Source organism: Myotis brandtii, unplaced genomic scaffold, assembly GCF_000412655.1.
Source record: "Myotis brandtii unplaced genomic scaffold, ASM41265v1 scaffold536, whole genome shotgun sequence".
Taxonomy (NCBI): Eukaryota; Metazoa; Chordata; class Mammalia; order Chiroptera; family Vespertilionidae; genus Myotis; species Myotis brandtii.
In genome coordinates, this window is record NW_005369967.1 from 500,022 (window position 1) to 562,354 (window position 62,333).

Consider the following 62,333-nt stretch of genomic DNA (forward strand, 5'->3'; position numbering starts at 1 on the left):
CGGCCCTACCCTGAGCGTGACTGGGGGTGGCATCACAACCTCCCGATCCGCCCTGCTCTGTGCATGACAGGGGGCAGTGCCCCAACTCCCCAATCAGCCCTGCTCTGAGCCCGACCAGGGGCTGCACCTAGGGATTGGGCCTGCCCTCTGCCACCCAGGAGCAGGCCTAAGCCAGCAAGTCGTTATCTGCCGAGGGGTCCCAGACTGCAAGAGTGCACAGGCCGGGCTGAGGAACCCCCCCTTCCCCCCCTGAGTGCACAAATTTTTGTGCACCGGGCCTCTAGTTATATAATAAAAGGCTAATATGCAAATTGACCAAACAGTGGAATGACCAGTTGCTATGATGCACACTGACCACCAGGGGGCAGATGCTCAATGCAGGAGCTGCCCTCTGGTGGTCAGTGCGCTCCCACAGGGGGAGCGCTGCTCAGCCAGAAGCCAGGCTCACGGCTGTCGAGTGCAGGTGTGGCAGCGGGAGCCTGTCCCGCCTCCTCAGCAATGCTGCTGAGTGGGCCAGGGATGAGTGGCAGCAGAGCTGCACCTGGCCCCAGCTGGGGCTCCTCCCCAGCCACCTGCCACTTTGGCATTGCTACATTTCTCGGGGGGGATGTTGGACTGCAGGTTTCGGCCCGATCCCCGCAGGCCGAGGGGTCCCGGATTGCGAGAGGGTGCAGGCCAGGCTGAGACATCCCACCTGTGCATGAATCCATGCACTGGGCCTCTAGTAAGGTCATAAAAAGAAATGAAGTACTGATACATACTACAACATGGATGAACCTTGAAAACATTATGCTAAATAAACGAAGCCAGACCCAAAAACCATATAATATGTGATTTCATTTATATAAAGTGTCCAGAATAGGCAAATCCATAGAGACAGAAAGCAGATTAGTGGTTGCCAGGAGCTGGGGTAAGGGAGAGTGGGGAATGACTGTTTATGGGTACAGGGTTTCTTATTTGGGATGATGAAAATATTTTTGATAGATAGTGATGATAGTTCACTAATTGTAAATATACTTCAAACTACTGAATTGTACACTTAAAAAAAATAAGCAGAACAAAAAGTAATGTTTTTCCCTCTGCCATTAACCCTTTTACACAATGAAGAGTCATTATCAAGCTCCCCCCTCCCCCATCCCTTCAGCATACATAGACCTATACCCTCTAGCCCTTCCTCTGGCTTCCAGAACTGTAGGAAGTGCAGTTGATATGTATGTATGAACCATGTATTTTAACTTTAATTTTGTATTTGTATTTAGAGGTCTTGCTGACTCAGGAGGGACTATCCCTCCCAGGACTAGCCAACTCCTAGAGACAGTATACAACTCACCTGTGAGCACAGTTTTGTATGCAAACCAACGAATCCAGGAACCAGCATCTTTACTGGTTCTCACATTCAGGGCCACTATTCCCCTGCCCTAATCACCTAGGACCATGTACCAGCCACCTAGGGACAGCACCGCCACCACAGAGCCTAGTGAAATTACTCAAAGGAGGTAATCCTAAGGCTGCTTACTCTGTCTCACCTGCTTCTTCCTAGGAAAGCATAATAGAGACTGTTGTCTACATTTCCCTTTGCTCTTGCCTCCTCACTGACCTGGTGCTTCCCCCTGTGGTTCACTCCCTCCCCTCCCCCCAGCCACCCCCTGCATGGCATGCCGTGCCTCCTGTCTCTATTGATCTGTGAGTACAGAAATATTCTCCCTTTATGGCAGTTCTTTCCAGGTCTGTGTGTCTCACGAAACCTGATTAAAACAAATCCCGGGCACCCTTAAAACAATACACATCTGAAACCCTGGCCTGACACATTGCTGGAAGTCACACGATGATCAAAGAAATCGGTGCTTCTATGAGGTAACCAGCAGAGGAGGCAATAATTGATAGTGTCTGAATCTTCCGCCAAGACTGCTGGATCCCACAGGTATAGAATGATTTTTCAAGACCCCGTTGTCCACACAAAGTTACCACCCATTTCTGTCTCATTAGGAGTTTCCCATGGATACCCAGGCCTTAACATTCCCAGCATTTCATCTGTAATATGCATTTTTGGCTCATTAGTCATGAAGGTCTCAGGACCCCAGGGTAGTAGAAACTGGGTGATTTCGGTTTGCTCTGTATTATAATGCTTAATTTGACAAAAATTAAAGCAAACCATCTTTCATCCTCTTCCTTCTCAAAGCCTGACTGGCCATCTCAGATATAAAATGGGATCAACCCTTAAGGGATTGGTGACAATCCTCTGACACATGTATTACCAACAGTGCAACACACACCACAAAGATCTCATCTCCCCTTCCCTCAGCCACACAAGACTTCATTTTTATTGATGACTGTTATGCAAATAACAAAGAAACAACTGGAGTGCCCTCCACGATCATGGATCTGTCTCTTGCTTCAACAGTGTTTGGACAGAACACACCCAGGGACACCCCTTCTTCCAGCCTCCGGCCACTCTCCTGCGTCTCACCCAATCCCCACCTTCAGAACCTCCTCCATGACCAGCCAACACACCCGGTTTTGTTTTGTTTTTCTACCTTAACTCCTTATTGCCGAACAACCATGAGCCCCCAAATTGGTCAGAATTATTCCATCAAGGTGGAGGCTGCGTCAACCGCCTGGCCAACCTGCATCTGCAGGTCCCATACACCTACCTCTCTCTGGGCTTCTAGTTCCACCGCCACAATGTAGCTCTCGAGGGCCTGGGCCACTTCTGAGAGTTGGTGGAGAAGAAGCGTGAGGGCACTGAGCAGCTCTTAAAGTTGCAAAAAAGCACGGTGGCCCCATTCTCTCCCAGGACGTGCTGAAACCTCCCCAGGGTGAGTGGGGCAAAACTCAGGATGCCATGGCAGCCACCCTGGCCTTGGAGAGGAACCAGAACCAGGCCCTTTGGAGCTGCAGGCCCTGGGTTCTACCGCGCAGACCCTCAGCTCTGTGACTTCCGGGAGAACCACTTCCTGGATGAGGAGGTGAAACTCATCAAGATGGGCTACACCTGAATAACATCCGCAGGCTGGCCGGCCCCCAGGCTGGGTGAGTATCTCTTCCAAAGGCTCACCCTCAAGCACGACTAGGAGCCTTTGGAGCCCAGAAGCCTTTGAGGGGCCCCTCTGCATCCCCCTGGTGTCTGGCTTTTACCTGAGCCTCTCCCAGAAACTACTAGCCATTCTTTTAACCATCCTGAGGACCTCTCCCATGCATTGGACCAAATGAAACAATAAAGCTTTTTGCAGCCCCCCCCCAAAAAAGAAAAGAAAAGAAAAAAAGAAACAACTGAATTTGCTGAGCATAGAAGTTGTAAGAGTGTCCCCCCTCGCCCCTTCTTGAATAAGTAGGTATAGGATTGTGCCCCCAGGAAATAGGGAAGAGGAGGAAATGAGCTTGGACAGAGAAGGCAAGACCAAACTAGAACTAGAAAATGGTATTTTGGGCTGTGTCTGTTGTCAGACTTCAGCGGAGGATCCTTGAGTAGCTTTGCATCTTGCTCATTTTTCTGTTGTCCTTGAGGAATCATTGTAGCCCAACTAGATTCAATGAATAGGAACCCAACCCAAGCCAACCAAATGCAAAACCCAAGCTCAACAAACCTGTACTGTCCTTAATGAAGATCTTTCATCTCTTCAGACTTAACCACATGCCTAATAGATGATGGAATCAGAAACATTAACCAAGAGCCTCTGAGAGCACTTGACTTCAAATCAGTATCTACCTTCGGAGAATGAGATTCCTTATCTGCAAAATAGGGGTGATAATGACTTTTTCATAGAAATGTTGTAAATATTAACAAGATAATGCATATAAACACTTGACATGGCCGGCTGGTGTGGCTCAGTAGTGGAGTGTCGATTTATGAACCAGAAGGTCACAGTTCAATTCCTGGTCAGGGCACATGCCCGGGTTGCAGGCTCTATCACCAGTATGGGAGGCAGCTGATCAATGATTCTCTCTCATCATTGATGTTTCTATCTCTCTCTCCCTCTCCCTTCCTCCCTGAAATCAATTAAAAATATTTAAAATAAACCAACAAAAAAATCTTGGCATGTACTGAAGCTCATGGGCCCTTGTTAGAAAATTGAAATTCTAACTCATTTATGTTTCTTTAAAAAAAATAATAAAGGAAGAAGAATGTACAATCTATTTTAAAGGATTAGTCTAGTAATATCACTTTCCTTCTAAATAGCATTTCTCCTTCTGGTAATATTTTGGACCCACTGCTAATGTGCGTTAGTTTCCAATTTCTCTTCAGCCACTCTCAAGAAGTGCAATATTGGTTCTTTGTCTTAGGGATATTTCATTTCCTCAATCATGTTAAATCAAACAAACCTCCCCTACCAGCAAACAGAAAGGAGCAGCTCTGGGCCTCTGAACTAATTTGCACTGGCAAAACTGATCGGACCTTCCTCCAGTGTCTTAATTAGGAGTCTTAATCCCTTTGATTTAAAACCACAAGAAATACAGGACATGGTAGGAAACTCTGAGCATATTTATTTAATACTGACAAATAGGGTTTAGAAAGTTCACTTAATATACAGTGTCAACAGAAATATATGTCCCTTTCTTTCCAATAATTCTTCCAGGATAAAGTATGGCTCATGCTCCGATTTGGAACTATCCATTTTCCTGTTCTCTTTCATTTAAAGAGACAGTTATTCCCAATCCACTCTGTTTCCAGAGACGTTTGACTGGTTTGCATTAATTTTTCCTGCGACATGCGGAGAGAGTGACTCAGAGAATATATGCAATAATGTTCACGTTGAATTTTTAAAAATGTGATGAACCGGTGGTGGTGGATGGAGGTTGAACCTGAGAATATGAAAATAACACTGTGGCCCGGCTGGTGTAGCTCAGTGGTTGAGCATCGACCTATGAACCAGGAGGTCATGGTTTGATTCCCAGTCAGGGCATATGCCTGGGTTGGGGGCTATAGGGCATGCAGGAGGCAGCCAATCAATTATTCTCTCTCATCATTGATGTTTCTATCTCTCTGTCCCTCTCCCTTCCTCTCTGAAATCAATAAAAATATATTTAAAAAAAAAGAAAAAACAGCACAGTGATTCCGAACGATCTCCACAGACTTGGAGCAGGTCTTCCGGCACAGATGCTAGTCTGCTTCTGGGATTTGGCATAAGGTAGGTTCTTCTTAAACCCTAACCAAGGTGGTTCAGTTCTTGCAAAAACAAAAGAATGAGGTCAAGGGCACTGATGTGGCTCTTCCAAGGGCGTGGTGAAGAGAAAGTCCAACACTTAGCGAGGGGCTCAGATCAGCACCCGGTGATGCCACCCTTGGTTTAGGTTTCTGGGCAGCTTGCTTTTTAGAGGACTATGGGCATGTGGGCATTTAATAATAACCAGGTGAGGGTGTTCATGTCGGAGGTGAACCCCAGATGTTTTCAGAAGGATTAGAAAGAGATTCCCTCGCTAAGTGGGAACCGTGTCCTGCTTCGCCTCCAGGCCATATTCTCCTACAGAAAAGCAAACAGAGCCTCAGGAACCTCAGCCTCTTCAGAGGAGCACCCAGGACTGTGGATGCTTCTCAGCTTTGAATCCAATGAGCAGCCATTCATGACATCCCTCGTAAGGTGCCTTTGATCCAATGTAGCCTTGGATAATACTTAAAATCAGTGTAACTGGTACAAGGTATCTGGGCTCGGTTCACAAAAAATTCCCATTGTTTTTTTTTATGTTCCCTTTCATGTAAAAAGACATTTTTAGATCGAATTGTTTGTGAGTTCTAATAGAGCCAAACTTGATACATGTGTTGTCTTACAATAATTAGCTGATCACTTTCAAGGATGTGGAGTAAGCCTAAAAAAAAAAAGGCAAAACATTAAAAACATAATAAACCAGAAAGTAACCATAGGTGTTTAAAATACTCTCTGTAATGTGTGAAATAATTATTAGACTTTGTATTTTTTATACTTAAAAGTCTCAGCCATATCTTTTATTTCACTTCTTTACCATACCTGTGAAGTTGACAAGACATATAGCTATTTTAGAGAGAAACAAAACAAAGCCAACTAAGAAAGAAAACTAAGTAATATGTCTAGTGAAACACAGAGCCAGGGATGGAGTTTGGTGTCTCAACTATTAGACTCTGGAAGGATTTGGCAGGAATAGATTGACTGTGTGTGACTGGGCACTTTCAAAAGACTGACAAGCGATGTTGAAAAAGCTAATCCTCTGAAATATCTTAAACATCGCAGTTTTGTTAACAACATAAAGTTACACTATCCTTCAGGGAAACATCTGCTTGAGAAATAATCCACATCCCATTCAAACCGTCAGTTAACTCTGGAATTAGTAAAATAGCAGCTAATAAGATTTGATTGTTTACTGCTTCTCAGATACATAGCCAGCATCCACAATCTGAAGCCTGACATGACACGATGATCCTGTAAAATGGGTGTTTTTGGAGTCTCTCAAAGGTGTTTCTCGGTTCTGCCTCAGGTGGATAACAGTAAGAAAATAAACAGCCCCACCCACCTGTGGTTAACATCTCCCTGGAGAAAGGTGGAGGCCTGAGAGAATTTAGGTGTGGAAAAGTCCATTCCCCTCTCTCCCAAAGATGCCGTGGATGAATCTGCTGCAGACCCCAATCATGGAGCGATAAGCCACATGAGCTTATGAAACAATTACAGATCAGCACACTGCGACAGCTGTCAGCAGAGAAAACTCCAAGCCTGCTGAATAATTACGGCTTGAGCTATTGATTGGGACCACGGAAGAGTTTCATCCAAATGCTTTTAATTTGCCCAACAGAGGGAAGTGTGCTGCAGAGAGGCTGTGTCCAATAAAGGCACGTCTCCCCCTGTAATGAAAAGGGAAACTTAACAAGGTGGAGGGGGTTGCTTTTAAATCTCGCTAAGCAAAATCTATGGCCATTTGAAGGTGGTGAATGAGAGATGGAGGCCTGGCCTTAAGAAATGGCTTAAAACAGTTGGTCTGAGATGGGCTTGCACCCTGCGGGGAGACCCTGGTCTGGTCCAGGACCTTTGATTCTCACTGGCCTGAGGGTTCATGCCATGCTCCTCTGATTGATGATGGATCTCAGGCTGAAATAACAGCTGGGGGCCAAGCAGGGCTGAGGTCTCCTCTTTGGGCTCCTGCACATTTGCTACCCTACTGTGACCTCGGAATATCTTTTTATCCCAACCCTCGGCCCCCCCATCCCTGATGAGGAAGGAGAATATTATTTTATTGGAACTGGATTTAAAAATATATGATTATTAACCGAAGTACATACTTTATTCAGGTTTCCTTGGTTTTTAACTTTTTGTTAACAATGTCAAAAAGTTCCTGTATCCATGCAGGATGCCACGTTACCTCTGGTTGTCATGTCTCCTGGGCCCCTTCTGGCTGTGACAGTTTCTCAGACTTTCTTTGTTGCAGATGACCTTGACACTTTGGGGAGTAAAGGTCAGATATGTCATAGGATGCCCCCTTATTAGAATCCATTTTTCTAATGGTTAGACAAATAAAAAACACAGGATAAAGATGAGGAGGCAACCCTGGCTGGTGTTGCTCAGTGGATAGGGCATCGGCCCACGCACGGAAGGGTCTCGGGTTTGATTCCTGGTCAAGGGCACATATGTTTTTCTAATGGTTAGACAAATAAAAAGCACAGGATAAAGATGAGGAGGCAACCCTGGCTGGTGTGGCTCAGTGGATAGGGCATCGGCCCACGCACTGAAGGGTCTCGGGTTTGATTCCTGGTCAAGGGCACATACTTCCATTGGAGGTTCGATCCCCAGCCCCGGTTGGGAAAGTGTGGGAGGCAACCAGTCAATGTGTCTCTCACATCGATGTTTTCCTCTCTCTCCTTCTCCCTCTCCCTCCCTTCCAATTTCTCTAAAAATGAATGGAAATAATATCATCCAGTGAGGATTAACAACAACAAAAAAAAGGTCAGGAGGCAAAATTAGCCATGTACAACAAATGTATTATGCAATAATTCTCCTTCTCCAACCATTACCCTCCCACCCCACTCCCCTCACACACATTTGTGTCTTCCAAAGTGCCTAACACCAATTTCCAACATAGCAATAATCTAATGTTTGCAAGGATGAACAGAGTGATGGATGGATAAACGTTTTTCCCAACTGTACCATCTCTACTTTCCTCATGGAACTCTGTGTTAATATTGGTGCACTCTCATGAGGCTGGTGCTATATGGTCCCCATTTTACAAATGAAGAAGCCAAGGCTGGGGAGGCTCCGAAACTCACCATGGTGATTCAGCTCATAGCAGGTAAACCTCGGAGCCAGGGAGTCTGCCCAGACGCCTGCTCCTCCAGGCACCTCAGGTGTACTCCTGGATTCCAGAGCATGTGGTCTGGGACACAAATGCAAACTATCCTATATAATAAAAGTGTAGTATGCAAATTGTCCCCTCCACTGGGAGTTCGACTAGGGGGCGGGGCCGGCCAGGGGAAGGGAAGGAGGTCCCAGCCAGCAGCCAGCAGCCACTCTAGGGACCCTCTAGAGCACTGGGCCTCTAGTCTTCAATAAGGGGAAAAAAGGCCGGACCAGATGAGCATAATCCAGGGTTAGACCACACTGAACAAGAGCAGAGCCAGATACAGAGCAGGAGGTCAGAGGTCAGTTCCCAGGTGATTAGGAACCAGAATACAAGGCAGGTGGGGCAGAATGGCTCGGGGTGTAGGCTGAGAATGAGGCAGAGGCCAGAAGCTCCCTGCTAGCGGGTGTTGGCTGCCTGGGTCAGGGAGAGGCCACCTGGCTTGTAGGTGCTGGTAGGGCCCTGGAATGGGGAGGGGCTGGGGGTAAGTTGGGTGCTAGCTTTTATTGAAATCAGGTGCTTCTCTGCCTGCTACCCCATCCTGCAGGCTCCAGGAAGAAGCAGGAGAAGTGCCTGGGTGTGTAACTGAGTGTCCTGAAGGGAGGAGGGAGGAGGCCTGAGGGTAAAGCTTTTCCTCTCCAACCTTGTCTCTTTCCAGCTTCCTCCTGGCTGCAGGGCCCACAGTGACAATGCTAATCACGAGGAGCAGTCCCTGCCAAACCAGACTTCCGCGCCACAGCCCTACTCGGTCTATTTTCAGATCTTATGTGCTTTAAAATAGCCTTGTCGGCAGGTGCCCAAACCCAGCAGACCTGAAAATTGCTTACCAGGATGGACAAGCTGAAGGACACTGGCCTCCTGAACTGACCCAGTGCTGCACCCCCCTCTCACTTTCTCACCTCTCCCAGACACACATCTAGGCACAGAGACCCCCCAAAACGTCCCCAGTAACACCAACCCCTGTGACAATTCTATAAGCTGATAGAAAGAGTCCTCATGGTCTGGCAAAAAAAGAAAACTCCATTTCCGTCATCCAGATGCTGAAATGAACTGGTGGTGCTCAGGGCCTGACCACATTGAATTTGGATGCACACTGCAGTTTGGAGGCAGGTGCGGGGGAGGGGAATGAGACTCGGGAGGGAGGCGGGATAGCAGCCCAGCATCCATTTTCACCCCCCTCTGCTCTGTTCCTGTTCCCCATTGGCCCCTAAGAATCTTCAGGAGCCCAGGAGAGGCAGCCTCAGGGTGTTCATACCAGGAGATGTCTCACTGCACGTGAGGTCCCAGTCCGAACTGGCTGCTTCTACTATTCATGCAACCAACAAGCCGTACAGAGGCCTCCGACACTGTGCATGCTTTGGGCATACAGAAATACATAAAATAAATAAAACACGGTCTCTGCCTTCAAGGAGAGTCAGGAAAACACAAGATTCCATCAACACACATAGTAGGGCACCTACGGCCTTAGGAGGTTAAGGAAGGCTCTCTGGAGGAGGTGACCTTGAAGCTGAGACAGGGAGGAAGAATGTGAGATAGCAGCCAAGTGACAGCATGATGAGTAGGGAGAGGATGCTCCCCGCAGGGGGGAGGGCATATGCAGAGGCCCAGAGGGGAGAGAGAGCCAGCGGTGTCTGGGAGATCACAGGAGGTTCAGCATGCCTGGAGTGGAAAATGCCAGGGGGGTGGGCACCAGCAGGCTGGAAAGCAAGGCGGGCCCAGAGGCTGCCTTTCAAGTAGCTAGTGCTTGAGGAGTTTGGGTTTCAGGAGAGCAGGCTTTGTTTTGTTGACTACTGTATCCCCCCAGCTAAATGGGCAACTAGCAGAGGGTAGATGCTCAGTATGTGTTTGTGGTTGAATAAGAGGTGAGCATTGAAAGATTTTATGCAGGAACAAGATCGGACCAGCTCAGCATTTTAGAATCACCCCCTGGGCTGCAATGCAGAGAATGGATTTCAGGGCAATGATGCTGGGGCAGGAGGGGGGAATGACAGAGGCCCTAACCACAGATGGCAGTGGGGGTGGAGACACAGGACTTGGGGATTGGTTGAAGGAGGTGGTGGGAAGGAAAAGCCCAGATGAAGGGCCTCAGGTGTAACTTCCTTTGTGAGCACTGGGCAGACCGCAGCCCCGAGGCCGGGCAGCCCCCACGGGCCATCAGTGTGCGCTCAGCTCAGAGGCTGGGCTCCACTGTGTCGTTCAATTCCCTTTTCTGCAAAATGGAGCTACTCCTGCTCACCTTGCAGGGAGAGCTTAGAGATGGTGCAAAGTGCATGCTGGTGTAAGACCTCCAGTGTTACCTGAGCTGGATCCTGAAGGACAGGTGCCCTTCCAGCAGCAGGGGGCGGGGCCAGGGGAGGACATGCCAGGTGGAAGGAATGGGATGAACAAAACATGTCTTCGTGGGAAAGATAAAGCAAATGTGCAAGCGGAGTGAGAGGATAAGGAGGACCTTACACACGCTCCGCTTCTCCCCCTACTGTGCTCCCTCGTGCACCTCTGACATCCACCAGGTCCCTCGCCCATCTCCCCACTGCCAGCATTTTGCTGTGCACTCCATTCTCCACATTGTAGCAGGAGATCGTGTATAGTTTGGACTTGACTCAGCAGCACGAGGAGCCATGACAGTTTGGAGCAGGGGAGTCGCAGGGTGGTGGTGGTGGTGGGGTACTGTGCGTTAGTTGTGCTGCCCAGACAGCAAGGCTATGGAGGGTGGGGTCACGGTGCAGTTTCAGCAGCATATCCACCTTGTCTGGGCAGGTTGCCAGGGTTCCCTGCCACCTACAGGTATAGCCAGGCCCACTCCTATGTTCTGCGAAGCTCCTCAGAATGTGCCCCTGCTGCCTGCCTCATCTGCCCCCAGTCTGCCTCACATCACTCCTGATCCCCGTTGTGTGTGTCAGATTTCTCCTCCCTTCCCCCTGAGTGCCCTGAATGACGGGCGAGACAGAGCAAGACCCCTTGATCCCTGTCTGTGGCAGAAGACAGCACCCCATACGCACAATCATTCTTTGAGGGTTAAAGCTTCATCTTAAATACTGGGGTGGGCAACTGTAGGGTTACAGTTCTGAGTACATGAAACCGTTTATTCTTATATCACTTACTTGTTAAGTATTGTATTACTTATTTGTATTATTTGTTTTCTTATTGTTATTTCATATTGTTATTATTGTGTAATGACGGCTGGCAATGTGAGCACTAACGAGTTGGACATAAGTGCACTGTGCCATTGTGTCATTCTCTTGAGTTAATAAAGCTGTTGTAACAATCAGAACCTGCATGTCTTTTTCCAGACAAACAACTGGGAACCTGCTTTTGCCCACCACCCCTGTATTTGTGCCCATCTTGCCTTCTATTGCATAACATTCGTGCTTATTTTAATTTTATTTTTAATTTAATTTTTAAAAAATATTTTTATTGATTTCAGAGAGGAAGGAAGGAAGAGGGAGAGGGAAAGAGAGATAGAAACATCAACGATGAGAAAGAATCTTTGATTGGCTGCCTCCTGCATGCCCAACACTGGGGATCAAGCCAGCAACCTAGGCATACGCCCTGACTGGGAATTGAACCGTGACCTCTTGGTCCATAGATCAGATGCTCAGCCCCTGAGCCACGCGGGCCAGGTGTAATTTTTAAGAATGCCTTTAATTTCCTATTATCTAGCTTATTTTACACAACTTTTTAAGCAAAATGAACATCCTTGGGAGATGCACCAAACTTCTGTGGCTTTGAGCCTTGACCCACAGCAGTGGGCTCCCAAGCACGTGGGCATCCACTGCCTTATTCTTTCACTGTGTCCTTTTGCTTAAGGTTTCTCCAGCTTCAGGTGCCATTCCCTGGAGAACTCCTACTTACATTTCAAGACCCAAATGTTACCTGTTAATTTAAAAGTAGTCAATTTATTAATTTCATAACTAACAAGTTTATGAGAGGTTTTCCTGCTACCCTGTCTGGCAGAACACACACAGCCTTCACTGTATTCCTGTAAACTTTGTGATGCCTCCATCAAAGTGCTTATCCCATCGGGTTAGAACAGAGTTTTGACGTGTCAGCTCTACTCCTTTTGTGAAGGCAAAAGCGAAAGAGGATCATGTGAGTACCTGGGAGCTTACTATAGAGCCTGGCACACAGTAGGAGCTGTTATGAACAGGAAGAAGTCCCGGAAGGCTTTTGACTGGTGTGTGAAGTTTAACTCGGACAGCGGTGGGACTCCCAGGACCTCCATGGCTCCCCACGGCAGACTCACCGGGATGGCTTGAGAGGGATGTCCTCACTCACTGCAGGGGGACTGCGTTTCCCAGAGGCAGCAGGACCTCCCCCTCTTCCTAATTAGACACGCCTTGTGCCAGTCCACACCAAAGCCATAACCCGGCGGAAGGCGTGTCTTTAAAGTACAGAAAGAGCAATATCTGGTTGAGATGCTGTCCCCAGTCCAGGGCGGACGGGGCTCTCTGGCAATCTCACCGGCATCCACGCGGAGATCTCTCAGCCTGCAGACCTGCTCTGCCCGGGAGAAGCAGAGACGTCAGCTGCACCCCTCCCGAACCGGCCCAGGGACCCCCACTCAGGCCTGGCCTCCTTTCCCTTTCTCACAGGAGTTCCGCAAACCTGGGATCTCAAGGCCTCGGAAAGCACGCTCCTGGCCTCCCCGGCTGGCAACAGTTGTGAATAGAGGCCGTTTGATTCTGCCACAACTTCAAGGTCTGGGTTTGACCTTGATGGGATTTACTGACCCAGGTTATCCACTCGTGAACCTCTAAAGCCGGTAGAGTGTGTTTTGACACCCGTGCCTCTGCCCATTTCTGATGGCTCCCGCCCTGGGAGCAGGACAGTCTTCTCTGTGCCTTCTATTTGCCTGTCGTGCAGCTGCAGGGGACAAACATAGTCTCTTCCCGTAAGCAGGCTGCTGAGACTCAGAGCACAAAGAGTTGTTTTAGCCATAGCCGTGAAACGGTAGGAATCTCTGCCCCCAAAAGAGGACATAGATCAATGTGTACTTAAAGAATAAATACCAAACTTCTCCGGAAAAACAAAATGTGATATTTAATTATCAAAGCCAGTGTTAGTCATCACAGGGGGACTCAGTGCCTGATGCTCTTAACTGGGCACCTGCTGGTATCCTTGCTAGGTTACATCCGGGCCTCGGTTAGTGGCTGATGCCTGCATCCTTCGCCCCCGTGTGGCATCCTCTTCCTGTCTGACCCCAGCTGCTTGCCTCCCTCCTCCTCCCCATCCTTTCCTGGCAGTTGCATCTGACACTATATCATCATTTACATATGGATGAGGCAGAGAGAACAGGAGGCAACAAGAAAGCCTCATTTTCAAGACATATATCCCTTCTTGCTTGAACCATTAGAACAGGCTCCAAGCCACCTCCCTGGCTCTGCTTCTGTCCCTTTTCATCCTCCACACGGCTGCTGCTCCAGCTAGCTGTCTGCCGTGTAAATCTGACCCTGCCTGATGCTGGCAGCGCGAAGCGTCCTCAAGGTCCCATGCAAGGCCTGCAGGATGTAACCCTGCCTCTCGCACCTGTGACCTAATCCGCCATCAAAAAGTATGACTTGGGCTTGCTCCATGGACCCAGGCTCCTGACACTACGTCACCTTCAGTTTCCCTCGGACCCGGCCTTGCAAAAGAACTAAGATCTGAGTTGAAAAGTAAATAAAGGAGAAGGGAAAAGAGAAAATCTGCTGAGAAAGGATGTGCAATGGGAGGTGAGGGAGGGAAAGAACATTTTTCTTCCTTCTCTGCTTCCCAGGCTGCACCGGGTTGGTGACAGCAGCGGCAGGAGCAGCAGAATTAGGAATGCTGGGGAAATGTGCTGCTTTTTTTTGCTCAGAAACGTTTTTATGCGAGAATAAAATGCACTCAGAAACATGCATAAATCATAAGTGTGCAGAGAACGTCCATAAACCGAACACACCCATGTAGGCGGCACCCAGACGAAGAAACAGAACGTGACTCAGGCTGCTCCAGGGCCTCCTGGTGGTCACTACCCTTGCAGCAAGGTGACTCTGCTGACTTCTAACACCCGAGAGCTATGTTGTCTGTTTTGAACTTAATGTAAGCCCACAGGGTGTATTCTTTTGTGTCCAGCTTCCTCTGTTCAGCATTATATTGATAAGATTCAACCACGTCCTTGCTGTTGGCTCATTTTCGTTGCTGTATAATATTCCCTGTGTGACTACACCATTCTTTATCTAGTCTATTGCTGATGGGCGTTGGGGCAATTTCCAGTTTGGGGCTGTTATAAAACACTGTTATGAGCATTCTAGTCCATGTCTTTCGGTGAACACCTATGTGTGTATGGTGGGTATATACCTCGGGTAGCATTACTGGGCCATGGGAATTGGCTACATTCAGCTTTCGTAGGTACTGTCCAATGGTTTTCCCACATGAATGAATTGAACTAGTTAATCGAGTGTGAGACGTCTAGGGGCTCCACATCCTCTGGTGTGGCCAGTCTCCTTCCTTTCAGCCCTTCTCATAGGTGTGTGCTGGCATCTCAGGTGGTTTTCATTAGCTTTTCCCCTGATACTACCCAGGTTGAGTACCTCTTCATTTGCTTATGGGTCATTTAGATATTCTCTTTTGTGAAGTGCCTATTCAGTATAGTTCCTGTTTGTCTGTGAGTTGTCTGTCTTTTTCTTACGGATTTATAGGAGAAGCTGTGTCTCTTTTAGTTACTCAGTCTCCACTTTGTCCCTCTTCTATCCATTGAGGGTAATTCGATTTAGCAAATCTTAAGGGAGTGTTATTGGCATGACTATGTTAAGTGCATTGGGATGCCAAGAGCTGTGGCCCCCAAACTCACTCTTTGCCCTCAAGCTTGTATCCTCGGATTTTGGAATCTAGTCCTTAGGCTCCTGTGCTGGCAGGAATTCTTAGCAGGGCCTTGGCCTCCTCCTCACGCTCCCATCCTACCCACATCAAGGCGTGGCCTGGTGGGCCAGGAGTTAGGTTGAATTTCAAGAAGTTCAGTGGTTAGCTCTTCTGCAGGTTTCTGGAAAAGGAAGAGGGCGAGAAGATGCTGCAGTTTGAGGCGGATGAGGCATTACTGACTCTGCCCAGCCTCATGGGTCCTCGGCAGCTGCACTGCTGAGCAGTCTGGCTACGGCTCTCCTTCCCCAGGAATGGACAGCAACACACTAAGTAGCAACAAATTGATATTGATGCTGCCTTGCTTCATGCCTGCCAGCGATAGCTATCACTTTCCTTCGGAAAACATGAGCTTCCCATAGGGCTACATTCAGCTTTCGTAGGTACTGTCCAATGGTTTTCCCACATGAATGAATTGAACTAGTTAATCGAGTGTGAGACGTCTAGGGGCTCCACATCCTCTGGTGTGGTCAGTCTCCTTCCTTTCAGCCCTTCTCATGGGTGCGTGCTGGCATCTCAGGTGGTTTTCATTAGCCTTTCCCCTGATACTACCCAGGTTGAGTACCTCTTCATTTGCTTATGGGTCATTTAGATATTCTCTTTTGTGAAGTGCCTATTCAGTATAGTTCCTGTTTGTCTGTGAGTTGTCTGTCTTTTTCTTACGGATTTATAGGAGAAGCTGTGTCTCTTTTAGTTACTCAGTCTCCACTTTGTCCCTCTTCTATCCATTGAGGGTAATTCGATTTAGCAAATCTTAAGGGAGTGTTATTGGCATGACTATGTTAAGTGCATTGGGATGCCAAGAGCTGTGGCCCCCAAACTCACTCTTTGCCCTCAAGCTTGTATCCTCGGATTTTGGAATCTAGTCCTTAGGCTCCTGTGCTGGCAGGAATTCTTAGCAGGGCCTTGGCCTCCTCCTCACGCTCCCATCCTACCCACATCAAGGCGTGGCCTGGTGGGCCAGGAGTTAGGTTGAATTTCGGGAAGTTCAGTGGTTAGCTCATCTTCAGGTTTCTGGAAAAGGAACAGGAAAGAGGATGCTGCAGTTTGAGGCAGATGAGGCATTACTGACTCTGCCCAGTCTCATGGGTCCTCGGCAGCTGCACTGCTGAGCAGTCTGGCTACGGCTCTCCTTCCCCAGGAATGGACAGCAACACACTAAGTAGCAACAAATTGATATTGATGCTGCCTTGCTTCATGCCTGCCAGCGATAGCTATCACTTTCCTTCGGAAAACATGAGCTTCCCATAGGACACCTGTTTCGGAATCCTATCGATACGTCTGAACTGAAGGCTTCTATCTCTATAGACTCCTAATGTTTCTGGACACAGACATGCTGACCACTGGGAAGAAAATTCTTTATGGAAACAGGGAGAGCTTGTATGGATCTCATCCTGATATTCTTCTGAAAGATATTGTGCTACAATGATCCACAAACTATGCTCAAGAGACCTGGGTCCTGACCAACCACCCGATCAGGTCGCTGTGTGACTTCAGGCAAGTTGCTTACTTTCTCTGATCACTTCTCACTCTGTTCATCTGTCGAATGGAAACCCTAATCCCTGCCATACCTTCTTTGTCAGGTTCCTGGAAAATAAAAATCAGGTGATATATATGAAAAAGGATTTTGAAAAATTTTAAATGCTCCATAAAGGAAAGTATGCCACACACCTGATTCTGTTCCAGGACTTCTTTCAACCACCACTTTCCATTTTGCTTGTGTAGTTGGTTCTCAGACCGGCCGGTGACCCTTGGCTGGGAACTCTTTCATGTAAAGGGTAGCTCTTTGGTCTAGATAAACTCTTGTACTTTGGCATTTCACTGCACGGCTACTTCCTCTGTGACCTTTTTCTTCCTTTGTTTTTCCCCAGGATCCAGCAGACCTTTTGTCACCTGGGCAGGATCTGCATGGGCAGCCTCTGGGCCACACCAGGGATTCTAATTTCCTCACAGCTTTGTTAGCATTTCACACAGTTACAGGTCAAAACACAAGGTTATTTACTGGGAGTGAGAAATGTCACGAATATGAATTATGGGAGCCGCACAATTTCCCTGCAGGTAGGTATTTGGAACAGCACAGGGCACCCACATCCTGGAGAGCTGAGCACAGGCACCGACTTCCCGGCTCCCGAGCCCCACGTGCCTAACAAAGGCCCAAGGGAGGCCACCACCAGGCTGGGAAGAGTCACTGCGTGTGAGATTTGTTTCAGGAGCTCTCCCTTCACTGGCTGCCATCTTGTTAAAGAAAATTCTGGAAGGTTCAGAATCTGTTTCCTAACCAAGAAGGGAGGTGAATGAAGACACTTGTTCACTCACTCAGGTGTCACTCATTCGTCTTGTTACTCACTCCTGCAATGGTGAGGCCTACCCTGCAGATACTAGTGGGAGTGAGGTACATAGTTGTGCATGTGTTTCGGCTTTTCCCCTGCTGCTTCGTCTTTTTGTCGCACAGGTAGCAGGCAAGGGTAAGGGAGGCCCTGATAAGGAGGGGCCCACAGTGCTAAAGGGAAAAGGAAGCTTTCGGCAACTGTCGGAAATAGAGATTTAGGAAACGGCCCAGCCCCTTCATTGGGCTTCTGTGACACTCCCCTCCCCGTGTTCTCCTCCATGGCTCTCTTCTTCTAAATGGGAGGGTCTGCCTACCCCCTCCCTCCCCCGCATTCCCCCCACCCCTTCACCCCTCACTCACTGCACCTTTCTCAGGTGTGGACTCTGCCTGAATCTTCTTCCCTTTACATCTCAGACCAAACATCACTACTCAGATGTGCCTTGCCTCCCAATTTATCTCCATCTTATTCTTATCTCATAGAGCCATTTATGTGTATGTGAGTCAGTGTACTGTCTCCTGTATAAGCCCCATGAAGACAGGGATTAATTAGCCTTCTTTTTTGTAACATATGTATTTCTCAGTACCTAGCACATACCAGGAACTTGATCAATAAATATTTGTTTAATAAATAAATGTTCAAACTATACAAGGTCAGATATTTAAATTGCAAAACAGAAATTCTATCTATTCTTTGAGAGCATAAACATTGTCATTTAAAAAACTGACCCAGCAAAGAGTGACGAAGGGCCCGAGCTTCAGAGGCCCTTGGGGCAGGGAGTCCACAGGACCAAGGGGACAGGCCTGGCCAGAGCTCCCACCACCACCAGAGAGGCCGGATGTAGCCGATAAATATACATGACACACAGTTAAATTTGAATTTCAGAGAAACAACCACTCGTATTTTCAGTATATCCTATGAAATGTTTGGGACATGCTTAAACTAAAACATTATTCACTGCTTCTCTGGAACTGAAATTTGACAGGATGTTTTGTATTTTATTTGGCAACTCTAGCGCCAGCTTCTAGACCAGATGTAGGCAAACCGTGGCCTGTGGACCAAGTCTGACTTGTTGTCTATTTTCTTAAATAAAACTCTATTGGAACAGAGCCACACCCATTCAGTTACGTACTCTCTACGGCTGCTCATGAGATGCAACGGCAAAGGTGAACAGTTGTGACGGAGACCACATTGCCCACAAAACCTGAAATATTTATTGTCTGACCTTTGACAGGAAAGTCTGCTGAGCTCTGTTCCAGACCGTTCTGTGCCTGCCCTGGGCCTCACTAGTGCCTGCTCAGCGATCCTGAGAGCCCTCCAGAGCACGCAGGTGCCTCTCCTCTGGCCTGGCCTGAGGGTGTCCCGAGGCTGTGGAGTACAGGAGTGTGAGCGGAGTTTGGGAGCTCATGGGGAAGGCCGTCACAGTGAAGGGTGAAGCTGAAGGAGGGAGGCTGGACACCGGCCTTCCATAAACCACCCTCTTTCTGCCCAGAACTGTGAGGACCTCAGAGTTCTAAATCTGCTCACTAGGAAGAGAGAAAACATTTCATTTACTATGTGTATTAGATTGACTTCACTGATAAATCACTAAACCGGGAGCAGGGGACCTCCCTTGGCACTCTTACCTGGACCACTCAAATGTCACTTCTGTTTAAAACAATCAAGGCAAAGAAATGTCACCCCTAGTGCCATCTTGTGGTGAGATCTACTATTACCACATCCAAGCAATCGGACTGGGTTCAGGAGCTTAGGAAGTCTGCTATACCTATAACAAGCAAAGTTCAAACTTATACCACTGAACCATTGACATGTTCCCAAATGCTTTACGAGACACTTGGGAGATATTAATGATATTCAGCATAATTTTCTTCAAAATTAGCAATTTATGGTGGCCCATAATAACTTCTCATATTTGTAGAGTGCTTTACCGTTTACAAAGCCTGTTGACGCACGTTTTCATAGCTGAACCTCACAACCACACTGTGGGCTCCACTGAAAATGGAGATTCTTAATGTCCACGACTTGCCCCAGCCTGTCCAGCAAGTCCAATGCTCTTAGCATCCTGCTGGAGCCACCGTGCCATTACCCAGAATGGGGGCGAGGCAGAATTTCCATTTTTCTAACCATGAAGAGGACAGAGGGGTTACCTTTCAGCAAACTGGATCCTTGATGCCCACCTCCTCGTAGTGTTTCCAGGCCGAGGGCAGTGAGAGAGGGTTTCTGAAAGGGCATGGTCATCCTTCAGTCCCAGAGATTTGTGATGATTTCTTATTTTCCACAACAAAGGGCAGTTAGCAGGAGTTGGCTCTCTGACATGTCATTGTTCGCAAACAGCGTTGAAAAGCCCCATTCTCTGCTCTGCAGGCAGCAGCCCACAGGAGTTGCCACAGGACTTTGACCTTGAGGCAGGGCTCATCGGGGTTAACCCTCATGCTGCCTCCACCCAGCAGAGCCAGGGAGATCCCAGGTGCCCAGAAGACTTTTCATTCCTGCCTGTGGGAAATCGGAGTCTCATCGGCAGCGGTGAGCCAGGGGTTTCGCCATCCGTGGGGCTGACACACACAGCCGAATTTCACATCACAGCTGGAAATACATGGAGGGAACTCAGGGAACGAGACAAGGAGCTGGAAGCAGCACTTTTGTTAAATCATACTTTTAAAAAAGATCAATAGATGCTCCAAAGCAGTCCACCGAGGGGGGTTTTGTGTGGTTTGATGAAAACAGTTTTGCTTCTCGCCTCTGGGAGAGCCAATGTGGACTTCCCAAGAGGTGCTTTTCCGACTTTTTGATGGCGCATAATGCGATTGGTGGAAAAGTAAGTTTACTTTGCCTTTCATTGTGGGCTTCTGGGTTATGCAGGGAGCTGGGGGACCAGGTTTATCAGATCCAGGCTTGCCTGCCAAGTTCCGGATTCATGCATTTATTCATGCATTCAATATATGTTTTTTGAGTCCCATCTATGCCTTAGACACTGCTCGGTAACCAATTAATAAGACCTGACCATGCCCACGTGGCAGGCATAGGCTCTTGCTGTTGGAGACTCAAGTTGCAGGGGGTGGGAGGGGCGGGCAGGGAAGGCTTTCCAGGGGAGACACTTGAGTTAGATTTTGAAGGACCAGTGCCAGTTAGCAAGACAGATGAGGGCGAAGGAAGGGAGCTCAGGCTGGCTGACACCAAGGCCCACATGCTAAACTGCAGGCTTCATGGCCTCCAGAGACCTGTTTGGACAAAGAGCATCTCAACAAGGATGCTCACCAAGAGCTGCTCCATTCCTAAAGCCCCAGGCTCCTCGAATAATACCAAGACTGTGGTTTACACAGATGGCAAAGGAGAGGGCAGGGAGGCAAAACAGAAACTGAGGCTTGTCGGCAAACAGAAGCAACCCTGAGTCTGCATGTCCCACTGATCCTGGCCAGCAGAGGGCAGTGCATGGCTCTTTGAGGAACCCTTAGATTACATCCTTGGGGTAGGAAGGTCCCTAATGGTAAAGTGAGCCAAGTCCCCTCCCCAGAAGGTTACACCTCCTGGTTATATCTTCACAGTACTTATTGCTTTCTGAAATGTTATTGTTCATTTGTTTTATGTTCTCATTTATTATCTCTAGGAAACTCCATGAGCAAAGGCCTTCCTTGTCTGTCCTGTCCTCTGCTATATCCCAGGTGCCTCCATTAGCAGCCAGCATGTAATATTTTAAATGTAGCAATAAATATTAAAAAAAGAAGTTAAGATTGTGTGAATTTGTGTGGCACTAAGAAATGGGCATTGCAGGAAAACTAAGACCTATGTGTTGCTTTTTGCCCCTGAAAAATTATCTTGACATATGGCTTAGTCCATGTTTGCAAGATTGACAGCGAGGAGCATGGGAAACCACAGGAGAGCTTCCTTGTTGGCAAAATAGACGCCCTTTTGTACTGTGGGCTGAGCACAGCTGTCAATGCCTGGCCAGGAGGCCAAGGTCAAGGACCTGAGCCTCGTCCTGTGACACGAGGGGCTGGAAGGCAGAGTGGTAACATGAGATACCTCGCCCATGGAGGCCATGCCAAGACCAGCAGCGGGGAAGTTTGAGGCACAACAGAGTAGAGAGATGAACCAGAAGGTATGGAAGCCAGGCCTAGGCTGTGGGCAGTACAGGGGGTATCGGTGTCTGTGCCTGAGAAACCTCTGAAGGTTAAGCCCTCCCTTGCAGATATGCTTGGGTCTGCTTCCTGCAACCAGGGCCGTAGAGTCCAGAGTGGCAACTTTCACATTTTAAATGGACCCCGGGCCACAAAGTGACGCCAGAGTGCATTTCAGGTTGTTCCCCACCTGCTCTAAGTAACTAAAGCCCATGTTATGTCTGCTGAGGGTGAGCAACTGTCCTGGTTAGTCTGAGACAAGTCTGTCTCCCTTTACCTGAACTGACAGTAGCGGTTTATCTTTCCTTCATTCCCTTGTCCGTATTAATGATCTTTATTTCCTCCCTGACCTTGCCATCTCCGTTCCCGTTGCTTTCAGACCTTCTTCCAGGTCTCTCCAGGTGTCTCAGCCCCACAGTGTGAGACCATCTGGACCAGGGGCCGGTGAAGGAAGTGCCTGCTGGGTGCCTGGTTAGTGCTGAGGAGCTTGCTCCTGAATTAGTCTGGGAACCGTTGAAACCACTGCCCACTGAGATGAGGCAAGAAGAGGCCGTTTCATAACCCTCTTGCTATTATGTGAGGTGAGGCAGGGGCAGGGAGTGGAGTCTCTAAGTATTTGTGCGGTGCTTAAGTCCAAACCATTATTCACCCGTCAGGGTTCTGGAAAGGCAGGCTGCTAACTGAAGCATAAGCGGGCCAGGCAAATGGAAGCCCCACCGAGGATGCTCGCATTCTGCCAGGTGTAACCGATGGGCCCGTGCTGTCCATTTGCTGACTAAGGAAATTAGTGAAATGACAGCAGGCCCGCCTGTCTAGATAAATCTTCTCATTGAGATAAGCAAGCGTTTAGAAAAGTCATTCAAGGTGCAAGTTGCCAGAGAACATTGCTAGCCTGTGCCCCAAATGTTACCCTGGAGGGGAAGAAATCTATTTACGTTCCCCACTCTGGATGGCAGCATCTCTTCCGGAAAAGCCTTTGACCTTGCCCTTCAGGAGAGGGGAATGATGGCCCGTTCTCCACTTACATTTCAGAAATAGGAGGAAGGAGGCGTACTGAGCAGGCGTTAGGCAGATCCAATTGTGACTGATTTTTTCTGGCAAGTCTGGGTTGAAGGTGGCACTTCCGAGGGTGAATCTGCTATGACACCTTAGTGAACTGAGAAGCTGCAAAATGAGATTCTGCCTGGTGGACATGGGGGAGGGGCATGTAGAAATCCACTTTGGTCTTTGTTTAAAAAATTATTCATGCTCAGAATTCTCCACAGTTCTAATTGCACCTGAATACCACAAGTCACCTCTTTGTGTCATCTAAGGGTTCTTCCCCTTAAATTTCTGGCTTAATTATGTGAATGAGAATAAATTAGGAATTATCCTATATAATAAAAGGCTAATATGCAAATTGTCTCCTCAGGAGTTTGACCGGGAGTTCAACCACTCGCTATGATGTATGCTGACCACCAGGGGGTGGCACGGAACGAAGGAAGACCCCAGCCGGCAGCATGAAGGCTCTGATCGGCCCTGCTCCCCTTAAATTTCTGGCTTAATTATGTGGATGAGAATAAATTAGGAATTATCATACATTATAATCTTGCTATAAATCCTGGTTTAACCCAATACTCTTCCAAAGATATATATGTATGTATTCCTAGTCCTCAAGAAACTCCTAATTTAATGCCTTCTAAATTGAAGCAATTGTGTTCAATTCATCAATTTCTGTAGGTGGAAATAGTGCTTTATATGATATAGGTCCTTTTCTCTAATAATAAAAACATAGCTATGTTTATGAAGAGTGACATAAAAATAGGAATAATTTAGGAGACATCTGCTCTTTGTGCCTGTCCTATATTTGCCTACGACTCTGGGAGGGCTGAGTGTCAGTCCCATGGTCCTGCCTGCCCTGCCTTAGGGAGGGTCTGAATTGCCCATCACCTTGGACAGTGATTGGTCCAGGGCTGAGCACCTGATCCAAGCAGAGCCAATCAGAGTCCAGTTATGGTTCTGGGGGCAGATGGAGATTTTCCCCTTTTTTTCTGGAATTACTGGAGGTTCCTTCAGTTATATTGCAGCCACTTGGGAGCTTCAGTGAAAATGAAGAAAACAAGCTAAGAGATTGTTCCCAATGACTAGTGACATCCCACAATGCATGTCTACCTGGAATAACCTTATTTGGAAACAGAGTCGCTGCTTATGTAAATAGTTAAGATGAGGTCACACTGGATTCAAGTGGCCCTGGTGACTGGTGTCCTTACATAAACACACACACAGAAGGAGTATACCACGTGACAATGGACGCAGAGACTGAAGTGATGTGTCTAGAGGCCAGGGGAGGCCAAGGACCGCTGGCAACACCAGAAGCTGGGAGAAGCAAGAGAGGCTCCCCTAGAGCCTCCAGAGAGAGCAGGACCTCGTGTGGAGTGCTCGCCTCTAGAACTGTGAGAGAATAAATTTCCAGGACGTTTGTTTGTTTTTAATCGTGGTAAAACATACATAAAAGTTATCATTCTAACCATAAGTATATTCACATTGTTGTTCAAAAAATTTCTGTGGTTTCGTGTCCCCTAGTTTGTGGTGCTTTATTAGAACAGCCCTAGGAAACTAATACAGAGATAGAGAGAGAGGCCTGGTGATGCTGTTGGAATCCCTACATCCAGCCCCGCCCAAATTCCCTTAGACTTACTGAAATGAGGCAATAAATGTCATTTATCTGCTTCAATTATTTTTTGAGTGGGTTTCTGTCAGTTCAGTTAAAGGACTTCCGACTAATACAGATGTGGCAGGTTGGTGGCAAATGTTTTTATCTTTCCATAAATGCAGGCCCTGACACTGCAAGATAAACTGCCTTGTCCAGAGTTATGCCAGCCCTTTACTCCCCGACTTTTCTCACGATTCCAATTCTCTCACCTTGCTAGTACCCATGTCCAGCTGGACATTAGCAAATAATAAGGTATTTTGGAATACGAGCCAACTCCAAAGACAGGTATTAAGCAACAGCTTGCAAAAATACATCTCTATTAGAAGAAGCCTCATTAAAATGCTGGGTAGGAAGATGTAGAAGTAAGTTGAGAATCGGGGAGTAAGGGAAGAAAGAGAACTCCCCAGGAAGCTCCTCCATGCACACAGCTGTTCCAAGGCAACTGTGGGTCTTACTTCTAGGGGATAAAATTGATGATGCAGAGCAAACAATTAATTTCTGTTAAATACCAGCTAATTAATGAAAAATATTTTCAAGTCCAGGACAATCCCAAGAAGGATGTACTTATAAATGGCACTGATATTTAGCCAATCAACCATGTCCATTGCAACATTTTAATTTAATGGGACTGGTCGCTTTATGTTAATTAATAGCAGTTGGATTGCTATTCATATTTGTTGAGATTTCATACAGGTGATTATTCAATAATGGGCACGCTGTTAAAACTGGTGCCATGATTCCTCTAAGAGCCAGCTGATATTACAGAGGAAGTGAGCAACTATGCAAAGAACAGTCAAGTGGAGTAAATAAAATGAAGTTTGGATCTATGGGGCAGCATGGGGAGGTTCACTCCTTGCAGCTATGTCACAGTATTGGTGGATGGCTGGTAAGTAGCCAAACTGGGTTATACCCTGTCTTTGAGGAGACTGTGGTCATTCCTTGCAGCTATTGTTGGTGGATGGCTGGTAAGTGGCCAAACTGGGTTATACCCTGTCTTTGAGGAGACTGTGGTCATTCAGGTGTGGGTGGGACAGGTGAGAACAGAAATAGGGTAACAGCTAACTATGAGGCCAACTCCCAGCAAAAATGTCATTCAGCCTTTGAACCAAGAATAAGGAATAGTTTCAGCTTTCCACGTACATTGAATGGAACATGGCATGGATACAGCCAGGGTCATAGACTCAAGATGGGATATGGAGGAAGGAGTATATCCACCACCAGATGCCACAGCTGAGTGACCTTGGTTAAGTCCCTTGTTTCATTATCTCCCAACTATAAAATAGGGACTAATAATGGTTTTTCTCGAGGCTCTGATATTACAGTGTATGTGAAATGCTTTGCGAGTTGGAAAGCCCCAAACCCTGGGAGACTGTTAAGCTTGTTCCTAAGGACCAGGTGGGATTTTGCTGAGCTGCAGACTGCCTTTCTAAGCCTGGCCTGCTTCCTGCAGCATGCTGGGAGCTGCTCGGTGCCTTTAAGATGCCACTAAAGGGAAAGCCCTCATAGCTGGGTCCACAGCAATTTGTTGGATTTGTCCAAGCTACTTCAGTCTGATGTCTCTTGTGTGACTTGGTCCCTTCTCATTACCAACTTGGCTTTGGTTCTGTCCTCTTCTGGCTCCTAGCTGGGCTCTTTTGGTTTCTGATCCACTCCGCCCCAGACATATGCTTCAAATGGCCGAAGCACAGCCCAACTTGACTCTGTCCCTTGGATGACCAAGCCCAATGCCCAGTCTCCCAGTGATAACCCAGAAGGACCCTGAGCTCCGTTTCTGCCAAGTGCCACCTATGAATGGAGCACCTGGAAAGTTCAGCTGGAATTTTCCCTCCTGCTGGGAAAGTAGCTACACATCCGTCTCCTACTGAGAGTTAGAAGCTCCATCTCTAACAAAGCAGGTCGCGCATTCAATAATGATTCCAAAAGACACCAGAGGGGAGGTGATGGGAACAGGTGGTGGTGGTGAAGGGACTGCAATCCTGAGGAGCCACATAACCGTCTGCACCTCCAGATCTGAGTTACCCACATGATTGCAAATGTAGGAGGATGACCCTTATGTCCTGACCCAGTTTCTGTAGCCGAGAGTGTCTGCCTCCCTGGCCAATTAAAGGCTCAGAAAATGACATCTATCCTGCATGTCCGAGTCCCCTGCCCAAGATCTCACCTTCCCGAATCAGGTCGCACTACCTGTGTCCTTGTCTCCTCCCCAGTTCCCGAGACTTGAGACTCTGCTCCTGGGGAAATGGGAATTTTTATCAGACAGGAGGGCTGGAGTCGTCAACTGTGAAATTGCTCCCTAAACACCTTCAATGCCTAGTCACATGCAGTATTTAATTTACTTTTAATATTACAAATATTTTAAGCACCACAGAGCGAAAGCTCAGATAAAGATGAATTTATGTCAAGGTTGGTTTAGAATGGATTTTTGAAAAATTACCTTGGGTTTCTGAGCAGTTCCTCTCCAGACAGCTGCAGGCTCCCTTGTTTGATGTTGGGCAGTTTGCTGTAAATTAATGCAACATAAACTCTGTTTTTAGGTGATTTTCTAGTTATTTGATTTTTGTATTTGCTTAAAATCTCTAAAGAAAAAGCAAGAGAACTCCTTTGTGAACTCTGTGAACACCTGTGAGCTCAGCATGGCCCTTCATTAATCCTAATCCCACAGGATTAGGATTACTGTCCCCATTTTACAGATAAGTAACTGAGGCTCAAACAGGTTGAGCAACTTACCCCTGGTTGCAGAGGGGGACCTAGAGTCAACCCAAGACTATTTGGCCTTTGCCATTATTTTTCTGGTTTGGACCTTGGTGCCTAAAACACATTGTTGGTCAATAAATGTTGGTTAAATGAGTAACTGCAAGTTCTGTCTAATACCTAGGAAATGCCCCTTCCCACAGAGCTTTCAGTTCCGGGATTCTGTAGGGGAGGCAGGTGTGCCACACCCTCCCACACAACAGTGAAAACTGGGCTCTTAATGAGGACTCTTGGGGAGTAGAGAACAGCAGGATTCCAAAGCACTTCCTAAATCCTAAAAAAAAAGAGTCCATGATTTTCAGTTTGAGTTGCCATTTTGAAACCTCTGTTAGTTTTGAATCCTGTGTAGTACACTGGGGAATGCCCTTCTCCCTGAATTAAAAATGGAAAGAACATCCTGAGACCATTGCCATGTTTGATCATTGAACTTGTCTGTTGCTTGTCTGAAGGCTCATAGGAGCTGTTAGTTGGGTAGAAGGGAGCCAAAGGCCTCATCTGAATCCTGAAGAGATTAACTGAACCCATCTTGGGATTGAATCAGGGCCACAGTGAAGCTCAGGACCCAGTCCAGGCTGTACTCCATGCCGTGTTTTCATGCCATGTCACTTGTTAGACTAGAATTGTTAATACGGTGAAGTTTTAATTAATGTTAAACAGTGATCAAAATGTCCACTTGACACCGATCTTCCCCTCAAAAGTCTATAATATAGGCAAAATAGATGGATTAATCAACACATATGAATTCATGAACCTTCACTGGTTCAGACACATGCAAGGCACTGTGCTAGCGTGGGAGAGTGGTAGGTGTATCAGATGCAGTGCTTACCCTCAAGGAGTTTAGAGCATTAGCTGGTGGTTAGGCACACTGGCGTGGTCTCCACGAACAAACATCAGACTTGCAAATGTCCATGTCTACACGCCAACACGGACACCCTCACCCTCAACGTCTCTGGATTATACTACCTACTGTCCATTCTTTGGGAGAATATGGGAGCATGGAAGTGGAGGAACAGGCAATAGAGGCAGGCAGGAAAGGCTTAGGGAAGCTGGGGCTGCCTTGGTTCCATTCTTCACTGTTTCTTACTTGGGCTATGCAGCAGCGTAGGCCCAGCCCTTCCCTCTGGCTGCTACATCTCCAACCCATGCCTCAGTCTGCAACCAGACTGGAGTCATCTGAGCATTTCTCTGCCTAAAGCTTCCTCCTGCCCCATCCCCTACAGAATAAAGCCCAAGTCCCTTAGTGTGTCGTACAGGCTCTATGTGATTCCCCTCACTCACTGGCAGCTCATCTCAGCTCCCCCATCCCCCCGACAGTTACCACACTATTGTCTGTGACCATGGGTTATGCATATGCCCCCTGACAGTTACCACACTATTGTCTGTGCCCATGTGTTATGCATGTATGCATACCAAGTTCTTTGGTTGAACTTTTAAAACTCATTTATAAGTTGTAAAAATGAAAAAAAAAATGAATAGGACAGATCACTGTCTTAAAACTTTAGAGAAAAGACAAATTACTGTGACCTAAAGTACTCAGAAATGGCTTTGTAGGAAATAGAACAGAATTCACTTGCGACTTATTGAGTGCCTATTGTGTACTGGGCTTTATGGCAGGTATTTTGTTTAAAAGATGAATAAAAGATGGTTCCTGAAGAAAACTCCACAGTCTGGTGTGCCAGAGAGATAGCCAGGAGACAGGTAATTAAAATGCAATGTGATAAATGCTCTAACAGTCGATATTTAAGTTCAGAGAGTTGACCTAAAATGTGGAAGAGCCATTGGAATTGGGGAGTTATAATTTGTCCTGCTTAGGACAAATTTTATCTACTCTGGTTAAAATATATTTCCTTTGCTTCTTTAGGATTAGTGATCATTTCAATCCCTGGATGACATTCATTAACTGGGGCCACCATTATTGCTTATAGCTGATATGCAGGACATGTATAATCGTGATATTCATCTGATCTGTGAGTTCGGAGATGAAGGAGAATCCAACCAGTATTAGGACCGTGACATCTAGAATAGCCCAGGTCCCACCAGGCTCTCAGGGGCAGGTGCACAAGGTCAGAAGATGCCAAGAGCTCACCAGGAGGACAGAATGAGAAAGGAGGTCACTGAATCTGTGTCACTTGGTATTGTTTCTTCCCCAACCGCTCCCTGCAACAAACTTGTGCAATGAATCCTCTCCCCTACCCTCGCTGTCTTTATCTACTTGCAGATTTGTACTTAAGTTTCAAGATCCAGGCTAAAGAATTCAAATTTAACTTTGTCAGTATGGAAAGTCCCAGAAGATTTTTAAGCAGGGATCTGACAATGTGATAAAAGTTGTCTTCTGGGGGAGAGGAATCTGCTATTAGTGCATAGTTGGGAGATCCTCTTATAAGAGTCTAGGCTCAAAGCAGTGAGAAACTAGACTAAGGCAGTGGCAGCAAAGATAGAAATTATACCCATTCTTGGTTCTTATTAAATCCTTGACTAGTAGCTCATAGAGATTGCCTTTGGACATTATTAATTAGGCTGGATTCTCTTAAAGTTATATTATTTCTCCCCCTGTTATAATTGCGTGTTTATTTGTCTCTACCATTAGCATGGAAGGCCCTAAGGCCAGGCACTGGTCTGTTTTGTTTATTGCTGGCTCCCCGGAACCTAACACTAACAATGTTGATGGATCACTGACTACATAGCAACCCTAAGAAAGCCCGGAAAACATCTTACTTGGAAATCACATCTATTAGTAAACTGAAAGAGGAACCTAATTTTAGAGATGCTCTCAGGCCATCGTGCACTCATCACCATCAATGAATGAGCTTCAAGCCAGGCTCTCATTAAACCAAAGTAAAGAACAAGTCAGGAGAATTTGGCTTTTGCTGTTTTAATTTTCTCTTCAGTGATTTTAGCCTCTCAGTCATTTGTAGATCACAAAGTTTGACAACGTGTCTCCCTGCCTTTTTTGGATGCTAATTACATCTTTGTTTCTAATGACTTTTCCATCCCACAGGGGTATTGGCAGGGTTCTGGCAAACGGTCCAGGAGCAGGTTGACAATCAATGTGATCATCATAATTTATTTCTGCTGATGCTCAGAAAGTGCACCAGTTTCCCGAACATACAAAATCTCCTTACTAGAAATAATGAAAGGAAAGAAAGAGGAAAAATAAACTGCCTGGCTCACACTGGTGTCATGGCCCAGTCGCTTCAGAGATCTAAGAAAAAGGCCATTTTTCAATATTAGCTTCATCAATGAACATTTTAAGACTCCAAGACTTGCTATTCTGAGGCTGCAGAAGCAAATGTCAGAGGGATCATGTACTGCATAATAATAATGGCCAACAGTTATTGGTTCCTTATTACTCACCTGGCTGATTTGTAAATATCAACCCATTTAATCATCAAAACAACATGGAGAAATGGGTATTATTATTATTACCCCTTTTATATTGAGGAAACTGAGGCTTGAAAATGTTAAGTCAAGCATGTCAAACTTGCGGCCCTTGGGCCACATGCGGCCCACAATGAATATTTTTGCGGCCCAGCCAGTATAACAGGATGTAAGAAACGTTTTAATAAAAATTTCATAACTTAATTTTTACAATATCCTGTTATACATAATTATTAATAACGAACTACAACGTTCGCTAATGACTGATTACTATAATCATGTTTCACTCATTTCCCTTACGTGCCTTATGCTCAGGTGCACCATTTCTCTCCACTAACACTAGCAGCGAATATTTTAGTAGCTGATTGCTACATCATTAGCCTTGTACTGACTTGTTTGGTGTGCGCAACAGGAAATATTTCGTTTTCGGAGAACAAGAAAAATAGGTTTATTTGTGTTACGCTTATTAATTTGTATAGTTAGTCAGTGTCTGGTAAGTTAATGTTCAAGAAAAAAAAATTCATTTTTATTAAAATGTTCTATTATTTTATGTTAACGATTACTTGTTTATTCCAGCCCTTTGTATTCAGCATGTCTCTATTGAAATAAACCTACGTTTCTATGAAAATTGAAGCTGCTGTTGTTTTGCGGCCCACAGAAACTTAAACCTTGTTTATTTGGCTCGTGTGAGCCTTTATGCTTGACATGCTTGCTTTAAGTAATTTGCCAGTGATGTCCCAGCTTGTAAAAGGGGACTGTTGGATTTGAATTTAGATAGTGAAGGCCACAAGATCCCTCCCTGTCTCATATTTGGGAGTCTCCCTCTCCACTCTTGCCTCCCCAGGGCCATGTATGAATTGGTCAAAATGTGCAAATTTCCCTGCTGGAGGTTCACTCATACCTAATTAACTGTTAGAAATGCCCACCTTAAGCAATGGAGGGAGCGGCTATAGGGTTAAGCCTCGGACTGACCTGTGGCAGGGCCACAAATAAGTCCCAGCTTGGAGGGCAGAGCCCTCTGAGCATAATTAAGTCCTTCCTTGCTCCTTCCTAGGTAGCTAATGGGCTGTGGGAGGTGCAGCAAGTGCTGCCAAAACAAGGTGAAACTCACAAGAACATTGTAAACATGCTGACCACCACCCTTGTTTTGCTTTGTGTGCTCTGACTATAAAATAAAGACTTGGCTTACACGCTGTCTTTCCATCACAGAAGCAGCATCCCACCGAACCCCAGCTGTATGCTCTTGTCTGTCTTCTTTAATCCTTCACTGCCCCTACTCAGGCTCACCGAATCTGCCCGTGCTGGATGCGGCACAAAGAAACATTCTCTTATTTATGATAAACATTGACCGATAAGGGCTCCTTCACCTATCTCTGACTTGGGCTGCTCATCACTTCCTGAAATGACCAGGGGGGAGGCAGAAGCATAATCTCTACCACAAAGAAACATTCTCTTATTTATGATAAACATTGACCAATAAGGGCTCCTTCACCTATCTCTGACTTGGGCTGCTCATCACTTCCTGAAATGACCCGGAGGGAGGCAGAAGCATAATCTCTACTATAGTATTAAGTGTCCAGAGTGTAGGTTCATGGATGTGGGCCTCAAAGCACTGCTTACTTGGCCTCTGGATTTAACAACTTGAAATTTTAGCTGTTAAGGCCCAGCTTTAATCTACAAGACACTCTGCTGTATCCTCTGGACTTGACCAGTCCTTGCTCTGCACAAAGCCTTCAGTGGCTCCATACTGCCTATTAAAATGCCCATGTTCTTTTTAAAAAAATTTTTTAAATAACACATGAGACATACATGTCTATGTTATACTGTAATTACAGAGCAACCATCTGCATCAATATCACCCACAAAAGACAAAAGAGCATTGCACCCAGGTGACAATGATCAGCATCTGCTGAATCACAGAAACAGACCCTCAGGCTCTGTGACCCTCCTGAGGGAAGGGCAGCCCCATGGTAAAGGAGTCTAGCCCAGAACACTGAACCCGAATCTGATGAAACTCTAGATTGAACTGCCAATTTATGCAAAATCCTAGGGGCATTAACTATTCTAGAGACGCAGTCTGCAAAATCCAGACAGGGAAACTCTGTAGGACAAATAATATAGTTTCTTCAATAGCAACAACAAATTGCAAAAAAGAAAGAGAGAGAGAGAGAGAGAGAGAGAGAGAGAGAGAGAGAGGAGGAAATCACTGAAGAGACCTATCAACCTAGTTTGTATTCTGATTTGAACAACCCAACTGTAAAAAGAAATTATGAGACAATTGAGGGCTGATTGCATATTTGATGATATTAAGGAAACCATTTTAAGTGCAATAATTGTATTGTGCTTATATTAAAATAATGAGTCTTTATTGAAGTGCATTCCTATGAAATAATGTGCTTCCTGAGATTTGAGTGGAAATGATGTAGTGGAGGTTGTGGTGGGAAGTGGGTGGGGTTTTACATGAAACCATGTGTTGAGATTTGAGGCTGGGTGATGTGCACATGGGGGTTCATTATACATTCTCTCTACTCTTGAATATGTTTGAACACATTTTCTTTAAGGTGCAATTCAAATGCCACCTCCCTCAAATCAAAGGTGGTCTTTTTGTCCTCAGTTAACTCACAGGCTTTCTTTCCTCTTCAATCTCAGCGTGAATCGTCCTTATTTGTGTTTCTTTGCGCCTTACCTTCCACTCCCTCCTTCTCCTCCGTTTGCTGGTGTCTCAAGGCAAGAACTTTGTTGTTGTGCTCCCTGCCCCCACCCCCAACAAAGTGCCTGGATGGCAGGTGTTCAATAAACATATACCGAATTAAGTGGAAAGAGACTCCAGAAAGCATCGATATCTTTAACAAAACTCAGCAGTTGTCTGCACCCCCAACCACCCATAGAGGAGTAACTCTGAGGCAGGGTGATCTCCTTTTCATATGTGGGGAGACTGAGGCTGGATAGGAGCCTGGGCGGGCAGAGAGTCTGGGATGGGGTTTCTTCCGAGGCCACAGTAACGCACTCACCCTCCACCCACATCAGAGAGAACCCTCGCCCTGGAGTCCTTTCCGGTGGGCTCTGCTGCAGAGGCTGCCTCTGATAGACACAGAGCCCTCAGTGAGGTTTCCACCCACTTGTCTTCTCTGGCTTTTCTCTCTGCGTGTCTGAGACCAGCAAGAAAGTCCTACGCTTTGAATAAAATCAGGAGATTAGAGGTAATTGTGACCAAGCAAGTTGTCATAGAACAATGCTGAGTGCTTTGCCCGAGACCTACATAGTTTCCTGGGATTGGAGCACTCTGGCCAGGGGATGCCTCCGCAGGCATCCTACATCCCGAGAACACCATTCACTGTCGCCAACACTAGGCTATCATTATTCCTTTTTCATTTTCATTATGAACATCACAATCATCATCGTCTACTATTTCTCAGCGTCATTATATGCCATTATATGTAAATGTGCAGAGCACCGTACAATGAAGACAGGCATTTCTGGGGAGAAAATGATCTGAGAATCACAGTGAAACAGCAGCTACAGTGAGGTAGAAACTGGTGTTGTTTAAAAGCAAACATGCAATTTGGGGGCAGGGTAAGAGAAAACACACCTATATCTATTGGAGTGGGCTGCTACACTTAATTTTAGATCACTGTATTTTGAAAAGAAGGGATAGCAATTGAAATGATGCTGAAAAGAGACAGAGACAATAGAGGAAATGCTTCTAACTCTAAGGTTACAAGGGTATTTTTTCCTGGAGGAAGAGAAGACCGCATTAGGAAAGCTGATTTCTAACCATGGCTAGGGCTTCTCCATCAACTCGGAAGATTAAAGGAGAAGAAATGGGCCCTATCAAGAGAAATTTCAATTAAAAGAAAACTGTGCCCATGATCACAAGCCAGAACACACTCTCAGAAGAGGTAATTGAGCCTCTATTGGCTCAAATCTTCGAAAATAGAATGATTCCTTTTTTCTCCCCCATGATCTAAAGACAGGTGCACTTAGGGACATTCAGCTGAATCAGAAGACTTGCAACTTGAACTCCTACTACTAAATGCTGTCTCTTGCCTAGAGCTTACCTATCACCCCTTTTCTGCCTCCCTCACCACGCCCCACAGCAATGCAGGTGAAGATATTTGCTCACAGGATCTGGGGTTTGTGGCAACATTCTTCCATCACCCTGAATGCCACTAAGCCCAGGACTACTCAAGGTAGGCCCACTGCCTGTCTCCCTACTCATGTTTCATAAAGAACTGTGGGTTGAAAATGGCCTGTAAATTGTTGAGTCTTACCCTTTTGTTTGGCAGATAAACAATCCAATTGGGGGATTGACTTGCCCAAGGCCACAAAGCTGGCAGATTCCTGGTGCTGCCCAGGGAGCCCCATCTCCTCCTATTTCCATAGCCGGGGAATACGAGATCAACTCTTAAGAAGAGCGGAGGTCAACTCGACTCCAACCACAGGCAAGAAAAAGAATAAATAATAAAATGAGAGCTTTGCAGAGCTGCACGTTTTTTTTGTGTGTTTTTTTTTTCCTCAATCCCCTGGGCATATAACAAACCAGCCTTGTTGGAGAGAAGGACAGAGGTCTGAACTTCTGGGAAATGCAATGAAGATGGACTGAACTGGCAAAGGAGTAGGAGTAACAGCAACTCTATCCTTGCCTCGTGATTTTTTTCACTTACTATTTGTGAAAAAGGACCCACTATGCTCAATGCTACAATAAATAAAGGTAAACATAAATCTCTGACCTTAACTATTTTACAGATAGGAGAGACACCGAGCCCCACAATGCAAGCATGTAGATACCTAAGGAGCTAGGTCATCAAGCAGCCCCAGCATTGTGTCTAGGACCCTGGCAAGTCAGAGCCTGAAGCCAATCACCTGGGCATGGCTCACTCCAGGATTGGGGCAGTCAAATGAAATCATTTTGGGCCACGGATCACTTTGTTTAGTTCTTTTTCTCCTCAGAATCTCAAGACTGGAATGAACCTTAAAGATGATTGAGCCCCCTGTCTTCATCACATGGGTGGGTAAATGGAAAGAGGGTAGTGATGCTAAATGAGTGCCCACGTAAAGGGGAGACCGGGTTGAAACACTTCCCACAGTGAGCAGCTCAGCCACCCTACGCAGGGAACATGAGCTGAGCTGCTCCCCCCCAGTCCTTCCCGGATCAATGTCAGTGGCCAAGACCCAATGCAAAGCAGGTTTTGAAGCAGAAACCTGCTAAATGTGGACACACTGAATTATTTATATTTGGGGTCATAAATAATGGATTGAGGATTAATATCAGATTTATAAATGTATCCATAGCCCTAGGGTATTAGTCACTGTTATATGCCTCCCAGAGCTAACAGATTACCTGGCCCTAGTGTCTTTGATTAGCCTCTGTCCTTGGGGATGGCTCCCCTGCAAGAGCTGTACCCTTCCCATCTCTGTTACTCTGATGCTGAATAGCAGATGTCTGGGCCCCAGTGTACTTTCAGCCACCGGCTGGGACACCAGCTGCTTTATCAAGCACTCAAGGTAGGTGCGTGATAGCGCCCCCTGGATCCTCGGCCTCCTTACTTCTGTCTGCCTCACAGTTTTAGAGACGCTCCCTCATTTTAGGTTGACAATTTATAGCGAATGCATTCTCCCCAGCCATCTTTTGGTACCCATGTTACTGCTGTGTAAAGATAGTCAAGGAAAGCGAAGGTCATTGTTTGAAGGTCAGACATTGAGTCGCCTAAGGAAGTGATTTGCGGAAATCCAGGTCTCTAACAGATTGTCTCAGGATTTCCTTCTGTGAGGGAAGGAATGAGAATGGAAGATCCTGGTCCAAGAGAGGGCAAAAGTAATCTAATTTCAACTTGGTCCAAGCCAGAAGGGAGGTAGGCAAAGTGGTTACTAACTATCTCTAAGGTGAAAAGGTACAGAGAGAGAGAGAGAGAGAGAGAGAGAGAGAGAGGAAGCATGCTCACCCTTGAGGTACCTCAGAGAGGACCTCAGTGTCTATGCCTCGGGGACAAGTCAGGAAGAAGGTCATGCTAAATAACCCACAACAGGTAGCCAGAGCTTTTGTAGGTCCCATAGCCCAGACCCAACACAGTACAGGGTCCTTCCTTTACTTCTGTCTCTAGGCTCAGAGTCCAATCTTGTTCCTCAAAGTCTTAATCCGAGAGGCAAGAAACAGCCTTGTCCTTCACCATTAAAAATGCAGTTGAGGGAGCCCATGAGCTGTCCCCTAGCGGCCGGAATGCACCTTAACAATATGGAGGAAATGAGTCCTGCCCATTGCCCCATTTATCCCTGAATCAGAGAAGGGCAAGCAGTGAGATCTAAAGGCCTAGTGCCTGGTTATGAGGACAGGAGGTCCCCTGCCGGCCACAGGAGAGGGCCCTTGGGGGCAGAAGTGCCTCTCTACCCAGGCATCCCACGGAGCCCCAACGGGGCCCTGCCAGGGAACCTGCGGATGCGTGTGGGGGCCTCTACAGCACCCACTCCTACCAGTGGTGTGAAAACAATAACATTATGGCTTTGTTACGAGGGGGTGCTGACATGTTGATGCAAATGCTCATTTCCGACAAGACTGAGAAAATGAAATGGCTCAGAAGGGAATGGAGAAGTGTCCAGGGAGTAATAACTGTTATGCTGTCGAAAAGCTTCAACAATGGATAGCTCTGCGTGATTTCATCAGCTGAAAACCAATTAACCCTCTTGGAGCTATTCACCACTCGGAGGCAGGGATCGCTCTTTCACCAGCTAAGCAATAGCGCTGAGGTCCAAGGTGAGAAATGTCCACAAACGTGCATTTCAGGGGCACACTATCAGATACGTGATGCCCTGCAGTTGCCCAGGTAGGTCCCCTCAGTAACCAGGGCGGGCAGCAGTGAGCCAGACGGTCTGATATCACCAGTTTGGGCAACTGGAGATGAGCAAGAGCGTTTGGGACAGATAGAACCAGGATGCCACCCAGAGGAACTGCCCCTTCTGCAGCCCCTGCTGCTCAGGGGGTCTGCATTTTACCAAGTGGCTCTGTGCCCCTCCCCCTTCAGAGGAACTGACCCAAGCACAGCCACCTGGACTGCTCAGACCAAGGCGTGGCAGGAAGAGATGACTCGAGCCCATCAGACTCCCCCAACCTCAAACTAGAGGACTTCACGGCCCGACTCTACACAGGTGGAGCTGAGGTCATGAGGTTGGAAAAGGCCATGATGGGCAAGTGCAGGACAGATGGAGAGGAGCAGAAATCAGGATCACAGAGGAGGCAACTGGAGAGAGAGAGAGAGAGAGAGAGAGAGAGAGGAGGGACGCAGCCTTGGAGGGAGGCAATCAGTTGCCTTATTGTGGAACCCTCACAAAGTGCCCCACATTAAAGGACACAGCCTTCAGTTACCTTATCTTAAACCCCAGGCATTGGAGAGCAGCTGCTCCCAGGACCTCGCCTCTCTTAGACCCTGTTAGTTCCCAAAGATACACACCCAGCCTCTCTCCACTGAACCTTTGCAGTGACACCCGCACCCCCCTTTCCTCCAGGTGATGCGAATGAGCCTCTGTTTCTTGCAACCCAAAATGCCCTCTGTGCAAACATGTGGCCAGGGGAGGAAAGACCACGTTTCGAACAAAGCCAGAAAAGCACATTCACAATCCAGCATGAAGAAGCCCGGTCGAGAGCAGCATCTAGAATAAGCAAGGAAGGCCGAGGACAGAACTTTTCACACAATACAAGGCAGCAGCCCACTTTCCCCCCCTCCAATCCACTGCAAACTGATTTTCCAACCATAAATGCAATAAAAATGTTGTGGCTTTGTCAAATTGCTGTAAAAACTTCTAGCCACTTACTCAGGAATCTCATTGCAGAGCGGTAGCAACTGCACCGGTTGGGGTACCACTGACTAGGAGGCTGTCATAGGGGAGCTGAGGGGCCGAAGGCTTCTGGTTATTGGCCAGCAGCTACATGAGGATAGCTGAACAGAGTCGGCTCCAAGTGGTAAATCTCCACTCGGGGTACAGCCCCCTGCCCCTGCCCGAGGTGCATAGAAGGAATTGTCCTGCACGGGGCCAGAAGCACCTCTGTTGGCAAACACTGGTTTGAAGCTTAAACATTAGAGCAAACCCTGCCCTCTGCAGGAGGCCCTGTGGCAGCCCAGACAGGTGGCCTATTCACCAGCAACTCTGCCCAAGAACAAGGCGGATCTGGAGCCCAGGACAGGGCAGGCGAAAGGGTGCTGGAGAGGGAGCCCTGGGCTCCAAGCCAGGCAGAGCCTGACGGGCCCAAGGACAGAGAGATAACGTAACCTTTGACAAACTGCAGTGGCTTAAGAGTTGTCAGCTCAGACAGAACTGCCTACAGCCATTTAATTAGATTTTAATTTCTCTTTACACATTTGGTTTTCAAAGAGTCTAAGAAGTAATTGTTTCCTGTATCAAATGATGAGGAAGAACAATCCGAAACTTAGAATAAGCAGCTTAAGGAGGTTTGTCTGATCCCTGTTCAAACAGGAGTGCCTTCCAGCAGCTGCTGGACTGCACCGCAGGCCCGCTGAGGCCCGGAGCTGGCAGGGACAGGAACACCTGGCGGGAGGGGGCAGGTGGAGGTGTGAGACAGGAGGAGGAGAGCTCTCCTGCCTGGCACCTCTGAGATGCAGAGAATGAAAAAGGGAAAGAAACTCCAGTGATGTCACTTGGGCCGGTAGCTACAGAATTATAAGCAACCGCACCTTACTCATCTTTTGGCATTCAATAAAAACTGTCTATTCTCAAATAAAAAGTGAGATTCCCCCCTCTCTCTGGATTACCTTCTGGGAGGATCAGTTGCCTTATTGTGGAACCCTCACAAAGTGCCCCACATTAAAGGACACAGCCTTCAGTTACCTTATCTTAAACCCCAGGCATTGGAGAAACTGCCCCAACTAAAGTCATAGAGGTCACCTCTGCTGGACTCAGTTAGAAAGAAACTAGAGGCACAGAAATTGAATAATTAAGCTCCATTAATTGCTGAGTATGTAATCTCAAAATTTTAGCTCCATTACTATGTAGCTATTATTTATTCATTTTAGCTCCATTTATCATTGTTGAGTGGTCACCTCACAACTGCAAGTATGGCCGTCATTGAAAATAAGCCTTTTCATTTATTTTTGCATTTTTCTTTTTTATTTAATTTATTGGGATGGCATTAGTTAATACAATTATATCGGTTTCAGGGGTTCTAGTCTATAATACATCATCTGTATATTGTATTGGTGTTCATTACCCCAAGTCAAATCTCCTTCCATCACCATTTATCCCCCCTTTACTCTCTTCTACTTCCCCCCAACTCCCTTTCTCTCTGGTAATCACCATACTGTTGCCTGTGTTTATGAGGTTTCTTTGTTTTTGTTTTTGCTTAAACCCTTCACCTTTTTCACGGAGCAGGAACACCTGGCGGGAGGGGGCAGGAGGAGGAGTGAGACAGGAGGAGGAGAGCTCTCCTGCCTGGCACCTCTGAGATGCAGAGAATGAAAAAGGGAAAGACACTCCAGTGATGCCACTTGGGCCGGTAGCTGCAGAATTATAAGCAACCTCGCCTTACTCATCTTTTGGTGTTCAATAAAAACTGTCTATTCTCAAATAAAAAGTGAGGTTCCCCCCTCTCTCTCTGGATTACCTTTTGGGAGGATCAGTTGCCTTATTATGGAACCCTCACAAAGTGCCCCACATTAAAGGACACAGGAATTAAGCCTTTTTAAGATTCACTTTAAAGAACAATACAGCAAGGGGTTTATAGGTTGTAAAATCCAGAATGTGTCCACAGCAGAAGTAATAGTTGAACTATCTAACAATTGCTCAGGAGATACAGAGTAATCAGAACAGAGTGAGGGGTAAGCCCAGCCCATCAGCCGACCACCAGCCCTGCCCACAACACACTCACTCACTCACACACACACACACACACACACACACACACACACACACGGACAATCTAACTGTCTTGATGTTATGCAAATGCATGTTTTATGCCATGGGATGAAATTTCCATGTGATACCTAAACGGGAAAACTGGTGTGTTTCAATCAGTGAACTGCTGTGCGGGTGATGTGTACCAGAAACCGGTGCAGATGTCACCAGCTGTGGCTTTAGGGAAGTGAAAACGACACTGGTAGAGGATGCATGTGAAGTTCAACTAAGACTGTTCTGTGGAATATGAGAATGGAAAAGCAATGTTTTTAATTCATTTGTTAGTCTGTGTAATGCACGGTTTTAAAGGTATATGTGTGACTAAATTAAAAGTAAAACATAAGTAAGTATTCTGATCATATTGTCTATATTTCTAAAAGCTCACATGTCCAAGTTGGCTAAAACTTGATGGGACTCCTTTCAGCTATATTTTCTTATATGTTGGCACATATGACAGTTGATGATTGGATGGTGGAAAGAATGAATGAATGCACTTTACATGATGCCCAAACCAGCCCCAATCTAAAGCATTAGAATCCACGGGGGAGCTATAAATATTTTTATTTTTAGATACCACTCCGGAACAAGAGTCAGAATTTCTGGGGCTGTTGCTCAGCCCCTGGTATTTTGGAAAGCTCTGTAACTGATTGTAAAGTGCTCTACAGGTCTATTTCACATATCTACCACTATGTCCTTTTTTGGAGGATATTCAGTGAAGTTTGTGGTTAAGAGCAAAGGCTCTGGATGAGTTCAAGTCCTGACTCTTCTACTAACAAGCTGTGTGACCTTGTAAAAATCACTCTACCTTTCTGTGCCCCAGGTTTCTCATATGTAAAATGGGCAAGTAGAAAGAAGAAAAGAGCAGCAACTCAGTGAGCAGTTTTTATGAAGAGTAATATATTAATACATACAAAGCCCTTAGAACAGCGCCTGGTACAACATGGGAGCTCAACTCATGCTGGTTTGCATGATCCCCTGGGTTGAGTGAAGCAGGCAGGCTTCCTGCTGCCGTGTGCCCACCCAGCCTTGGTGTGTGTACATCAGCTCTACCACGGTTCAGCCAGCACTGGTCATGCCCCCTCCACAGGGGCCAAAAAGGGGAGGGCCAGGTGGTGTCTGGGGGAAAGAGAGCCCGCTGACAGAACATCTAAACCCCACACCCTTTACACTTCCTGAGTGGCCATTCTTGCTGTCATTCATACTCTACTCAGGGGCAGCGACACCATTTCCATGTTTAGAAGCCCATGCAGAGACAGCAGAGAAAATGGCGGCTGAATAGGCAGACATGTCATGCACCTCATGCCAGGGACAGACAGGAAATACAACTAAATTGGAGACTATTCACCCCAAATTAACAAATGCAGCCCAGCTTAGGTAACTTATAGCAAGGAAGGATAGAAGCCCATGCAGCAGCCCCTTGCATGGGTGTGTGTGTGTGTGTGTGTGTGTGTGTGTGTGTGTGTGTGACCCTCCAGGTCTGCTTGGTGTGACACATGGAGATTCTGGGGATACTGGTTTACATGTGGGGGTGGCTTCCTAGACAGAATAATGCAAGTTGAAAGGTGGCTTGTGCCCTGGAGCTCAGCACAGTTCCAAGGGAGGGACTTACTTCCTGTCCCTACAGCATAGCAAGAGCCTGGCTAGCTAACACAGTCTTGGGAGCATGCACTGGGAAGCCAATCTGTGTGGGTTCAGCTGCACCACTCACTAGCTGTGATCTGGGGCCAGATTCTTAACCCTTTTCTGCTCAGTTTCCTCATCAGTAAAAGGGGTTTTGTGAGGATTAAATAAATTGACATATGTGGGACATCTAGAACAATGTCTGGTACATAGTACATGATATATAAATACTAGCTGTTATTTTTATAATTTTATGCTCTGAAGATGTCAGTCTCCTATGGAACACACTTTTTTTTTTCAAATTTGATTTTCCTTTCCCTTCAGATCTCACTAAATCTCAAAGGACAGGTCATTGTGGCATTTCAGTCTCATGCCAAGTCCTTCTTCTATGTTTTAATGAAGAGCTCTTAGGGAATATCATTGTGCTCCAGGGTGTTCTCACTCCTAGAATTACTAATTTAATTTAAGTTATAATGAAACTCACACTGTCCATTTTTTTGGTACATTCTCCAAATGTTCGAGGACTTTATCTGTTATGTTGGATAGGACAGTCTAGCTGTGGGAACAAGACAAAGATTCAAATGGTACAAATACAATCAAACTCAAGAGAGGTACAAAGCAAGGGTAATGGAGGTCAAAGAGGGTAGGGATCCTACCTGGTGGAAGGGCCATATGACTTCATTAAGTGGGGATAGAGGAGTGGGGGGAAAAAAGCACTCCAGAGTTTATATGTAGCAAAAATAACAAGTGGAAATATGAAGATGGAGAAGTACCAGAAGTCATCTAATTTGATTGATGTGTAAGGTACAGAAGGGTAGAGTTGGGGGATAAAGTAGATCAGGGCTTTGTCATAAAAGACCTTAGATTCAAGGGTGGGCAATTTATACTTAATTTGTCAGTCAGTGGGAAGCCATCAAGGGTTTGGTAAAGGAATGCCTAATCACAGCTGTGCTTGAGGAAGAGTAATTATTCTCACAAGGGAGAGAGGTGAGAGGTATGGAGACTAAAGAGGGGTTCCCAGGATATTTCAGATGAGGATTAATGTGAGTTTAAGCAAAGGTGGTTATGGAGGGACAAGGAAATGACAGAATCTAGGGTACATATTAAATTGACTGATTATTATAGGAAAAGGAAAATCAAAGATGAAGCCAAGGTCACCAGCCTAGGGGAATAGAAAATAGATGGAGCAATTAACCAAAATTGTAAACCAAGTGGGGAAATGGTTTGGGGAGGCTGGTGAATTAGGGTTGAGGTGCCAGTAGAGATGTAGATAATATGGAGCTGGAGGACAGGAAATTGAGACTAAATATTACACTGGTCCTAAAGCTGTATTATTTTCTCCTACTTTTGAATCATCTAATTCTATGCTTAAGACAGAATGGGTGCTCAGTAAGTCAATGATCTCAATTGGAGAGTAATCTCCATGAGTGAGGTAGCTGAAACCCAAGGAGAAGCTTAGCACAAAAAGAGCAAAGTTTGAGGGTGGAACTACAAGGAACATACATGCATATTTAGGGATAGGACATCTAGACATGTGAGTCAGAAAGGAGGGAAAAAATCGCAGAGCAATAAAAAGTAACATAATACTGAGTTGAGGAGTTCAAGACAAAGGAGTTTTGAGATAGAGGAGCAGTAAATAGAACAGGTTGAAAATGCAAAAGGAGAACTCTAGCCATTTCCAAGCTTCCATAACTAAGTACCATACATAAGCTGGGAGGTTTAAATCAGAAATTGATACTCTCGCAGTTCTGGAAGCCACAGGAGTTGTCAAGGCCATGTTCCCCACAAAGCCTCTAAAAGAGAATTCTTCCTTGCCTCTTCCTAGCTTCTGTGGCTCTAGGCGTTCCTTGGCTTGTTAGTAGCATAACTCCAACCTATGCTTCTGTCTTCACACATTGTTTTCTTATAAAGACACAGATCCTATTGGATTAAGGGCCCACACTACTCGAATATGATCTCATTCCCACTAATTATATCTCATTCTGAGGTTCTCATTCTAGGTTAGGACTTCAATGTGCGTTTTTGGGGGGGACACAATTCAACCCATTATAAGGACCAAGCACAGACTGTTGGGTTTGATGGTTGGAAGGTGGCTGGTAAGGTTTGTAAAAATGCTATTTGGCCCAAAAATTTGGGATGGAGACCAGATTGGGGGAAGGGGAGAGTAATGAGTAAAAGGTGAAGGAAAAAACAAAAAGTGTGGCAATGAGTGGAAAGAAACAGGGCATGAGGGGCATCTGTCCATGTGTTCTGCAGAAGGTTTTGGTTTCATGCCACCAACATTCAGTGCATTGGTGGTCCTTTCACAGCAGCGTGTGCTGCCTGCCGTGTCTATGGGCCTTAACATCAGAGCCTCTTTACTCTCCTGAGTAAATTTAGTGGCCAAAATTGGTTCCCGTTTTGGTTCAAACAACTTCCCTTCTTGTCAAACCAGATCACCTGGCTGTTTACACAGGTATTTGCAATTCATCTATGGAGCCCAGCCCCTGAAATGGAGACAAGATCACGGGTCTGATTTGGCCCCACTTTCAAGTGGAGAAAGAACTGGGTGATAGGAAGGCATTGGAGAAGAACCAGAATATGCTACTGCATGAGTAGAACACAAAATGATGAGCCAGTATGAGTCTGTAAGTATCACAATTAATTAGAAAACAGCAATTGAAAATTATGACCCACTCAAGACAAAAAGGAGGCCATATTGATAATGCAGTCCTCCCCAAAGTTTCAGGAACTCTGCATATCCACTCAGCATACCCACAGGCACAACCTGAGCTTCATCCATGTTCCATGTGTGCAGAAGCAGCCAGACTGCTTGGTGGTTTCCTGGACTAAAGTTTTCAGGAAACTCCATAAACTACTCATTTTAGTTCATAAATATCCAACTTTGGCTTTTTGACAATTTTAATTGCATGCTTGGTATGTTATTAAGAACTAGCTTATTTATACACAGAAATGCACCTGGTATAGTGACAGACATATAAATTGATCAGCAAATGATCCTATTCATATTATCAGACTGATGTGAGTTCAAGAGGGTTGGTTGGGAAATAAAATCACATAGTCAGCTCTAAGATAAACTCAGAGCCTCCTCTGACCACAAAAGTTTTCTCTGAGGATTAAACTCATTGTTCTGGCTCTTCTATTCCTTAGAATGGATGATATCCCAGGGCACTTCTTAACAGACTTCTTTCTGATAACCCCATCCATGAATTAGACATGGCTTAATCTCAGGCTTTGGACCCAGCTGGGCCTTCTTACCCCAGATATGCTTCCAATGGATTGAGAATGTTCCAAACAATGGAGGTGGGGATAGGGCAGGGGGACAAGGCGAAGGAGAGCACAGGAGTCTCTTGCCTCGGCAAACACTACTCAATGGCCCAGCATCTGAGAATCCCTCCTCCTGTCCTCACTTTGTAAAATTGGCTTCCTCAAGAGAAACTACACATAGAGTCATCTAGATGAATTGGGTGTTACCTAGTGAGACGGCTATTTTTTTAGATAGCCATTTAGTAAAGCCTCAAAGGGGAGGCTAGCCTATAAAAGGAAATGACAGAATCTAGGGTACATATTAAATTGACTGATTCCCCACTGGAACTTCTGGAAGATGCAGAGGTGGCTGAACTATCAGCCTAAGGAAACACTGAATTGCTCCCTGCAAGACCACTCCATTTTTCTTCCTTTCCTCTCCATATCTCCTGGGTCCTTTAATGCCTTTTGAAGCCAAATTTGTTTGGATTATGAAGGCAGTAAACAGCAAGATTTATTCCCAGGCATGGAAGGAGCACGCCTGCATAATCCATGACCCAGCTGTGGCAGCCCCAGGCTGCAGGTGGCTCTGCTCCAACCTTCTCTTCCTTCGTCTGTAAACTGGACTCATTCTGCAAGAAGGGGCCCCAAGACATTCACCACAGCTGCACAGCACAACCAGGATCCATGGAAGAAACCAAGACTCTTCAGCTCAGCTGGGATCATGGAGGAATTACAACTTCATCGCCGAGTTCCAGTGAGCTGGCCAGGCAGCCAACCAGTAGATACATGTTTATGGGTACAAATGCTTTCTCTGCCTCTAACTTTGTTTAGTTTCGGAAAGAGCGATTCAAGCAACTTATTTTTCTCTACTGTTCTGGCCCAGTGTGCTAGGTAAAGTGGAACACAAGAATCATGAGGTGAGGGTACATTTTCAATCCTTATATGGTCTGTTAGCTTCACACAGGATTCTCTCCCCACCCCCTATTATATCTCAAACCATCTGAGCATTTCTTTTTGCACTGTCAGATGACCTTATGCTTTGAGTTAATTTTGCTCTGTTAGTAATGGGTTGTTTGGGGCTATTCACATGCTGATGTATTTGTGAGCCCTGAGCCACCTCTGGAAGGTGGCAGCTCCTTCTTGGAGGTATTGTCTGTGGTCATTGTAAAACCTGAATATGCTGATTTGTATATAACTCAAATATAATATTTTCAATGTCAGGGTAACTGAACCATATATGATGTGAGCCTATATGACCTTGGCCTAGAGCCCTAGACCCACCACAACAGAGGCATGCTTTTCTACATTGCTCAGCTCTTTTTGCAGTTGGACAGAGCCAACTGGTTACTAGGCTGTTTGTGGAAGTGATATATGTCACATCTGGGCCACAACCTGTAAAAGCCAGTGCTTTGCTCTCAGCTTTCTCTTATGCTTGCTTCAAAGACCTTGGAGACCCTGTCTTCTAGATGGTTTGTCTTCTAGATGGTACAACTACAAAATGGTACAATTACAGAGCTTCTATCAGCCTGGATCTTCGGAAGAGAACTGCTCTGGGGAGCCCTAAGAACAATAATGGATTTTGCATGAGTGAGAAATAAACTTTAAATTTTAAACCAGTAAGATTCTCAGTTAATTTGTTACTGCAACATAGCCTAGATTATCCCGACCGACATATCCTCTCAAGGTTTAGAGTTTGGAGAACTTGGTCTAAACTCACCAACTCATAGATAAGGAAACGAAGGCCAAGAAAAATGAGGTGACTTACATAAAATCACAGAGATAGAGAGAGTGACAAAGCTAAAACTGAATCTTCTCATGTAGTTCCCTCTGCTATCACAGAGCATCTTTTGTACTGATTTGTATAGGACCTGAATATAGTATTTTCAAGCCCACTTCTCAGTTAACCCCAAATTATTGTTTTACTGAAAAATAGACCCTACAAGGCCAAGTACCTGCCTCTCATTTTTTGATAAAATCACTATTTCACCAATGCTCTTAGCTATCCTGCCCTCATTTCAGAGAAAATAAGACAGCACTGCCAGACTCCATCCACATGTAATTTCTTTGTAATGTGTAGTCTGATGCAAACCCTGGGCTGGAGGTGGTTAAGACACCTGGGAAGCTTGGATTCTAAATATATCTCAGTAGCTTTCTGTTCTCACTAGCCAGCTATGGATTCTTGGTATGTCTGGGTGTGTAGAGGTATTGCTTACCTAGAGTGCTGAGGTGTGGTAGCAAAAAATAAAATTCTGGGTGAGATCTGAAGGAGAATACCACGTCAGACTACCATATGCAAAGCAAGTAATCAAACCATGAGCACATACAATAAACATTGGAGGCAGAGAGAGAATGGGATGGAGACTGAAAACTCAGAACTAGAGAGGTTCAGAACAAGTGAGATAAATGGAGGCTTGAAGTTGCCCTAGAACCGTAGCCGGCGTTCCCAGCTCATGTTTTATATGCTCGTAGCATGTGCTTTTGTAGACAGTTCAAATTTATGCAAGTGGTTCAGCCAATAGACTCTGACCAATAAGCTGAGGTAAAAAAAACACTTACTTTACCCACTCCATCTTCATCTCCTGTAAGTTATAACAACCTCTAGCCCACCCTTCTCCTTGTCAACTTGGCCCAGTTTTTCTGAGGCCGTTTCTGTTGCTGTGATGCCTGCGTATGCCATTACCAGATATCAATATGGATGATGTGCATATGTGTTTCTTAGATCTATTCTTCTCTGGTTACCTGTAGAAACAGGTGGATGCTCACCCAAAATTTGGCTCAGATGTGGAGACTGACGATGGCCTCCACATACCAAGAGGGTACGAAAAGGTTTGGATTAAATAACTGAGGTCTCTGAGGAGAGCAGGGCAGGCCACTCAGGCAGGTCTGGGAGGCTGAGAGAGCAAAGAAAGGGGACAGCTCAGGGCTTTCTGTGCGGTCGGGGATGGAACCAGCATGGGAGTTCCTAGGCTTGCTCAGTTTGACTCTCTCACCCTCACTAAGGGAGGGAGCACTCAGGCTATTCGCTGCTGGGGGTACACGGGGAAGAGGGAGAGTTGAGGCTTAAAAGCTGTTAGCAGTCTAATATCATAAACTGGAGTCAGACTCCTTTGCCATAACAATGGCTTCTCCATCAGTATGAGATGGCAGCCCAGGTTTCTGCCTTCAAAGTATGCCTCATGTTTCTCGACCTTCCCACCTGTGCCCCACTGCTCCCAGCACCTCTTATGGTCTTCTCCCCAAGTACAACACCCTCCTTCCTTCCCTGCCTCCCTGCCTAGGTCCTGCCCTACCTCTCTTCCTACAACATCACCGGCCCCCAACGTGCTGACATTGGAGTCAGTAGTTAATTGGGGAGAGCCCTTCCTGTTCATTGTAGGACGTAGTAATTAGAAGACAGTAAGGAGATTTAATTTTTTGAACTTTCAAAACAAAGAAAAATCAAACCTGGAATAGAAAAGTAGAAAAAGAATGAGGAACACAGAGGGGAAAGTCAGTTCTTTGAAGAATGGAGACAGAATTAGGCTGTGTCCTCTCCTAAGTGCTCTGGGTGAGCAAGCGTCTCTGCCAAACTGGGAGAATTCTGCTCCCCTCGTGGGGAAGCCCGGAGGAAGATGGCAGAGGACAGCCCGCATTACATTCCAACACACTCTTCAGGTCTCATCCCTATGACTCTGATTTGGCTCCTTGTCTAAAGGCAGCTGGTCCATGGCCAGGCTTTTCTTTGTTCCTGACAGAAACAAGCTCCGGAAGCTCTCCCCCATTGAGGGCTCTAATTGGCCTTCTTTTGTGCATAAGTGTGAAGACATTCTTCTGTCTTCTTTGTAACTACTTTCCTTTTCTCTAGAGTAGAGAGATGGCCTCGAGTTTTATAATGGATTTTACATGCAGAGAAGGGAGAGAAAGTAATTTTGCCAAACTCTTTTCTCTATAGACTTACAACACAAAGAAACATTCTCCTTGGCCAGCATCAATCTCACCAAAGCTAACACAGGCTGCTTCAGCCAACGAAGCTCTCATTCAGAGACGCTAACATCATGGGTCCTTAGCTGATTTCCTCACTTTAAGAATTTCTCTTTTCTTCAAACTTGTCCCTTTCCTGTCACCATTTTTACTCCTGTGGGATTTACGCTTTCCTTCATGTCCCCTTTAGTCTCACCATTTTTATGTCAGAATAACTGAGCTGAGTTCACCTGTTTTCAGAATCTTCTGTGTGGATTTATGATAAACTGGTGAGAAAGTTTAGAAAATAATTCCTTCATTGGCATAATTACAGCATGTCATGATGCGCTTAGCACACACACGCATACACACGATTGTTTAAAACTTGACCCTGGCCGAAAATCTCCCTCTGGGCATCAGGCGATAGGCATGAGGCTAGCAGGCATAAGTAAGAAAGGTAGTCTTAGAAGTCAGAGAGAGGTTTGGTATTAAAATAGTAGTAAAGATGGAGTTTTGGCCAGAGAGCCCAGAAACACATGAAGTCTGCCCATGTTAACTACTTCTCCCTGCAGGCGAGGTCTGCAAGAGAGGTATAGCACAGCACAACAGTAGGCCAAGCAGATGCTTATGACAGCTGGGCTGTTATTCTAGGATTAGGAGCTGGATTTAGTTTTAGGGTGCCTTGTTTGTCCTAGGCTAGTGAATTAAATGACTTTATTGTCCCACAAACCACACCCATTAGCACCAGAGGATGCAGAAATCCTCCTTTTGCAGACTGATTACATTTCTGTAGAAATTGGGAAAGCCACGATGAGAGGTAAACCCAAGTGTAGAGTTTAAAATTATAATTCATCTAGAATGTTTTTTGTATATAATGTGAAATAGGGATCTGGATTCATTATTCTACATGAAGAGCCAGTTGTTGCAATACCATTTATTAAAGAAGACTATTTTTTCCCACTGAAACGTTTTGACATCTTTGTTAAAAATCAATTGACCATAGAAGTGTGGGTCTATTTATAGACTCAACTCTGTTCCATTAATATATTTATCTATCTTGATGCCAATACCAAACCTGCTTGATTATTTTAGCTTTATACTAAATCTTGAAACCATGGAGTGTAAAATTCTCAATGTTGTCCTTTTATTGTAAGATTATTATGCTATTCTACACCTTTGCATTTCCGTAGAAATTTCAAAATGGGCATATTAATTTAAAAAATGCCTGGTAGAATTTTGATTGGGATTTCATTGAATCTAGAGGTCAATTGGGGAAAATTGACTTTTTAACAATATTGCATTTTCAAAACCATGAACATTGCATGCTACTCTGTTTATTTAGGTCTTCTTTAATTTTTTCTCAGCAATGTTTTGTATTGTTTTATAGTTATTTGTGGTGGGAGAGTGAAACTGACACCCACTGTTATGTCGTGGTCAGATCTAGAAATAAATTACTGATTCTTGTTTCTTAGATTTAAACTCTGCTCTTGGGTTTACCTCTCTAGTGGCTTCACCAATTTCTACAGAAATGCAATCAGTCTGCAGAAGGAGTTACATTCAGAGAACCAGGGCTGTAAGGGGACTTAGCAAACCCTGCTCTACTCAGAAGAGGGTTTGATTCTATCAGTTCCATTTTAATGTGGAGGCAACATTTGCTATGGGCCATGTATCCTTGCTAAATAAAATATTCCATTGGTCATTTCTGAATGAGAACATTCTGTCCAGCCCTTGGCAATGCATCCCATTTAGACAAGTATTTTGGTTGGAGTCCTGGTGTTTCCTTCTTGATATCTTAGATTCACTGGCATTTCCCCCCTTTGATCCCCAATGGTTCCCCTGAGTGTGACATGCTAAAGTGACCTTTTAACATGTATATTGGAACATGCACCCCCTCAGATTAAAATTTTCCAATGGCTTCTGTTTTAGTCATCTATGTTGGATAACAAATCATCCCTAAACTTAGTGGCTTGAAACAACTTATTATTTATCATAATTCTGTAGGTCAGTAGCTTAGGCTGGGCTCAGCTGGGTAGTTCTTCTGCTAGAAGTGCGTGGGTTCACACATGTAGCTGCAGTCATTTGACAACTTTTGGGTTTCACGAGTATTAATTTCCCTTTATTCACATATCTGTGACTTTGGTGTGGTTACTGGCCAGGCCTTGTTCTCTATATGTTCACTTACATTTAGCAGTCCAGCCTGGGATTTATTACCTGGTGGCAGAAGCCGCTCAAAAAGGTAAAGATGGAAGCTACAGGACCTCTTGAGGCTGAGCCTTCAGAATTATCACATCATTTCTGCCCCAATCTGAGGTCATAGGAGTCACAAGGCCGGTCCTGATTTCAGATAGGGAAATACCCCCAACTCTTGAAGATAGGAGCTGCAAAACATTGTGTCCTCGTGTTTAAATTTCTTGAAACTTCCTATTGCACTTAGCATAAATTTCAAATTACTGTTTGTGGTCCTCCATAATGTAGGTCCTGCCTCTTTCTCTGAATTAACACCTTACCGATCTCTCCTCGGTTCACTACAAACAAACAGTTGCTCTCATTGTAGGGCTTTCACAGTTACTATTCTCACTCCCTGGAATGCTATTCTCTCAGATCTCTGCAAGGCTGAATTTTATTTCAAATGTCACCTTCTCAAAGAAGCTTTTTCTGAGCAACTCGCCCAGTCACTCTTTACCACATTACTCTGTTTTATTTTCATATGGTACTTAACAACAACAGAAATTATTGTATTAATTTCTTCATTACCTATCTTCTCACCAGAATTTAAACATCACGAGAGCATAGTCATTGACTCTCTAATTCACCTCTGTATCCCCAGTGCCTAGGATAGTGCCTGATACCAAGTAGATGCTGGATAATGATTTGTTGAATCAACTAACCTGGCAGTCTTCATCTTTATAGCTTTAAGAGTTCACATCACCTTCAAAGACAGGATAAAAGTAGGTGGGAAAGCCATAGCCGGTTTGGCTCAGCGGATAGAGCGTCAGCCTGTGGACCGAAGGGTCCCGGGTTCGATTCTGGTCAAGGGCATCTGCCTTGCTTGCGGGCACATCCCCAGTGGGGGGTGTGCAGGAGGCGGCTGACTGATGTTTCTCTCTCATCGATGTTTCTAACTCTCTATCTCTCTCCCTTCTTCTCTGTAAAAAAAAATCAAAATATATATTTTTTTAAAAAGTAGGTGGGAAAATGTATCTTTATTTGCAAAGTTGGGGATAAAAACAGTCTACAGGTGCTTTTCCTGCAATTAGCTTATGTTGCCACCAGGTGGCAGTAAGTGTCTTAATCATTCTGTGCAATCTATTGGGCAAGTGCTTGTCCTTAGATCAGCGGTTCTCAACCTGTGGGTCTCGACCCCTTTGGGGGTCGAATGACCCTTTCACAGGGGTCGCCTAAGACTATTGGAAAACACATATATAATTACATATTGTTTTTGTGATTAATCACTATGCTTTAATTATGTTCAATTTGTAACAATGAAATTGGGGGTCACCACAACATGAGGAACTATATTAAAGGGTCGCGGCATTAGGAAGGTTGAGAGCCACTGCCTTAGATTCAAATAGTTGTTTGCCCAAGTCCAAACGAGCAGATTTATAACGATTTATTTTTTACTTTTTAATTGTTAATTATATAGTATCCTTTTAAAAATTGCAGACTTAAAACAACAATAAACAACAAAGGTGTTTATTCTTAGAGAATAAGCACTTTTTTTTAAAGAAAAGCACTTTTTTCTCTGTGTATGTTAGTTATTAATGACCATTGAATCAAACTCTTCCCATAGCCATATTATAATTAAAATGTTCTTTTCACTTTGACATAAATTCCATCTTAGAGACATTGTGTCTCAGGCTGACCCTGGAAATGGACCTTCAGGCTAGATTCATGTGGCAAAGCTTTGTGGCTCCTCTCAGCTGCTAGCTCTATTCTCATTTAAAGCCTGCTGATGACTTAGTTCCTCAGGTGTTTCAATTCCCTTTTTCTCAGCACTAGCTCTTTTACTTTCTTCCCTATATCAGAAGTAGGAAGAGAGAGGAAAAACCACCTATTCCTTTATCCTGAACACAGGATTCTGCCCCAGATTCTTTGTAATGCTAAGAAAGTAATTCCTACTTGTCTTCAAATAGGAGTCAAATATCTCCTTTTTTTGAGTTTTCTCCTTGGGCCTTCTAGAAAGTAGTGATTATGCACAATAGGACTTATCTTAGCAAAGTCACAGCAATGGTTTCACAAGAGGCAGTTTATACAAACTGTCTTTGTGATAAGCATTCCTCAGAAACTCTTTTCTAAAGAAAGAGATAGAGCTCTTACACAGAAATGTGAAGCAACATTTAGACAAAGCTCCTGTTTGGGCATTTAGGCTTTTCTGCACAGCTCCCCTGAAGAGTGCTGGCCTAATGGGTGGACTTGTGAGTCAGCAGCAGGGATCCCACTGAGTCACATTAAGATCCCTGGAACCACATCCTCCCCTTGGCTCACACTTCTTCACCAGGCATACTAGGGGTGCAAGAAATGCATACTGAGTATTCTACAGGAGTGATCTAGACCGGGGGCGTTCTACAGCACAGCTGCTTAACCAACCGGAGGGATAACTTTTTCTTCTTTCTAAGGTAATGGCCCATTTATATGTTTGCTTAATGCTAACAAAACCTGATTACCCTGAAGTTAAATGTCTTTTAGAATATATATGCAATCAGCACTTATTAAGACAATATTTGCGTGTAATGAATGTTTATAGAATGAATAAAGGAAAATGACCATTCAGAGTTCAGGATTTATAAATGTGTAAATTTATATCAGTATCATCTGATATTTGGGGATTGCACATCTCATTAGGTAAAAAAAAAAAAGTAAACAACCCCTTAAAAAGTATATGTATTCATTTATAAATTATTCATAAATTATTTAAATGTACTATTGTACCTATGTTTTATGTACATAACATACAAAATACATAAATTTAAAAGGGATAAGAAAAAAAGAAACAAATGATGCTTTTAAGTATTTCATTTTTTTAATGATAACATTTTATTCCTACTAAAATCTTTTACACATTATTAATATTCTTGGTGAGAACAATGCAATTGAATATGCTTTGTTATGTTTTAAATTCTTGGTTTAGGACTTTGTGATATACTTGTTCAGTAGGCTAGGTCTATGTTTGGTTTATATTCTTACTTGGTTATAATGCTGTCAAAAGGGAAGAAAAGATATTTCATAGATGCAAATGGGAGGCATGCAACATTGGCCCCCCTTATTGAATCATGGTATTCATTGCTCAATCATATTCACCAATTATACAAAGGCTTTTGTGAAAATTCAGCTAACACCTTTCTATAGTCCCCGATATCAACATTCTTTTCTTAGAAATGAATCAGAAGGGATGGAATATAGCTTTGGTTTTATATTTTTATAAAATGTGTTCAAAGTTAAGCATGTGAGTGAATTTTAAATGTTAGAAAATTTAGTTTCTTTAAAAAAAAATCTTTATTGTTGAAAGTATTACATATGCCCCCCCTTTTTTAAAGAACATTTAGTTTCTTAGTGTGAAGACATGAAAGTTTTTATAAGTGGCACAGTGTCATTTTCAACAACAAACTCATATAATGATGACTACTCGATTTTCACAGCAGTCTTTCCTAGCACAGGTTTCTTTGGAAAAGTTGTTACTTTCTTATTCATTGGTGAACTGCCCCTTTTATCGTAAGAAACAGATTAGGTGTATTAACTAATTTATTTAATACCCGCTAGATAGAATTCTATTACTAGATATTTGTCATTATGTAAAAGGCCAGATTTTGGAAAACTATGGTATTTTTGCAAAAGCACAATCAACAGCACATCCTAAGGCCACAATAGAACCAGCACACCTCTCTGTGCACAAATGATTTATATGATCTCTCCATGTCACTAAAAAATAATCTAAAGATTTCACTATATTGTAAATGATCTTATTTTTATAAAATCAATACTAACCCTACCCTAGCTGGTTTTGCTCTGTGGTTAGAGTGTTGGCCTACAGACTGAAGGGTCGAGGTTTGGATTCTGGTCAAGGGCATGTATCTCAATTGCAGGTTCTATCCCGACACTCGTTGAGACATGTGCAGGAGGCAACAGATCGATGTGTCTCTCTCACATTGACGTTTCTCTCTCTCTGTCTCTACCCCTACCTTCCACTCTCTCTAAAACGTCAGTGGTAAAAAAATATCCTCAGGTGAGAATTAACAACAAAAAATCAATACCAACCCTAACGTTCTATATTTCTTTACTATTTTACTATTTCTTTACTGGTTCCGGACCAGGAACATCAGTGTCACCTGGGAGCTTTTAGAAATGCAGACTCCCAGGCTACAGACTGACTCAGAATCTGCATTTTAACAAGGCTCAGCTGACTCATACACACATTCATGCCAAACACACACAGTCAGGTTTGAGAGTGCCACCCTGTGAAACTCTGGCTTCCGCTTCTTTGCTGCAATCGCTTGCTTAGGAAAAAACAAACTACTCTCTAAATTTCACACATGGGGCAACTCTGTAGCCTGACTTCTTCCGAATCCTGTTTTCCTCCAATCAAACCACCTGCTTCACTGGTGGTAACATTCACTCGGTTTTTAAGAAGTAATTTTCCATGGAGAACATATCTTCTCTAGTGCCTCTTTCCTTTAGTGACTCACTAAAAGAGTCACTAAAATAGTCACTTTACACTATTCATTATTGGAAAAGAACCTAGTAATACCATTAACTTAGACAACATCTATACTTATACCCCAAACCAACCTCCCAGTTGGTGTCATTTGTTTTGTACTCGTTTCTTCTAACTTTCAACAAATTCTACCCTCTTTTAATCTTATCCTATATAATAAAAGGGTAATATGCAAATTGACCCTAATAGCAGAACAACCAGGGTATGACTGGTCGCTATGACGTGCACTGACCACCAGCGGGCAGACACTCAATGCAGGAGTTGCCCCCTGGTGGTCAGTGTGCTTCCACAGGGGAGCGCTGCTCATGGCTGGCCAGTGCAATGGAGGTGGTGGGAGCCTCTCCCACCTCCACAGCAGCGCTAAGGATGTCCGCAGGGAGTGGGCCTAAGCCAGCAGGTGGACATCTTCTGAGGGGTCCCAGACTGCGAGAGGGCGCAGGCTGGGCTGAGGGACCCCCCTGAGTGCACGAATTTTCGTGTACCGAGCCACTAGTCTACTGATAAAGGAATCCACTTTAGTTTGTGGCCATCCTCTTTTCCACATGGTTTAGCCATTTTTACCACCAAAGGAAGAGCACAGAAAGATGTGTGGTCTTTTGCATCTTCCTGAGTAAGAAGCTTTAATAGATGTTTTTTATTGTGGTATAGTGACATGTTAAAAAATACTGGATTGAGTATCATTTGCCTTAAAATATTGCTGAGGCTATTGTAGAAGTTGGTGTCTGTGTTCTAATTGCTCAACTCTTGGATATTCTACTAGTCAGGATGTCTTCCTTCTCACATTCAGCATAGCGTCAGGTACGACACACACCTGCAGCAAATTAATGACAGTTTATGATAGTGGATGCAAATACGTAATATTTTAAATAATCTTCATTATTTGCATTTTTTTTTATTTGGATGATTCTCATTAGAAGGAGCAGATCACTACTGTTCCACCAGGCAGTGTGGCTGACTGCGGAGAACAGGTTCCTGCGGTGGGCTCGTGTCCACTCAGCCATTTCCCCGGTGTCTGACTTTTAACTGCTATTTCTTTGCAGGAAACTTTAAAGTTATGTGTCCATTTTCTGAGAGTTAGTTTGGCCAAAATGAGATACTATATTTCATCAGTGCTCCAACAGGGAATACTTCTCACTACAAGAAGTGAATGAAGAGGGGCACCACGTGGAGACCCCTGGTTTGTGTCAGCAGAAAAGAACCATGTACCTCTGGGCCAGTTATTTATAAAACTCAGAGCAGCCTGCATCTGTACTGCTTCCAAAGCAGAAGGAGGTATTTGTGGAATGGTCCCGCCTGGAAATAGGAAGAAAATGAGGAGAGCGCCCCCTCTCACAGATTCATGTTCCTGTTTTCCTGGACTTCACTGATCCGGGAGCTAACTTCTCGCCCTTCCAGGTGTAACCTGGTCGTAAGCTGTAGCCGTCTGGTCCTCCCTCTTGCAGACACTCCTCTCTCTCTCTCACATACGCTCTTAAACTCTTTCACAGTCCAATACTCATCTTTCATAAACAAGCTTTGGAGATAATATTTTTTTTTCTTCTGCCCACGAGCAGATGCTACCTACTTTGTGAGATGGTGGAGGGCTTCTTCCCTCTACAACAGCACTAAAGCTGACTTTGCTGTCATTAAGTTTTATAAGGTGATGCTGGCCCTATCAGCCATGTTCCCCTCCAGACTGCTTTACTCGTTAACCACAGTCGAGCGTTAACCTTTCCAGACATAAATAATGTAGTAGCACCTGGGCGGAAATGGAAGAGGCGTGAATAGCCCGGCCTTTAATTTGCCTTTTTCCCTTGGTTCCTTGCAAACTTCTTTTTCTTCTTGTGTCTGACAAAATGTCAAAATGGTATTTCTCTTTTATCTGTGTTAAGAATTTCTTCATCCTGCCCTGAACCTTTGCTCTCTGCCATTTAACTTTGCGATGTGGGTCCCATGACTTGAGAGTGGGCACAGTCACGTGACACCCTTTGGCTAGAGGGGTATTAGGAGGTAAGACAAACAGAGGCTGAAGATGGGCATGGCCACTGGGGCCTGCTCCCGTGCATCCCTCCATCACCATGAGGAGGACAAGCCGAGCTGGGCACCAGTCCCAAGATGAGGCTGAGGTTCACGTGGCACAGAGCCCAGTCACTCTAGTCACCTCCGGGTCAGTGGACAGCAGTGAAGTCCAGAGCGGTGAGTCCAGTCAAGACCAGTGGACCCACTTAACTGACCCCCAGCTGACTCCAGAAGTGGGGACATATACACTTACTGGTGTATACGCCTGGGTTTTTGTGGTTGGTTGTTAATTGGCACTAGGTCTGTCCTCCTGTCCAAGGCCAGTCGATCCCACTGCACTCTGGACCAGGCGAGCCCCCCTTCTCAGAGACCCCTCTGCACTTATCACTGCCCTGTGCCTCCTGCTTCATGAACATTTTCTTCCCAATTGTCTATTTCTCATCAGCATTTGAATCACCTCGTCTGTCCTTATCATTTAGTTTCTAAATAATTGCCTTCTGTCCTATCACTGTCCTGTTCCACTTATCACTCTCCTCTTCCATGTCTCACCTCATCTTCCCATCCCCTTCACAGGTAGAATCTTGCAAAAGAAGGGTTATCCCTAGTCCCAGATTTTGCTTTTCTACCTCTCATGCACTCTGCAACCCACTTTCCCATCACGCCATTGAAACTGCTCTTACCCAGACCACCAATGATCTGCTTACTATTGACTCTGATGGATCCTTTTAGTCCCCACCTCCACCCCCTCCACATCCTTCTCTTCTTCGATGGTCCCTCCGACACTATGCTCTCCTAAGTCTGCAACTTCTCTGCTGACCTCAGGCTGCCTTAAAGGCTTCTCATCCTCCTTCCACCTCTTGGTTGATTCCCTCAGGCTCTGTTCTAAGATCTTTTTACCCTCAGCCTGGACTAATCTCATCCATATCTTAGCAATAGGCTGATGACCCCCAGATTTCTAAGTCCTGCCAGTTCCCTGTACTGAGCTCCAAATACATATATCTAAGACTTTATCAGATGTCCCACAGGCAAACATGGGATGTCTAAAATTTAATTCAGTGTCTTCCCGGTCAAACTCCCTCCCCCCCTGTACTCACTGTCTCAGTGAATTGTACCATCTCTCCCACCTAGTAACATAGCCAGAATCCTGGGCTTTATCCTTAGTTTCTCTCTATCCCCCTGAATTCAACCCATTCTTAAGTCCCATTAATTCGACTTTCCTGATACATCTTCAATCTGTTCACTTCTCTCTATCCCACATCAGTCGCTTTTATCCTTTGACTTGATTAATACTTTACCAGGCTCCTAACTTGTCTCCCATCCTCACATATACTGGCACCAAGCAATTTCCTATATGCTACCAGCACTGTCTTTCTAAAATGGAAATTTTATCATGTAATTCCCCTTCTTAGAATCTTCCAGTGGTTTTCCATTGCAGGAATCACAGAGGGCTCCTTGTAATCTAGATCCTTGCTTACCTTTCTGGCTTTACCTCTTGACATTCCTGCCTTGAGCTAGTGGAAGGCAGAAAGAACCACTTGCAGTTGCTCAAGGGTGCCCTGTTTTCTCTCTTCTTGCAGTTTTTGCACCTCCAACTCCTACTTGGGACAACCCACACCTCAGCCTTGCCCTGGCAGATCAGGTAGAAAGCATTGCTGTATCCCCATCATGCATTGGCACTTCACCCCCTACCACTATCCCATCTCCTTGCATTCAGTGACCTCTGTCCTAATCTCTCATCCTTGTGTGAGTTCCTTGAGGCAGGGATCCATATCCTCAGAACCCACCACATTTGGAAACATCAACATTGGTAGACTGAGACATTGAGAAAATAAATGAATTAGTGTGCATATGAATCATAGACCTCCTACCTGAAAGCTACTCCCACCTTGTATACTGTAGAGCAAAGATCTTTTCATTCCTCAAAGATTACCTGCTCTTGCCTATCATTTACAAATGGGTTTTGTCCTTATTTTATTGGCACTATCTTTAGGTCCTATAAAAATGTCTTCAATTTCTTTTATTAGCTATCTCAGAGCCATAAACTTCTCAAGCTCCCCTTGTCTCTAATGACTGCCATATGGGGACATGATGCGTTAATGCTCGCTTCAATAAGCTGAAGTTATTATTAAAACACACTGAACTACCTCCAGCTCACCTCCCATTTTAAAGGGCCCACAAAAATTGATTCTGTGAGAGGCTTTTAAAAAATAACCCCCTTAAGGAGAAAATATAAACAGGGAAGGGCTGTTGGCCGGGAAAACACAGGCCTATTTGGAGACTTAGTGGAAGAGTGTAGATAAAGAGAGTGAGAAGCACCCTGGCTGGGTGGCTTAGTTGGTTAGAGCATTGTCCCCTGCACCAAACAGGTTGTGGGTTCGATTCCTAGTGAAAGCACATTACCTAGGTTGTGGGTTTGATCTTGTTTGTTTCACTTGGACACACAGGAGGCAATAATGCCCGTCGGCTCAGTGTAGTCTAAGCCTGCTTCTGTCCACACTAATGCATTCTGAGTTCTCAAAGATTCTGAGGAAAAATGACACCAGCATCAGCTTTAAATGATTCCGGGAGGAACTCAGCTGTGATGTGCGCACAATTCATGTGTCTGTGTGATGGCAGTAAGAGTGCACACAAGCCTTGGAGCACAGAATGTCTTGTTAATTTGTGCTGTGGGTCCTCCACTCTAATAAACCAGAGTACCGCAATTCTGCACCTAAAAACTTTCCTATGAATGTGTGAAATGTGTGGATTATATCAACTTACACACACACACGTATTTGTCTAAGCCTTCTGTCTACTACCTTCTAAGACTGTAAACAGCATTGTCCTGCATCCCCATTTGGGGTCACACTGGGAACTGAGTGTCCAGGAATCATCATCAGACAGGTCATTCAAGGCTGGAACGCAGTTTCAATATGGGAAAGAAAGCTTGGACCTGTAATTCCTGTTTGTAGACTTCTTAAACTGTGGCCATTTGGCCAGGTAGCTCTCCTGAACCCTAGTCACTGTGTCTACCACCACAATGAAATGTGTTACTAGGGGCTTGTCAACATAACTCAGACAGGGACAGAGACAGATAGAGGAACATGCTTCAGAGAGAGCTGGAAGGCGTGGGCTCTGTAGAGCTCCCGGCACACACCACCCCAGGTAAGGCACCTGGAGAGAACCCAGGTGAGCTCGGACTAATGATTTGGGGCCATGAGCTGTCAATTGCTTTAATGTTGATTCTAGTTTTAGTTTTGTTTTTTGTTTTTTGTTTTCTTGTTTTGTTTTAAGCAGAGAAATGAAACCATTGTGGTGTCAATAAGTGAGAAGAAAGCGTTGGAAAAGTTTATTATGCAGTAGAGAGAAATGCTGAAATGGTTAAATAGGGGTTATAGTAGAGAAGCAGAAATGAGTCTTAGAGAATGGGTCCATTGGAGGGTTAGCCACAGCCTCCCAGCCTGGACCTAGCAAGCACATCACCTCCTCACCAACCTGGGGCACACGATCTGTTTTCGTAGCCCATGCCAGCCCTTTGGGTTCAGTCTGAAGAAGTAGAGTTCAATTTGTGCCAATTTCTGGATGTTTTCTCTCCAGCCAGAAAATCCTCAGAACATAAATGGGTCATCTAGTGGCTTCAAAAGTTAGAGAAGTCTTCAATCAGTTAAAAAATATATGTTTGTTAATACATTGTAAACATGTACTACTATCTACACTAATAAAAGAGAAACATGGTAATTAGCGTACGACCGCTACCCTTCCCATTGGCTAATCAGCATATCCTTATGCAAATTAACTGTCAGCCAAGATGGCGGCCAGCAGCCAGGCAGCTGGAAGCGAACATGAGGCTTGCTTGCTCCAGTGACTGCAGACTACAACGTTCCCCACCTGACTTGCCGGCCTCTGAGTTGCAACTCTAAGCAACTATGTACTATGTTGCAAATGTAGGAGCTAAACAAAACCCCAGAAACCAGCTTTCAGCCTGCCGGGATCTCAGAGCTGAAGTTATACATTGTTTCGATTATAGAACGGCAAACAAACCAGATACGAAGCCTCAGAGCTAGAGCCAGAGCTAAAGCTGGCCCAGAATAAAATAAAAAAAAAAGAGAAAAAAAAGGAGCGGTTGGGAGCTTCAGTCAACAACCGCCAACCTGAAAGCAGCCCTCAGCCCCTCACCCAGACTGGCCAGGCACCCCAGTGGGGACCCCCACCCTGAAGAGGGTGTGGCCAACTGCAAACAGCCATCAGCCCCTCACCCAGGCTGGAACAGGCACTCAAGCGGGACCCCCACCCTAATCCTGGACACCCTTCAGGGCAAACCAGCTGGCCCCCACCCATGCACCAGGCCTCTATCCTATATAGTAAAAGGGTAATATGCCTCCCAGCACCGGGATCAGCAGAGCCGCGAGGCCTCTTGGCACCAGATCAGCATGACAGGGGGCAGCGCCCAAACCCCATGATCGCCCTGCGGCTCTGTGTGTGACAGGGGGCGGGGCCACAACCTCCCCATC

At 45.3% G+C, this 62,333-nt stretch overlaps 2 long non-coding RNA genes across 2 annotated transcripts in view; one reads left to right on the forward strand and one right to left on the reverse strand.

Moving 5' to 3' along the window:
• Window positions 1-5,014: 5,014 nt before the first annotated feature.
• LOC102254727 lies at window positions 5,015-19,801 on the reverse strand. The gene is made up of 3 exons (XR_314257.2): window positions 19,643-19,801; window positions 7,321-7,398; window positions 5,015-5,802 (listed from the first exon to the last, which is right to left on the reverse strand). It is a non-coding gene; the product is annotated as an uncharacterized LOC102254727 (long non-coding RNA).
• A 33,629-nt stretch (window positions 19,802-53,430) lies between these two features.
• LOC106728117 overlaps window positions 53,431-62,333 on the forward strand; it is a 28,521-nt gene continuing 19,618 nt past the window's right edge. Inside the window, exon 1 of the long non-coding RNA XR_001364376.1 lies at window positions 53,431-53,752. This is a non-coding gene — a long non-coding RNA (uncharacterized LOC106728117). The remainder of the gene's footprint in view (window positions 53,753-62,333) is intronic.